We start from the raw sequence: 72,089 nt of genomic DNA, 5'->3' as shown, positions 1-72,089 counted from the left end.
TCAGAATTAGAAGTGAAGAACATCTGTTAACACAACCAGAGATGGAGAACATCTGTTAACAGAACCAGGCTCAGAGGTGGAGAAAATCTGTTAACAGAACCTGAGGTGGAGAAAATCTGTAAACAGAATCAGAAGTGGAGAACATCTGTTAACAGAACCAGAGATGGAGAACATCTGTTAACAGAACCAGGCTCAGAGGTGGAGAAAATCTGTTAACAGAACCAAGCTCAGAGGTGGAGAACATCTGTTAACAGAACCAGGATCAGTGGTGGAGAACATCTGTTAACAGAACCAGAACCAGAGGTGGAGAAATTCTGTTAACAGAACCAGGATCAGAGGTGGAGAAAATCAGTTAACAGAACCAGAACCTGAGGTGGAGAAAATCTGTAAACAGAATCAGAAGTGGAGAACATCTGTTAACAGAACCAGAGATGGAGAATATCTGTTAACAGAACCTGAGGTGGAGAACATCTGTTAACAGAACCAGGCTCAGAGGTGGAGAAAATCTGTTAACAGAACCTGAGGTGGAGAAAATCTGTAAACAGAATCAGAAGTGGAGAATATCTGTTAACAGAACCAGAGATGGAGAATATCTGTTAACAGAACCTGAGGTGGAGAACATCCATTAACAGAACCAGAGGTGGAGAACATCTGTTAACAGAACCAGGCTCAGAGGTGGAGAAAATCTGTTAACAGAACCTGAGGTGGAGAAAATCTGTAAACAGAATCAGAAGTGGAGAATATCTGTTAACAGAACCAGAGATGGAGAATATCTGTTAACATAACCTGAGGTGGAGAACATCCATTAACAGAACCAGAGGTGGAGAACATCTGTTAACAGAACCAGGCTCAGAGGTGGAGAAAATCTGTAAACATAATCAGAAGTGGAGAGCATCTGTTAACAGAACCAGAAATGGAGAATATCTGTTCACAGAATCTGAGGTGGAGAACATCTGTTAACAGAACCAGGCTCAGAGGTGGAGAAAATCTGTTAACAGAACCTGAGGTGGAGAAAATCTGTAAACAGAATCAGAAGTGGAGAGCATCTGTTAACAGAACCAGAGATGGAGAATATCTGTTAACAGAACCTGCGGTGGAGAACATCTGTTAACAGAACCAGAACCAGAGGTGGAGAAAATCTGTTAACAGAACCAGGATCAGAGGTGGAAAAATCTGTAAACAGAATCAGAAGTGGAGAATATCTGTTAACAGAACCTGAGGTGGAGAAAATCTGTAAACAGAATCAGTGTTGGAGAATATCTGTTAACAGAACCAGAGGTGGAGAACATCTGTTAACAGAACAAGAGGTGGAGAATATCTGTTAACAGAACCAGTATCAGAGGTGGAGAACATCTGTTAACAGAACCTGGATCAGAGGTGGAGAACATCTTTTAACAGAACCAGGATCAGAGGTGGAGAACATCTGTTAACAGAACCAGAACCAGTGGTGGAGAAATTCTGTTAACAGAACCAGGATCAGAGGTGGAGAAAATCAGTTAACAGAACCAGAACCTGAGGTGGAGAAAATCTGTAAACAAAATCAGAAGTGGAGAACATCTGTTAACAGAACCAGAGATGGAGAATATCTGTTAACAGAACCTGAGGTGGAGAACATCTGTTAACAGAACCAGGCTCAGAGGTGGAGAAAATCTGTTAACAGAACCTGAGGTGGAGAAAATCTGTAAACAGAATCAGAAGTGGAGAGCATCTGTTAACAGAACCAGAAATGGAGAATATCTGTTAACAGAAACTGATATGAAGAACATCTGTTAACAGAACCAGAGATGGAGAATATCTGTTAACAGAACCTGAGGTGGAGAACATCTGTTAACAGAACCAGGCTCAGAGGTGGAGAAAATCTGTTAACAGAACCTGAGGTGGAGAAAATCTGTAAACAGAATCAGAAGTGGAGAAAATCTGTAAACAGAATCAGAAGTGGAGAATATCTGTTAACAGAACCAGAGATGGAGAATATCTGTTAACATAACCTGAGGTGGAGAACATCCATTAACAGAACCAGAGGTGGAGAACATCTGTTAACAGAACCAGGCTCAGAGGTGGAGAAAATCTGTAAACATAATCAGAAGTGGAGAGCATCTGTTAACAGAACCAGAAATGGAGAATATCTGTTCACAGAATCTGAGGTGGAGAACATCTGTTAACAGAACCAGGCTCAGAGGTGGAGAAAATCTGTTAACAGAACCTGAGGTGGAGAAAATCTGTAAACAGAATCAGAAGTGGAGAGCATCTGTTAACAGAACCAGAGATGGAGAATATCTGTTAACAGAACCTGCGGTGGAGAACATCTGTTAACAGAACCAGAACCAGAGGTGGAGAAAATCTGTTAACAGAACCAGGATCAGAGGTGGAAAAATCTGTAAACAGAATCAGAAGTGGAGAATATCTGTTAACAGAACCTGAGGTGGAGAAAATCTGTAAACAGAATCAGTGTTGGAGAATATCTGTTAACAGAACCAGAGGTGGAGAACATCTGTTAACAGAACAAGAGGTGGAGAATATCTGTTAACAGAACCAGTATCAGAGGTGGAGAACATCTGTTAACAGAACCTGGATCAGAGGTGGAGAACATCTTTTAACAGAACCAGGATCAGAGGTGGAGAACATCTGTTAACAGAACCAGAACCAGTGGTGGAGAAATTCTGTTAACAGAACCAGGATCAGAGGTGGAGAAAATCAGTTAACAGAACCAGAACCTGAGGTGGAGAAAATCTGTAAACAAAATCAGAAGTGGAGAACATCTGTTAACAGAACCAGAGATGGAGAATATCTGTTAACAGAACCTGAGGTGAAGAACATCTGTTAACAGAACCAGAGATGGAGAATATCTGTTATCAGAACCTGAGGTGGAGAACATCTGTTAACAGAACCAGAAGTGGAGAACATCTGTTAACAGAACCAGAGATGGAGAATATCTGTTAACAGAAGCAGAACCAGAGGTGGAGAACATTTGTTAACAGAACCAGGCTCAGAGGTGGAGAACACCTGTTAACAGAACCAGAACCAGAGGTGGGGAACATATGTTAACAGAACCAGGATCAGAGGTGGAGAACATCTGTTAACAGAACCAGAACCAGAGGTGGAGAAAATCTGTTAACAGAACCAGGATCAGAGGTGGAAAAATCTGTAAACAGAATCAGAAGTGGAGAATATCTGTTAACAGAACCTGAGGTGGAGAAAATCTGTAAACAGAATCAGTGGTGGAGAATATCTGTTAACAGAACCAGAGGTGGAGAACATCTGTTAACAGAACAAGAGGTGGAGAATATCTGTTAACAGAACCAGTATCAGAGGTGGAGAACATCTGTTAACAGAACCAGGATCAGAGGTGGAGAACATCTTTTAACAGAACCAGGCTCAGCCGTGGAGAAAATCTGTAATCAGAATTAGAAGTGAAGAACATCTGTTAACACAACCAGAGATGGAGAACATCTGTTAACAGAACCAGGCTCAGAGGTGGAGAAAATCTGTTAACAGAACCTGAGGTGGAGAAAATCTGTAAACAGAATCAGAAGTGGAGAACATCTGTTAACAGAACCAGAGATGGAGAACATCTGTTAACAGAACCAGGCTCAGAGGTGGAGAAAATCTGTTAACAGAACCAAGCTCAGAGGTGGAGAACATCTGTTAACAGAACCAGGATCAGTGGTGGAGAACATCTGTTAACAGAACCAGAACCAGAGGTGGAGAAATTCTGTTAACAGAACCAGGATCAGAGGTGGAGAAAATCAGTTAACAGAACCAGAACCTGAGGTGGAGAAAATCTGTAAACAGAATCAGAAGTGGAGAACATCTGTTAACAGAACCAGAGATGGAGAATATCTGTTAACAGAACCTGAGGTGGAGAACATCTGTTAACAGAACCAGGCTCAGAGGTGGAGAAAATCTGTTAACAGAACCTGAGGTGGAGAAAATCTGTAAACAGAATCAGAAGTGGAGAATATCTGTTAACAGAACCAGAGATGGAGAATATCTGTTAACAGAACCTGAGGTGGAGAACATCCATTAACAGAACCAGAGGTGGAGAACATCTGTTAACAGAACCAGGCTCAGAGGTGGAGAAAATCTGTTAACAGAACCTGAGGTGGAGAAAATCTGTAAACAGAATCAGAAGTGGAGAATATCTGTTAACAGAACCAGAGATGGAGAATATCTGTTAACATAACCTGAGGTGGAGAACATCCATTAACAGAACCAGAGGTGGAGAACATCTGTTAACAGAACCAGGCTCAGAGGTGGAGAAAATCTGTAAACATAATCAGAAGTGGAGAGCATCTGTTAACAGAACCAGAAATGGAGAATATCTGTTCACAGAATCTGAGGTGGAGAACATCTGTTAACAGAACCAGGCTCAGAGGTGGAGAAAATCTGTTAACAGAACCTGAGGTGGAGAAAATCTGTAAACAGAATCAGAAGTGGAGAGCATCTGTTAACAGAACCAGAGATGGAGAATATCTGTTAACAGAACCTGCGGTGGAGAACATCTGTTAACAGAACCAGAACCAGAGGTGGAGAAAATCTGTTAACAGAACCAGGATCAGAGGTGGAAAAATCTGTAAACAGAATCAGAAGTGGAGAATATCTGTTAACAGAACCTGAGGTGGAGAAAATCTGTAAACAGAATCAGTGTTGGAGAATATCTGTTAACAGAACCAGAGGTGGAGAACATCTGTTAACAGAACAAGAGGTGGAGAATATCTGTTAACAGAACCAGTATCAGAGGTGGAGAACATCTGTTAACAGAACCTGGATCAGAGGTGGAGAACATCTTTTAACAGAACCAGGATCAGAGGTGGAGAACATCTGTTAACAGAACCAGAACCAGTGGTGGAGAAATTCTGTTAACAGAACCAGGATCAGAGGTGGAGAAAATCAGTTAACAGAACCAGAACCTGAGGTGGAGAAAATCTGTAAACAAAATCAGAAGTGGAGAACATCTGTTAACAGAACCAGAGATGGAGAATATCTGTTAACAGAACCTGAGGTGGAGAACATCTGTTAACAGAACCAGGCTCAGAGGTGGAGAAAATCTGTTAACAGAACCTGAGGTGGAGAAAATCTGTAAACAGAATCAGAAGTGGAGAGCATCTGTTAACAGAACCAGAAATGGAGAATATCTGTTAACAGAAACTGATATGAAGAACATCTGTTAACAGAACCAGAGATGGAGAATATCTGTTAACAGAACCTGAGGTGGAGAACATCTGTTAACAGAACCAGGCTCAGAGGTGGAGAAAATCTGTTAACAGAACCTGAGGTGGAGAAAATCTGTAAACAGAATCAGAAGTGGAGAAAATCTGTAAACAGAATCAGAAGTGGAGAATATCTGTTAACAGAACCAGAGATGGAGAATATCTGTTAACATAACCTGAGGTGGAGAACATCCATTAACAGAACCAGAGGTGGAGAACATCTGTTAACAGAACCAGGCTCAGAGGTGGAGAAAATCTGTAAACATAATCAGAAGTGGAGAGCATCTGTTAACAGAACCAGAAATGGAGAATATCTGTTCACAGAATCTGAGGTGGAGAACATCTGTTAACAGAACCAGGCTCAGAGGTGGAGAAAATCTGTTAACAGAACCTGAGGTGGAGAAAATCTGTAAACAGAATCAGAAGTGGAGAGCATCTGTTAACAGAACCAGAGATGGAGAATATCTGTTAACAGAACCTGCGGTGGAGAACATCTGTTAACAGAACCAGAACCAGAGGTGGAGAAAATCTGTTAACAGAACCAGGATCAGAGGTGGAAAAATCTGTAAACAGAATCAGAAGTGGAGAATATCTGTTAACAGAACCTGAGGTGGAGAAAATCTGTAAACAGAATCAGTGTTGGAGAATATCTGTTAACAGAACCAGAGGTGGAGAACATCTGTTAACAGAACAAGAGGTGGAGAATATCTGTTAACAGAACCAGTATCAGAGGTGGAGAACATCTGTTAACAGAACCTGGATCAGAGGTGGAGAACATCTTTTAACAGAACCAGGATCAGAGGTGGAGAACATCTGTTAACAGAACCAGAACCAGTGGTGGAGAAATTCTGTTAACAGAACCAGGATCAGAGGTGGAGAAAATCAGTTAACAGAACCAGAACCTGAGGTGGAGAAAATCTGTAAACAAAATCAGAAGTGGAGAACATCTGTTAACAGAACCAGAGATGGAGAATATCTGTTAACAGAACCTGAGGTGGAGAACATCTGTTAACAGAACCAGGCTCAGAGGTGGAGAAAATCTGTTAACAGAACCTGAGGTGGAGAAAATCTGTAAACAGAATCAGAAGTGGAGAGCATCTGTTAACAGAACCAGAAATGGAGAATATCTGTTAACAGAAACTGATATGAAGAACATCTGTTAACAGAACCAGAGATGGACAATATCTGTTAACAGAACCTAATTTGAAGAACATCTGTTAACAGAACCAGAGATGGAGAATATCTGTTAACAGAACCTGAGGTGGAGAACATCTGTTAACAGAACCAGAAGTGGAGAACATCTGTTAACAGAACCAGAGATGGAGAATATCTGTTAACAGAAGCAGAACCAGAGGTGGAGAACATTTGTTAACAGAACCAGGCTCAGAGGTGGAGAACATCTGTTAACAGAACCAGAACCAGAGGTGGGGAACATATGTTAACAGAACCAGGATCAGAGGTGGAGAACATCTGTTAACAGAACCAGAACCAGAGTTGGAGAAAATCTGTTAACAGAACCAGGATCAGAGGTGGAAAAATCTGTAAACAGAATCAGAAGTGGAGAATATCTGTTAACAGAACCTGAGGTGGAGAAAATCTGTAAACAGAATCAGTGGTGGAGAATATCTGTTAACAGAACCAGAGGTGGAGAACATCTGTTAACAGAACAAGAGGTGGAGAATATCTGTTAACAGAACCAGTATCAGAGGTGGAGAACATCTGTTTACAGAACCAGGATCAGAGGTGGAGAACATCTTTTAACAGAACCAGGCACAGCCGTGGAGAAAATCTGTAAACAGAATTAGAAGTGGAGAACATCTGTTAACAGAACCAGGCTCAGAGGTGGAGAAAATCTGTTAACAGAACCTGAGGTGGAGAAAATCTGTAAACAGAATCAGAAGTGGAGAACATCTGTTAACAGAACCAGAGATGGAGAACATCTGTTAACAGAACCAGGCTCAGAGGTGGAGAAAATCTGTTAACAGAACCAAGCTCAGAGGTGGAGAACATCTGTTAACAGAACCAGGATCAGTGGTGGAGAACATCTGTTAACAGAACCAGAACCAGAGGTGGAGAAATTCTGTTCACAGAACCAGGATCAGAGGTGGAGAAAATCAGTTAACAGAACCAGAACCTGAGGTGGAGAAAATCTGTAAACAGAATCAGAAGTGGAGAACATCTGTTAACAGAACCAGAGATGGAGAATATCTGTTAACAGAACCTGAGGTGGAGAACATCCATTAACAGAACCAGAGGTGGAGAACATCTGTTAACAGAATCAGGCTCAGAGGTGGAGAAAATCTGTAAACAGAATCAGAAGTGGAGAATATCTGTTAACAGAACCAGAGATGGAGAATATCTGTTAACATAACCTGAGGTGGAGAACATCCATTAACAGAACCAGAGGTGGAGAACATCTGTTAACAGAACCAGGCTCAGAGGTGGAGAAAATCTGTAAACAGAATCAGAAGTGGAGAGCATCTGTTAACAGAACCAGAAATGGAGAATATCTGTTCACAGAATCTGAGGTGGAGAACATCTGTTCACAGAACCTGGATCAGAGGTGGAGAACATCTTTTAACAGAACCAGGATCAGAGGTGGAGAACATCTGTTAACGGAACCAGAACCAGAGGTGGAGAAATTCTGTTAACAGAACCAGGATCAGAGGTGGAGAAAATCAGTTAACAGAACCAGAACCTGAGGTGGAGAAAATCTGTGAACAGAATCAGAAGTGGAGAACATCTGTTAACAGAACCAGAGATGGAGAATATCTGTTAACAGAACCTGAGGTGGAGAACATCTGTTAACAGAACCAGGCTCAGCGGTGGAGAAAATCTGTGAACAGAACCTGAGGTGGAGAAAATCTGTAAACAGAATCAGAAGTGGAGAATATCTGTTAACAGAACCAGAGATGGAGAATATCTGTTAACAGAACCTGAGGTGGAGAACATCCATTAACAGAACCAGAGGTGGAGAACATCTGTTAACAGAACCAGGCTCAGAGGTGGAGAAAATCTGTTAACAGAACCTGAGGTGGAGAAAATCTGTAAACAGAATCAGAAGTGGAGAGCATCTGTTAACAGAACCAGAAATGGAGAATATCTGTTCACAGAATCTGAGGTGGAGAACATCTGTTAACAGAACCAGGCTCAGAGGTGGAGAAAATCTGTTAACAGAACCTGAGGTGGAGAAAATCTGTAAACAGAATCAGAAGTGGAGAGCATCTGTTAACAGAACCAGAAATGGAGAATATCTGTTAACAGAACCTGAGGTGGAGAAAATCTGTAAACAGAATCAGTGTTGGAGAATATCTGTTAATAGAACCAGAGGTGGAGAACATCTGTTAACAGAACAAGAGGTGGAGAATATCTGTTAACAGAACCAGTATCAGAGGTGGAGAACATCTGTTAACAGAACCTGGATCAGAGGTGGAGAACATCTTTTAACAGAACCAGGATCAGAGGTGGAGAACATCTGTTAACAGAACCAGAACCAGAGGTGGAGAAATTCTGTTAACAGAACCAGGATCAGAGGTGGAGAAAATCAGTTAACAGAACCAGAACCTGAGGTGGAGAAAATCTGTAAACAGAATCAGAAGTGGAGAACATCTGTTAACAGAACCAGAGATGGAGAATATCTGTTCACAGAACCTGAGGTGGAGAACATCTGTTAACAGAACCAGGCTCATAGGTGGAGAAAATCTGTTAACAGAACCTGAGGTGGAGAAAATCTGTAAACAGAATCAGAAGTGGAGAATATCTGTTAACAGAACCAGAGATGGAGAATATCTGTTAACAGAACCTGAGGTGGAGAACATCCATTAACAGAACCAGAGGTGGAGAACATCTGTTAACAGAACCAGAGGTGGAGAACATCTGTTAACAGAACCAGAAATGGAGAATATCTGTTAACAGAAACTGATATGAAGAACATCTGTTAACAGAACCAGAGATGGAGAATATCTGTTAACAGAACCTAATTTGAAGAACATCTGTAAACAGAACCAGAGATGGAGAATATCTGTTAACAGAACCTGAGGTGGAGAACATTTGTTAACAGAACCAGAAGTGGAGAACATCTGTTAACAGAACCAGAGATGGAGAATATCTGTTAACAGAAGCAGAACCAGAGGTGGAGAACATTTGTTAACAGAACCAGGCTCAGAGGTGGAGAACATCTGTTAACAGAACCAGAACCAGAGGTGGGGAACATATGTTAACAGAACCAGGATCAGAGGTGGAGAACATCTGTTAACAGAACCAGAAGTGGAGAATATCTGTTAACAGAACCTGAGGTGGAGAAAATCTGTAAACAGAATCAGTGGAGGAGAATATCTGTTAACAGAACCAGAGGTGGAGAACATCTGTTAACAGAACAAGAGGTGGAGAATATCTGTTAACAGAACCAGTATCAGAGGTGGAGAACATCTGTTTACAGAACCAGGATCAGAGGTGGAGAACATCTTTTAACAAAACCAGGCACAGCTGTGGAGAAAATCTGTAAACAGAATTAGAAGTGGAGAACATCTGTTAACAGAACCAGGCTCAGAGGTGGAGAAAATCTGTTAACAGAACCTGAGGTGGAGAAAATCTGTAAACAGAATCAGAAGTGGAGAACATCTGTTAACAGAACCAGAGATGGAGAACATCTGTTAACAGAACCAGGCTCAGAGGTGGAGAAAATCTGTTAACAGAACCAAGCTCAGAGGTGGAGAACATCTGTTAACAGAACCAGGATCAGTGGTGGAGAACATCTGTTAACAGAACCAGAACCAGAGGTGGAGAAATTCTGTTCACAGAACCAGGATCAGAGGTGGAGAAAATCAGTTAACAGAACCAGAACCTGAGGTGGAGAAAATCTGTAAACAGAATCAGAAGTGGAGAACATCTGTTAACAGAACCAGAGATGGAGAATATCTGTTAACAGAACCTGAGGTGGAGAACATCTGTTAACAGAACCAGGCTCAGAGGTGGAGAAAATCTGTTAACAGAACCTGAGGTGGAGAAAATCTGTAAACAGAATCAGAAGTGGAGAATATCTGTTAACAGAACCAGAGATGGAGAATATCTGTTAACAGAACCTGAGGTGGAGAACATCCATTAACAGAACCAGAGGTGGAGAACATCTGTTAACAGAACCAGGCTCAGAGGTGGAGAAAATCTGTTAACAGAACCTGAGGTGGAGAAAATCTGTAAACAGAATCAGAAGTGGAGAATATCTGTTAACAGAACCAGAGATGGAGAATATCTGTTAACAGAACCTGAGGTGGAGACCATCCATTAACAGAACCAGAGGTGGAGAACATCTGTTAACAGAACCATAGGTGGAGAACATCTGTTAACAGAACCAGGCTCAGAGGTGGAGAAAATCTGTAAACAGAATCAGAAGTGGAGAGCATCTGTTAACAGAACCAGAAATGGAGAATATCTGTTCACAGAATCTGAGGTGGAGAACATCTGTTAACAGAACCAGGCTCAGAGGTGGAGAAAATCTGTTAACAGAACCTGAGGTGGAGAAAATCTGTAAACAGAATCAGAAGTGGAGAGCATCTGTTAACAGAACCAGAAATGGAGAATATCTGTTAACAGAACCTGATGTGAAGAACATCTGTTAACAGAACCAGAGATTGAGAATATCTGTTCACAGAACCTAATGTGAAGAACATCTGTTAACAGAACCAGAGATGGAGAATATCTGTTAACAGAACCTGAGGTGGAGAACATCTGTTAACAGAACCAGAAGTGGAGAACATCTGTTAACAGAACCAGAGATGGAGAATATCTGTTAACAGAACCAGAACCAGAGGTGGAGAACATTTGTTAATAGAACCAGGCTCAGAGGTGGAGAACATCTGTTAACAGAACCAGAACCAGAGGTGGGGAACATATGTTAACAGAACCAGGATCAGAGGTGGAGAACATCTGTTAACAGAGCCAGAACCAGAGGTGGAGAAAATCTGTTAACAGAACCAGGATCAGAGGTGGAAAAATCTGTAAACAGAATCAGAAGTGGAGAATATCTGTTAACAGAACCTGAGGTGGAGAAAATCTGTAAACAGAATCAGTGGTGGAGAATATCTGTTAACAGAACCAGAGGTGGAGAACATCTGTTAACAGAACAAGAGGTGGAGAATATCTGTTAACAGAACCAGGATCAGAGGTGGAGAACATCTGTTAACAGAACCAGGATCAGAGGTGGAGAACATCTTTTAACAGAACCAGGCTCAGCCATGGAGAAAATCTGTAAACAGAATTAGAAGTGGAGAACATCTGTTAACAGAACCAGAGATGGAGAACATCTGTTAACAGAACCATGCTCAGAGGTGGAGAAAATCTGTTAACAGAACCTGAGGTGGAGAAAATCTGTAAACAGAATCAGAAGTGGAGAACATCTGTTAACAGAACCAGAGATGGAGAACATCTGTTAACAGAACCAGGCTCAGAGGTGGAGAAAATCTGTTAACAGAACCAAGCTCAGAGGTGGAGAACATCTGCTAGCAGAACCAGGATCAGAGGTGGAGAACATCTGTTAACAGAACCAGAACCAGAGGTGGAGAAATTCTGTTAACAGAACCAGGATCAGAGGTGGAGAAAATCAGTTAACGGAACCAGAACCTGAGGTGGAGAAAATCTGTAAACAGAATCAGAAGTGGAGAATATCTGCTAACAGAACCAGAGATGGAGAATATCTGTTAACAGAACCTAAGGTGGAGAACATCCATTAACAGAACCAGAGGTGGAGAACATCTGTTGACAGAACCACGCTCAGAGGTGGAGAAAATCTGTTAACAGAACCTGAGGTGGAGAAAATCTGTAAACAGAATCAGAAGTGGAGAATATCTGTTAACAGAACCAGAACCAGAGGTGGAGAACATCTGTTAACAGAACCAGGCTCAGAGGTGGAGAAAATCTGTTAACAGAACCTGAGGTGGAGAAAATCTGTAAACAGAATCAGAAGTGGAGAATATCTGTTAACAGAACCAGAGATGGAGAATATCTGTTAACAGAACCTGAGGTGGAGAACATCCATTAACAGAACCAGAGGTGGAGAACATCTGTTAACAGAACCAGGCTCAGAGGTGGAGAAAATCTGTTAACAGAACCTGAGGTGGAGAAAATCTGTAAACAGAATCAGAAGTGGAGAATATCTGTTAACAGAACCAGAGATGGAGAATATCTGTTAACAGAACCTGAGGTGGAGAACATCCATTCACAGAACCAGAGGTGGAGAACATCTGTTAACAGAACCAGAGGTGGAGAACATCTGTTAACAGAACCAGGCTCAGAGGTGGAGAAAATCTGTAAACAGAATCAGAAGTGGAGAGCATCTGTTAACAGAACCAGAAATGGAGAATATCTGTTCACAGAATCTGAGGTGGAGAACATCTGTTAACAGAACCAGGCTCAGAGGTGGAGAAAATCTGTTAACAGAACCTGAGGTGGAGAAAATCTGTAAACAGAATCAGAAGTGGAGAGCATCTGTTAACAGAACCAGAAATGGAGAATATCTGTTAACAGAACCTGATGTGAAGAACATCTGTTAACAGAACCAGAGATTGAGAATATCTGTTAACAGATCCTAATGTGAAGAACATCTGTTAACAGAACCAGAGATGGAGAACATCTGTTAACAGAACCAGGCTCAGAGGTGGAGAAAATCTGTTAACAGAACCTGAGGTGGAGAAAATCTGTAAACAGAATCAGAAGTGGAGAATATCTGTTAACAGAACCAGAGATGGAGAATATCTGTTAACAGAACCTGAAGTGGAGAACATCCATTAACAGAACCAGAGGTGGAGAACATCTGTTAACAGAACCAGGCTCAGAGGTGGAGAAAATCTGTAAACAGAATCAGAAGTGGAGAGCATCTGTTAACAGAACCAGAAATGGAGAATATCTGTTCACAGAATCTGAGGTGGAGAACATCTGTTAACAGAACCAGGCTCAGAGGTGGAGAAAATCTGTTAACAGAACCTGAGGTGGAGAAAATCTGTAAACAGAATCAGAAGTGGAGAGCATCTGTTAACAGAACCAGAAATGGAGAATATCTGTTAACAGAACCTGATATGAAGAACATCTGTTAACAGAACCAGAGATGGAGAATATCTGTTAACAGAACCTGAGGTGGAGAACATCTGTTTACAGAACCAGAACCAGAGGTGGAGAAAATCTGTTAACAGAACCAGGATCAGAGGTGGAAAAATCTGTAAACAGAATCAGAAGTGGAGAATATCTGTAAACAGAACCTGAGGTGGAGAAAATCTGTAAACAGAATCAGTGTTGGAGAATATCTGTTAATAGAACCAGAGGTGGAGAACATCTGTTAACAGAACAAGAGGTGGAGAATATCTGTTAACAGAACCAAGCTCAGAGGTGGAGAACATCTGCTAGCAGAACCAGGATCAGAGGTGGAGAACATCTGTTAACAGAACCAGAACCAGAGGTGGAGAAATTCTGTTAACAGAACCAGGATCAGAGGTGGAGAAAATCAGTTAACGGAACCAGAACCTGAGGTGGAGAAAATCTGTAAACAGAATCAGAAGTGGAGAATATCTGCTAACAGAACCAGAGATGGAGAATATCTGTTAACAGAACCTAAGGTGGAGAACATCCATTAACAGAACCAGAGGTGGAGAACATCTGTTGACAGAACCACGCTCAGAGGTGGAGAAAATCTGTTAACAGAACCTGAGATGGAGAAAATCTGTAAACAGAATCAGAAGTGGAGAATATCTGTTAACAGAACCAGAACCAGAGGTGGAGAACATCTGTTAACAGAACCAGGCTCAGAGGTGGAGAAAATCTGTTAACAGAACCTGAGGTGGAGAAAATCTGTAAACAGAATCAGAAGTGGAGAATATCTGTTAACAGAACCAGAGATGGAGAATATCTGTTAACAGAACCTGAGGTGGAGAACATCCATTAACAGAACCAGAGGTGGAGAACATCTGTTAACAGAACCAGGCTCAGAGGTGGAGAAAATCTGTTAACAGAACCTGAGGTGGAGAAAATCTGTAAACAGAATCAGAAGTGGAGAATATCTGTTAACAGAACCAGAGATGGAGAATATCTGTTAACAGAACCTGAGGTGGAGAACATCCATTCACAGAACCAGAGGTGGAGAACATCTGTTAACAGAACCAGAGGTGGAGAACATCTGTTAACAGAACCAGGCTCAGAGGTGGAGAAAATCTGTAAACAGAATCAGAAGTGGAGAGCATCTGTTAACAGAACCAGAAATGGAGAATATCTGTTCACAGAATCTGAGGTGGAGAACATCTGTTAACAGAACCAGGCTCAGAGGTGGAGAAAATCTGTTAACAGAACCTGAGGTGGAGAAAATCTGTAAACAGAATCAGAAGTGGAGAGCATCTGTTAACAGAACCAGAAATGGAGAATATCTGTTAACAGAACCTGATGTGAAGAACATCTGTTAACAGAACCAGAGATTGAGAATATCTGTTAACAGATCCTAATGTGAAGAACATCTGTTAACAGAACCAGAGATGGAGAACATCTGTTAACAGAACCAGGCTCAGAGGTGGAGAAAATCTGTTAACAGAACCTGAGGTGGAGAAAATCTGTAAACAGAATCAGAAGTGGAGAATATCTGTTAACAGAACCAGAGATGGAGAATATCTGTTAACAGAACCTGAAGTGGAGAACATCCATTAACAGAACCAGAGGTAGAGAACATCTGTTAACAGAACCAGGCTCAGAGGTGGAGAAAATCTGTAAACAGAATCAGAAGTGGAGAGCATCTGTTAACAGAACCAGAAATGGAGAATATCTGTTCACAGAATCTGAGGTGGAGAACATCTGTTAACAGAACCAGGCTCAGAGGTGGAGAAAATCTGTTAACAGAACCTGAGGTGGAGAAAATCTGTAAACAGAATCAGAAGTGGAGAGCATCTGTTAACAGAACCAGAAATGGAGAATATCTGTTAACAGAACCTGATATGAAGAACATCTGTTAACAGAACCAGAGATGGAGAATATCTGTTAACAGAACCTGAGGTGGAGAACATCTGTTTACAGAACCAGAACCAGAGGTGGAGAAAATCTGTTAACAGAACCAGGATCAGAGGTGGAAAAATCTGTAAACAGAATCAGAAGTGGAGAATATCTGTAAACAGAACCTGAGGTGGAGAAAATCTGTAAACAGAATCAGTGTTGGAGAATATCTGTTAATAGAACCAGAGGTGGAGAACATCTGTTAACAGAACAAGAGGTGGAGAATATCTGTTAACAGAACCAGTATCAGAGGTGGAGAACATCTTTTAACAGAACCAGGATCAGAGGTGGAGAACATCTGTTAACAGAACCAGAACCAGAGGTGGAGAAATTCTGTTAACAGAACCAGGATCAGAGGTGGAGAAAATCAGTTAACAGAACCAGAACCTGAGGTGGAGAAAATCTGTAAACAGAATCAGAAGTGGAGAACATCTGTTAACAGAACCAGAGATGGAGAATATCTGTTAACAGAACCTGAGGTGGAGAACATCTGTTAACAGAACCAGGCTCATAGGTGGAGAAAATCTGTTAACAGAACCTGAGGTGGAGAAAATCTGTAAACAGAATCAGAAGTGGAGAATATCTGTTAACAGAACCAGAGATGGAGAATATCTGTTAACAGAACCTGAGGTGGAGAACATCCATTAACAGAACCAGAGGTGGAGAACATCTGTTAACAGAACCAGGCTCAGAGGTGGAGAAAATCTGTTAACAGAACCTGAGGTGGAGAAAATCTGTAAACAGAATCAGAAGTGGAGAATATCTGTTAACAGAACCAGATATGGAGAATATCTGTTAACAGAACCTGAGGTGGAGAACATCCATTAACAGAACCAGAGGTGGAGAACATCTGTTAACAGAACCAGAGGTGGAGAACATCTGTTAACAGAACCAGAAATGGAGAATATCTGTTAACAGAAACTGATATGAAGAACATCTGTTAACAGAACCAGAGATGGAGAATATCTGTTAACAGAACCTAATTTGAAGAACATCTGTTAACAGAACCAGAGATGGAGAATATCTGTTAACAGAACCTGAGGTGGAGAACATCTGTTAACAGAACCAGAAGTGGAGAACATCTGTTAACAGAACCAGAGATGGAGAATATCTGTTAACAGAAGCAGAACCAGAGGTGGAGAACATTTGTTAACAGAACCAGGCTCAGAGGTGGAGAACATCTGTTAACAGAACCAGAACCAGAGGTGGGGAACATATGTTAACAGAACCAGGATCAGAGGTGGAGAACATCTGTTAACAGAACCAGAACCAGAGTTGGAGAAAATCTGTTAACAGAACCAGGATCAGAGGTGGAAAAATCTGTAAACAGAATCAGAAGTGGAGAATATCTGTTAACAGAACCTGAGGTGGAGAAAATCTGTAAACAGAATCAGTGGTGGAGAATATCTGTTAACAGAACCAGAGGTGGAGAACATCTGTTAACAGAACAAGAGGTGGAGAATATCTGTTAACAGAACCAGTATCAGAGGTGGAGAACATCTGTTTACAGAACCAGGATCAGAGGTGGAGAACATCTTTTAACAGAACCAGGCACAGCCGTGGAGAAAATCTGTAAACAGAATTAGAAGTGGAGAACATCTGTTAACAGAACCAGGCTCAGAGGTGGAGAAAATCTGTTAACAGAACCTGAGGTGGAGAAAATCTGTAAACAGAATCAGAAGTGGAGAACATCTGTTAACAGAACCAGAGATGGAGAACATCTGTTAACAGAACCAGGCTCAGAGGTGGAGAAAATCTGTTAACAGAACCAAGCTCAGAGGTGGAGAACATCTGTTAACAGAACCAGGATCAGTGGTGGAGAACATCTGTTAACAGAACCAGAACCAGAGGTGGAGAAATTCTGTTCACAGAACCAGGATCAGAGGTGGAGAAAATCAGTTAACAGAACCAGAACCTGAGGTGGAGAAAATCTGTAAACAGAATCAGAAGTGGAGAACATCTGTTAACAGAACCAGAGATGGAGAATATCTGTTAACAGAACCTGAGGTGGAGAACATCTGTTAACAGAACCAGGCTCAGAGGTGGAGAAAATCTGTTAACAGAACCTGAGGTGGAGAAAATCTGTAAACAGAATCAGAAGTGGAGAATATCTGTTAACAGAACCAGAGATGGAGAATATCTGTTAACAGAACCTGAAGTGGAGAACATCCATTAACAGAACCAGAGGTGGAGAACATCTGTTAACAGAACCAGGATCAGTGGTGGAGAACATCTGTTAACAGAACCAGAACCAGAGGTGGAGAAATTCTGTTCACAGAACCAGGATCAGAGGTGGAGAAAATCAGTTAACAGAACCAGAACCTGAGGTGGAGAAAATCTGTAAACAGAATCAGAAGTGGAGAACATCTGTTAACAGAACCAGAGATGGAGAATATCTGTTAACAGAACCTGAGGTGGAGAACATCTGTTAACAGAACCAGGCTCAGAGGTGGAGAAAATCTGTTAACAGAACCTGAGGTGGAGAAAATCTGTAAACAGAATCAGAAGTGGAGAATATCTGTTAACAGAACCAGAGATGGAGAATATCTGTTAACAGAACCTGAGGTGGAGAACATCCATTAACAGAACCAGAGGTGGAGAACATCTGTTAACAGAACCAGGCTCAGAGGTGGAGAAAATCTGTTAACAGAACCTGAGGTGGAGAAAATCTGTAAACAGAATCAGAAGTGGAGAATATCTGTTAACAGAACCAGAGATGGAGAATATCTGTTAACAGAACCTGAGGTGGAGACCATCCATTAACAGAACCAGAGGTGGAGAACATCTGTTAACAGAACCATAGGTGGAGAACATCTGTTAACAGAACCAGGCTCAGAGGTGGAGAAAATCTGTAAACAGAATCAGAAGTGGAGAGCATCTGTTAACAGAACCAGAAATGGAGAATATCTGTTCACAGAATCTGAGGTGGAGAACATCTGTTAACAGAACCAGGCTCAGAGGTGGAGAAAATCTGTTAACAGAACCTGAGGTGGAGAAAATCTGTGAACAGAATCAGAAGTGGAGAGCATCTGTTAACAGAACCAGAAATGGAGAATATCTGTTAACAGAACCTGAGGTGGAGAACATCTGTTAACAGAACCAGAGATGGAGAACATCTGTTAACAGAACCAGGCTCAGAGGTGGAGAAAATCTGTTAACAGAACCAAGCTCAGAGGTGGAGAACATCTGTTAACAGAACCTGAGGTGGAGAAAATCTGTAAACAGAATCAGAAGTGGAGAATATCTGTTAACAGAACCAGAGATGGAGAATATCTGTTAACAGAACCTGAGGTGGAGAACATCCATTAACAGAACCAGAGGTGGAGAACATCTGTTAACAGAACCAGAGGTGGAGAACATCTGTTAACAGAACCAGAAATGGAGAATATCTGTTAACAGAAACTGATATGAAGAACATCTGTTAACAGAACCAGAGATGGAGAATATCTGTTAACAGAACCTAATTTGAAGAACATCTGTTAACAGAACCAGAGATGGAGAATATCTGTTAACAGAACCTGAGGTGGAGAACATCTGTTAACAGAACCAGGCTCAGAGGTGGAGAAAATCTGTAAACAGAATCAGAAGTGGAGAGCATCTGTTAACAGAACCAGAAATGGAGAATATCTGTTCACAGAATCTGAGGTGGAGAACATCTGTTAACAGAACCAGGCTCAGAGGTGGAGAAAATCTGTTAACAGAACCTGAGGTGGAGAAAATCTGTGAACAGAATCAGAAGTGGAGAGCATCTGTTAACAGAACCAGAAATGGAGAATATCTGTTAACAGAACCTGAGGTGGAGAACATCTGTTAACAGAACCAGAGATGGAGAACATCTGTTAACAGAACCAGGCTCAGAGGTGGAGAAAATCTGGTAACAGAACCAAGCTCAGAGGTGGAGAACATCTGTTAACAGAACCTGAGGTGGAGAAAATCTGTAAACAGAATCAGAAGTGGAGAATATCTGTTAACAGAACCAGAGATGGAGAATATCTGTTAACAGAACCTGAGGTGGAGAACATCCATTAACAGAACCAGAGGTGGAGAACATCTGTTAACAGAACCAGAGGTGGAGAACATCTGTTAACAGAACCAGAAATGGAGAATATCTGTTAACAGAAACTGATATGAAGAACATCTGTTAACAGAACCAGAGATGGAGAATATCTGTTAACAGAACCTAATTTGAAGAACATCTGTTAACAGAACCAGAGATGGAGAATATCTGTTAACAGAACCTGAGGTGGAGAACATCTGTTAACAGAACCAGAAGTGGAGAACATCTGTTAACAGAACCAGAGATGGAGAATATCTGTTAACAGAAGCAGAACCAGAGGTGGAGAACATTTGTTAACAGAACCAGGCTCAGAGGTGGAGAACATCTGTTAACAGAACCAGAACCAGAGGTGGGGAACATATGTTAACAGAACCAGGATCAGAGGTGGAGAACATCTGTTAACAGAACCAGAACCAGAGTTGGAGAAAATCTGTTAACAGAACCAGGATCAGAGGTGGAAAAATCTGTAAACAGAATCAGAAGTGGAGAATATCTGTTAACAGAACCTGAGGTGGAGAAAATCTGTAAACAGAATCAGTGGTGGAGAATATCTGTTAACAGAACCAGAGGTGGAGAACATCTGTTAACAGAACAAGAGGTGGAGAATATCTGTTAACAGAACCAGTATCAGAGGTGGAGAACATCTGTTTACAGAACCAGGATCAGAGGTGGAGAACATCTTTTAACAGAACCAGGCACAGCCGTGGAGAAAATCTGTAAACAGAATTAGAAGTGGAGAACATCTGTTAACAGAACCAGGCTCAGAGGTGGAGAAAATCTGTTAACAGAACCTGAGGTGGAGAAAATCTGTAAACAGAATCAGAAGTGGAGAACATCTGTTAACAGAACCAGAGATGGAGAACATCTGTTAACAGAACCAGGCTCAGAGGTGGAGAAAATCTGTTAACAGAACCAAGCTCAGAGGTGGAGAACATCTGTTAACAGAACCAGGATCAGTGGTGGAGAACATCTGTTAACAGAACCAGAACCAGAGGTGGAGAAATTCTGTTCACAGAACCAGGATCAGAGGTGGAGAAAATCAGTTAACAGAACCAGAACCTGAGGTGGAGAAAATCTGTAAACAGAATCAGAAGTGGAGAACATCTGTTAACAGAACCAGAGATGGAGAATATCTGTTAACAGAACCTGAGGTGGAGAACATCTGTTAACAGAACCAGGCTCAGAGGTGGAGAAAATCTGTTAACAGAACCTGAGGTGGAGAAAATCTGTAAACAGAATCAGAAGTGGAGAATATCTGTTAACAGAACCAGAGATGGAGAATATCTGTTAACAGAACCTGAGGTGGAGAACATCCATTAACAGAACCAGAGGTGGAGAACATCTGTTAACAGAACCAGGCTCAGAGGTGGAGAAAATCTGTTAACAGAACCTGAGGTGGAGAAAATCTGTAAACAGAATCAGAAGTGGAGAATATCTGTTAACAGAACCAGAGATGGAGAATATCTGTTAACAGAACCTGAGGTGGAGACCATCCATTAACAGAACCAGAGGTGGAGAACATCTGTTAACAGAACCATAGGTGGAGAACATCTGTTAACAGAACCAGGCTCAGAGGTGGAGAAAATCTGTAAACAGAATCAGAAGTGGAGAGCATCTGTTAACAGAACCAGAAATGGAGAATATCTGTTCACAGAATCTGAGGTGGAGAACATCTGTTAACAGAACCAGGCTCAGAGGTGGAGAAAATCTGTTAACAGAACCTGAGGTGGAGAAAATCTGTGAACAGAATCAGAAGTGGAGAGCATCTGTTAACAGAACCAGAAATGGAGAATATCTGTTAACAGAACCTGAGGTGGAGAACATCTGTTAACAGAACCAGAGATGGAGAACATCTGTTAACAGAACCAGGCTCAGAGGTGGAGAAAATCTGTTAACAGAACCAAGCTCAGAGGTGGAGAACATCTGTTAACAGAACCAGGATCAGTGGTGGAGAACATCTGTTAACAGAACCAGAACCAGAGGTGGAGAAATTCTGTTCACAGAACCAGGATCAGAGGTGGAGAAAATCAGTTAACAGAACCAGAACCTGAGGTGGAGAAAATCTGTAAACAGAATCAGAAGTGGAGAACATCTGTTAACAGAACCAGAGATGGAGAATATCTGTTAACAGAACCTGAGGTGGAGAACATCTGTTAACAGAACCAGGCTCAGAGGTGGAGAAAATCTGTTAACAGAACCTGAGGTGGAGAAAATCTGTAAACAGAATCAGAAGTGGAGAATATCTGTTAACAGAACCAGAGATGGAGAATATCTGTTAACAGAACCTGAGGTGGAGAACATCCATTAACAGAACCAGAGGTGGAGAACATCTGTTAACAGAACCAGGCTCAGAGGTGGAGAAAATCTGTTAACAGAACCTGAGGTGGAGAAAATCTGTAAACAGAATCAGAAGTGGAGAATATCTGTTAACAGAACCTGAGGTGGAGACCATCCATTAACAGAACCAGAGGTGGAGAACATCTGTTAACAGAACCATAGGTGGAGAACATCTGTTAACAGAACCAGGCTCAGAGGTGGAGAAAATCTGTAAACAGAATCAGAAGTGGAGAGCATCTGTTAACAGAACCAGAAATGGAGAATATCTGTTCACAGAATCTGAGGTGGAGAACATCTGTTAACAGAACCAGGCTCAGAGGTGGAGAAAATCTGTTAACAGAACCTGAGGTGGAGAAAATCTGTAAACAGAATCAGAAGTGGAGAGCATCTGTTAACAGAACCAGAAATGGAGAATATCTGTTAACAGAACCTGAGGTGGAGAACATCTGTTAACAGAACCAGAAGTGGAGAACATCTGTTAACAGAACCAGAGATGGAGAATATCTGTTAACAGAACCAGAACCAGAGGTGGAGAACATTTGTTAACAGAACCAGGCTCAGAGGTGGAGAACATCTGTTAACAGAACCAGAACCAGAGGTGGGGAACATATGTTAACAGAACCAGGATCAGAGGTGGAGAACATCTGTTAACAGAACCAGAACCAGAGGTGGAGAAAATCTGTTAACAGAACCAGGATCAGAGGTGGAAAAATCTGTAAACAGAATCAGAAGTGGAGAATATCTGTTAACAGAACCTGAGGTGGAGAAAATCTGTAAACAGAATCAGTGGTGGAGAATATCTGTTAACAGAACCAGAGGTGGAGAACATCTGTTAACAGAACAAGAGGTGGAGAATATCTGTTAACAGAACCAGTATCAGAGGTGGAGAACATCTGTTAACAGAACCAGGATCAGAGGTGGAGAACATCTTTTAACAGAACCAGGCTCAGCCATGGAGAAAATCTGTAAACAGAATTAGAAGTGGAGAACATCTGTTAACAGAACCAGAGATGGAGAACATCTGTTAACAGAACCATGCTCAGAGGTGGAGAAAATCTGTTAACAGAACCTGAGGTGGAGAAAATCTGTAAACAGAATCAGAAGTGGAGAACATCTGTTAACAGAACCAGAGATGGAGAACATCTGTTAACAGAACCAGGCTCAGAGGTGGAGAAAATCTGTTAACAGAACCAAGCTCAGAGGTGGAGAACATCTGCTAGCAGAACCAGGATCAGAGGTGGAGAACATCTGTTAACAGAACCAGAACCAGAGGTGGAGAAATTCTGTTAACAGAACCAGGATCAGAGGTGGAGAAAATCAGTTAACGGAACCAGAACCTGAGGTGGAGAAAATCTGTAAACAGAATCAGAAGTGGAGAATATCTGCTAACAGAACCAGAGATGGAGAATATCTGTTAACAGAACCTAAGGTGGAGAACATCCATTAACAGAACCAGAGGTGGAGAACATCTGTTGACAGAACCACGCTCAGAGGTGGAGAAAATCTGTTAACAGAACCTGAGGTGGAGAAAATCTGTAAACAGAATCAGAAGTGGAGAATATCTGTTAACAGAACCAGAACCAGAGGTGGAGAACATCTGTTAACAGAACCAGGCTCAGAGGTGGAGAAAATCTGTTAACAGAACCTGAGGTGGAGAAAATCTGTAAACAGAATCAGAAGTGGAGAATATCTGTTAACAGAACCAGAGATGGAGAATATCTGTTAACAGAACCTGAGGTGGAGAACATCCATTAACAGAACCAGAGGTGGAGAACATCTGTTAACAGAACCAGGCTCAGAGGTGGAGAAAATCTGTTAACAGAACCTGAGGTGGAGAAAATCTGTAAACAGAATCAGAAGTAGAGAATATCTGTTAACAGAACCAGAGATGGAGAATATCTGTTAACAGAACCTGAGGTGGAGAACATCCATTCACAGAACCAGAGGTGGAGAACATCTGTTAACAGAACCTGAGGTGGAGAAAATCTGTAAACAGAATCAGAAGTGGAGAATATCTGTTAACAGAACCAGAGATGGAGAATATCTGTTAACAGAACCTGAGGTGGAGAACATCTGTTTACAGAACCAGAACCAGAGGTGGAGAAAATCTGTTAACAGAACCAGGATCAGAGGTGGAAAAATCTGTAAACAGAATCAGAAGTGGAGAATATCTGTAAACAGAACCTGAGGTGGAGAAAATCTGTAAACAGAATCAGTGTTGGAGAATATCTGTTAATAGAACCAGAGGTGGAGAACAGCTGTTAACAGAACAAGAGGTGGAGAATATCTGTTAACAGAACCAGTATCAGAGGTGGAGAACATCTGTTAACAGAACCTGGATCAGAGGTGGAGAACATCTTTTAACAGAACCAGGATCAGAGGTGGAGAACATCTGTTAACAGAACCAGAACCAGAGGTGGAGAAATTCTGTTAACAGAACCAGGATCAGAGGTGGAGAAAATCAGTTAACAGAACCAGAACCTGAGGTGGAGAAAATCTGTAAAACAGAATCAGAAGTGGAGAACATCTGTTAACAGAACCAGAGATGGAGAATATCTGTTAACAGAACCTGAGGTGGAGAACATCCATTAACAGAACCAGAGGTGGAGAACATCTGTTAACAGAACCAGGCTCAGAGGTGGAGAAAATCTGTTAACAGAACCTGAGGTAGAGAAAATCTGTAAACAGAATCAGAAGTGGAGAATATCTGTTAACAGAACCAGAGATGGAGAATATCTGTTAACAGAACCTGAGGTGGAGAACATCCATTAACAGAACCAGAGGTGGAGAACATCTGTTAACAGAACCATAGGTGGAGAACATCTGTTAACAGAACCAGGCTCAGAGGTGGAGAAAATCTGTAAACAGAATCAGAAGTGGAGAGCATCTGTTAACAGAACCAGAAATGGAGAATATCTGTTCACAGAATCTGAGGTGGAGAACATCTGTTAACAGAACCAGGCTCAGAGGTGGAGAAAATCTGTTAACAGAACCTGAGGTGGAGAAAATCTGTAAACAGAATCAGAAGTAGAGAGCATCTGTTAACAGAACCAGAAATGGAGAATATCTGTTAACAGAACCTGATGTGAAGAACATCTGTTAACAGAACCAGAGATTGAGAATATCTGTTAACAGAACCTAATGTGAAGAACATCTGTTAACAGAACCAGAGATGGAGAATATCTGTTAACAGAACCTGAGGTGGAGAACATCTGTTAACAGAACCAGAAGTGGAGAACATCTGTTAACAGAACCAGAGATGGAGAATATCTGTTAACAGAACCAGAACCAGAGGTGGAGAACATTTGTTAACAGAACCAGGCTCAGAGGTGGAGAACATCTGTTAACAGAACCAGAACCAGAGGTGGGGAACATATGTTAACAGAACCAGGATCAGAGGTGGAGAACATCTGTTAACAGAACCAGAACCAGAGGTGGAGAAAATCTGTTAACAGAACCAGGATCAGAGGTGGAAAAATCTGTAAACAGAATCAGAAGTGGAGAATATCTGTTAACAGAACCTGAGGTGGAGAAAATCTGTAAACAGAATCAGTGGTGGAGAATATTTGTTAACAGAACCAGAGGTGGAGAACATCTGTTAACAGAACAAGAGGTGGAGAATATCTGTTAACATAACCAGTATCAGAGGTGGAGAACATCTGTTAACAGAACCAGGATCAGAGGTGGAGAACATCTTTTAACAGAACCAGGCTCAGCCATGGAGAAAATCTGTAAACAGAATTAGAAGTGGAGAACATCTGTTAACAGAACTATGCTCAGAGGTGGAGAAAATCTGTTAACAGAACCTGAGGTGGAGAAAATCTGTAAACAGAATCAGAAGTGGAGAACATCTGTTAACAGAACCAGAGATGGAGAACATCTGTTAACAGAACCAGGCTCAGAGGTGGAGAAAATCTGTTAACAGAACCAAGCTCAGAGGTGGAGAACATCTGCTAACAGAACCAGGATCAGAGGTGGAGAACATCTGTTAACAGAACCAGAACCAGAGGTGGAGAAATTCTGTTAACAGAACCAGGATCAGAGGTGGAGAAAATCAGTTAACAGAACCAGAACCTGAAGTGTAGAAAATCTGTAAACAGAATCAGAGATGGAGAATATCTGTTAACAGAACCTAAGGTGGAGAACATCCATTAACAGAACCAGAGGTGGAGAACATCTGTTAACAGAACCACGCTCAGAGGTGCAGAAAATCTGTTAACAGAACCTGAGGTGGAGAAAATCTGTAAACAGAATCAGAAGTGGAGAATATCTGTTAACAGAACCAGAGATGGAGAATATCTGTTAACAGAACCTGAGGTGGAGAACATCCATTAACAGAACCAGAGGTGGAGAACATCTGTTAACAGAACCAGAGGTGGAGAACATCTGTTAACAGAACCAGATGTGGAGAACATCTGTTAACAGAACCAGGCTCAGAGGTGGACGGCCGTCCGCTGGTCACTATCAAGTTAAAATATTGCAAATATTATTTACAAATATAAATATCAAAACATTTTGCAAAGTTCGCACAACAAATTACTTTTATGTTTGTACAGTGCAAACCTCATCAGTTACACTTACACTTACATCAGTGCTGAGTTTCAGCTGAGAAGGAGACCAGTTAATACATCAGAGAGACTGCATTCATACCCCGTCTCCTGCAACCAACATGAAACCAGAAAACTTCACAGTGGAGGATTCAACTTTCCTCCAGTCACTGATCAACAATAGCACCTGCAAAACAACATGGATTCAGGCAAAAATACACCCGAGCCATCCGAAAGGACAAAAGAAAGCTGGACACGACGTCGGCAGCCAGCGGTCGAATGACAACCTGCTGCGAAACATCTGATCAGGAAACGGTCCAGAGAAAACTACAGTCACACATTGTTCTTGCAAAGTTACACACTGATTCCACGATTATTTTAGTGAGTATCAATTCAACATAGCCCGCTCCGGGCCCTGGAATATGTTTTAAATGGTCGCTGACTATGTTTCTCAAAATAGAGCTGCCAATGACCACTTGGTTTCTGCAGCTGCGTCACTGAGTGGGGAAAAGTCGACTTGGAACTAGTCGGGCTTCTGCTTCCTCCGTACTGCCACCCAGGCTTCCTGACGACTCGGGACAGGCAAGAGGGCAGCTAACGGGGGCGCTACTACATCCACCCCACCAACTACCGTGTCCTGGTCTTTATGGAGCGGTGATTTCAATTCATTGAGCCTCTTCTAAAGTCTCATTGCTGCTCTTACAGCCAGTCAGCAAGCAGCAACCTTTCAATCTTTGACCATTCAATGTTCACAACTGAGCAACGGAGGAAAGAGTTGCTTCTATCGTCGTCCCAGTTAAGTAGATCCAAGAAAATAAACGTCCAAGAGACGCATCCAGAAAGACGAGCTCTTCGCTCTGATTCTGGTAGTGTTGGTGTTTCTCATGTGGATTTTTGTTCATGAATGGGAAGCTCAAAAATGAGACGACACGTCAACCAGTCACCTCGTTGACAGCAGCCTCAGTGCAGGTGCCAAGTTGTAGCTAAAAATGAAGATTTAGAGAGCAGTGAAAGCATTACTGGTGCAAGAGAGCTGCCTGAAGTGCAGACGAGAGGTGAGTGCTCCGGGAACAACAGCGTGACCGGTCATGTTGCCTCAGAAAGACAGTGCAAACAGATGTGAGTGAGTGGGTTCGTGTTGACACTGACAACAACGCAGAACAAACTGACTCAGCTGCAGTTTGTGTTTGTCAAACAAGTATGAGGAGATAGAGAAGAAATGTTTCTGTCACTGATCTCGCCGCGACGTGTGTGTGTGTGTGTGTGTGTGTGTGTGTGTGTGTGTGTGTGTGTGTGTGTGTGTGTGTGTGTGTGTGTGCAGGTGGTGTTCGAGGCCCATGCTGAAGGTCATCGTCACTACACCCTGGCCCTGCTGCTCAGCCCGTACTCCTACATCACCACAGCCGTGGTCACCGACGTACACCAGTGAGCCTCATCACAACACGTTCAATCTGAACAAGTACATACATGTGTAAAGTGATGAGATATGTCGTGAGAACAAGACAATAAACGGAAAAGGCCTGCCAGGTTTTCCAGAATATGGCAACGTGTTTATTTTGTCTTTTTGTTGGCAAAGAAAAAAAAACACTTTACAAAGAATTAAACTGGTTTATAGTGTCAACTGAAGTCTGACAATGGAGCTGGAAGTGTGTTTGTGTGTGTGTGTGTGTGTGTGTGTGTGTGTGTGTGTGTGTGTGTGTGTGTGTGTGTGTGTGTGTGTGTGTGTGTGTGTGTGTGTGTGTGTGTGTGTGTGTGTGTGTGTGTGTGTCTGGGGGGTTGTTGGGCTCCTGCTTCTGATCAGTGAGTGGGTACTACATTATCGTGTTCACGAGCTTCATTCTCCAACGTGGACCACGGAGAACGGATGCGATGAACAGACGAACAGCAAACACAACAGATCCCCAAAAACAACACAACGATGTGTCATGAAGTCGACCCGGACAGCTGATCCTCTTTCAGTCTTCACTCTCATTTCAGCTTCGAGAAAAATGTCCCCAGCCAACGAAAACCAGCGTGGCCATTAATCATGTCGAGACCAGCCTTTTATACAGCAGCAAGAATAGGAGGGGAAAAAATACAAACACTGAAAAAGGTCAACTTACTTGGAATCTTCTGGGACTTTCAGTCACATTTTAATGGCCTTCATGAGTCAAAGTTGTCTGTTCAGCTAAAACCACCCGATACTCAGATTTAAGGCCGATATCGATATTATTTTTGGAGTAACAAAAAGCTAATTTACGACACAAAGAGCGTACTGAAGATTGATTTTGAATAAATTAATTTCAGACAAAGTCTCGTTACGGTTGTGATACCAAAAGTGTTCAATTCAATTTATACGGCGCAAAATTACAACACAAGTTATTTCAGGGCACTAAACACAGTAAAGTCCTTACGACAGAACTTTACAACGGTGTAGAGAGGACTGCAACGAGTCAACATGAGCAGAACCTCAAAGGAAAAACTCCCCTTTAACAGGAAGAAAACCTCCAACCGAACCGCACTTAGAGGCGGGCCGGGATCTGGTGAGGAGAGCAGAGAGTAAAATCTGATGATTCATTGCATCTACAGTTACCTTCATGTCATATGTTATCTCCATCTGCGGATAAGAGGCCGTAAAATGTAGGTAAAAGATCTTCTCCGCTGTCAACCTCGTGATAACATCTTCTCACTGATCCCTTGAATGGGACTGAACTGTGACCCAGACGTGTTTGAAGCAGGACAAAAGGCGTGAGCACCCTCTGGTGGTTGAACTACGTCACATCGACAAAGTTTTCAAGTCATTTCTAACAAATCTCTGGCATTTGTGGACGCTCATTATTGTCCACCTGCCAGCGTACATGTGGTTGACGACACATCGGTGAGAAGTCAGGTTGTAATTATTTCAAATGAAACTAAGTGATGAGAAACTTTGGGGCCTAGATCGTTCTTCATGGGACTGAATGTGTCATGAACGCATCAGAACATCATCACTGAAAGCTGCTTCCGTGTGCCCTCTGATTTAGATTAGATTTAGACTTTATTAATCTCACAGTGGGGGAATTCAGTCGTCACAGCAGCGTAGACAAAACAAAAGGTGCACACAGTATGAAAAAAATGTACAAATACGTATAAGATATAAGATGGATAAAAAAAAAAACTGTCAGTCCAGAAACATGCAGGACACTACAAGTACCAGGATGAAGCACTTAAACAGTCCAAAGAAGTGTCCCTGCGTTCCAGTATCCAAACTACCAACCTATTAGTACGCCAGAACAAGATTTAGTATGTCTCCATACTTAGTGTGTTAAATGTAGTGTACCAAAAGTACCAGGATGTTCTACTACATCCGGTCGTATCCCAGTCTGCAGGTCAGCCTGCTGCTCTGCTGCTCTGACCCACAATCCTTTGCGCGGCGGAAGTTACATCACATCGACTGAGGCGCCGAGAAAGTTGGTGGCGCTGAAGCTCCGCCCACAAAAAGAAGGAGAAGGCACATTTTGGTGAAGAAGTAGTATGTCCCAGTTGAACACATACTACATGCAACAGTACATACTTGTTAAGGGAAGCTGCAGTGTGTACTGAAAGTAAAAAATAAATAGTATGTGATTCGGGACGCAGGGTTTCCACCCAAACGGTCGCCATCTTGAATACGTAGAGGAAGGGGCGGAGCCACTGATATAAAGATTTTAAAATTAAGGCAGCGGAGGAATCAAAGTGTTTCTTTTCCAATGCTGCTGCTGGACAGAAGAATCAGAGGACACAAAAACACACTGATTTCTGGGTAAAATAATTAAAGCTGCAGATATCTTGGAGGCTGATGTGTTCACATGATGAGGTCATTTCCTGTCGGTGTGTGATTTGGAACAACACTACTCAAGTACTAAATAAGTAAGAGTCCTAACACGGAAGAGTACTATGTGTTGGTGTACGTCTGGGACACGGAAAGAGGTTTTAGGGTGCAGACTCAGCAAAATGTGCTTGAAACAGCTGACGACATGTGGTTGTGTTTATTGCTTAGAAACAAAGTGAAATTTGGTTTGAATGGATTTCTTGGTAATAAAACCTCAACTGCAACGTGCATAAACTGCCCTCACAGCTCAGTGTCACATGTTGGTGAGAGTCTGTCACACCGGATCATACGTACACCATGGCATGTTGCCAAGGCAACCATAAACACCGGAACGGACACGATAACCGCTCCGTCCGTTTGATCCATGAACATCACAACCATGTTGTACACCGACTTGGTGTGATTGACATGAAGGGGAAAAAAACACAGTTGAGTAAAACAAACCATTTTAATAACTTCAATTAGAATGGAAAGTGAAAAAGAAAGAAACAATAACTCAAGGCACAAATACTGCAAAATGGAATATAGTCGTCCAACGGTGAACACAGAGCCGAAGTGTCGTTGATACTTTTAGATTTCTGATATTGGCGTGAAGAGAAGGGCCGAGTCAGCCGGGACCCGAACAGAACATGGAGGAAAAACTGGTTACACACAACTTATTTCCCAGTTTAGCACTTGGTATCTGGATCAGCTTTAGCCATGCAAACTACACACGGAGCAGATTTATGAAGTGTGATGCAGGCGGGTTGGGAGTTCTACATGCCGACCGGCCGGCCGCACCGTCGCTCTCCTCATGCTGGGAAACACTGACCGACTCTGACGCTGCTGAGCGGAGAAAGTTCAGGCACAAAGATCTCTGTTACATCCTGTTAGTTTGAAGTGATGGACCGCTGCATTATGGGAAGGGTAAGATTCGGCGTGAATAGTCTTTAGGGGCTGGACGAAGCTGGAGTAACAGCGAGGACACCGGAGGTGCTTCTCTGTCCGTGTCCGTTTCTTTTGCATGTTTGGCCTGTCCAGATCAGGGCTGCTCTCCTGATGGTACACCTACACTGTGGACAAGTCAGGGGCATTTGTTCTTTTTCTTTATCTGTCCATGGACGCCCGTCTGAGCGTTGAGGGCGTGGAGCATCTCTTTCCACATTTGATATGTGTCTACATACAGGAAGTATCCAGTGACGTCTCCACATTAATCTATGAAGTGCCCTGAGATGACCAATGTTGTGTTTTGGAACTTTATGAACTAAGTGAAGTGAATTAGAAATGAAGGCATCGTTACTGTTAAATACTGTCCCAACACAACACTGTTAAGGGCGTGATGTAAACACTAACGTTATAATACTGTATATGTCCTGACCACATCACATGAAGCTGTGTGAGCCACTTCCTCAGACAAACAGAACCATCTGCAACTTGAACCCGGTTCAGGGAAAGACCCAGCTCAGGGAGGCGGACTTCAGAACCACGATACACCGACTCTGTTCTTCTCTCCAGTCTGATCCACGTATCAAATGTTAAAGCTTCGCGGCTGCACACGAGCCAGATTGTGTTGCAGCATCAGGTTCACCGGGCTCCGAGCGTCAGAGGAGGTTGGTGGTGGAGGGGCGGGGGGAGGGGGTCAGTCTTTCCCTGAAGTCCTGGCAGCATTTGTGTGGAGGTCCCTCGGGTGTACTGACTGATATGTAATACTTCCAAAGTATAGAAAATAAATTCTATATTTCTCTGGCCATTTTATACCTGAACCCTATTTTTGCTCAACAAAGTAAACGAGGTGTTTCCGTTCCCGGCCCCCCCGAGGACGCCGGTGCACGTTAACCCTGCTCATACCAACAGGAGAGTCGTGGACAGCATCGACTGCGGACCCGACAGACCGTGATAACGGCCATCTGATAGGTTTGTTGTGTGACACCAGTTGGTCACCAGTCGTATCGGTGATCGATCACATCATACAGGGCTGCTCATGACATGTCTTTAACTCACTGTTTTTCTATTTGATTTCATGGCATCATGTTTAAACTGACTTCAACAATGAATCATTGATTTTGATAACTGCAGGTGAACTGTCGACCAGACAAATAAGTTTCATCTGCAGGAACAAAAAAATGATCTGTTGTTGTTTTTGAGGTTTTACGTGTTTTTCTGAGCTTTCAATCCTTTTACATGATCTTCCTTATTTGCTCCCATCCACCCATTTACAACAACTCCATCTGCTGATGAAGACCATCCAAAGCTACAGAACGTGTAATCAATGGACCTTGTGCTGAGCATTTTCATGTTTCAACACAGTCCGTGTTTCTGATTGGTTGGTTTGTAATTGTGGATCAAAGCTCTCATTGGGCCGTCGGTGGACGGACCACCGTTGGATTGACAACCGCTCATCAAAGTCACACAGCACATCAGTGTGTCCAGACTCCAAGGAGCTTTTCATGAAACTGTTAAACACGATTCAAAACTCAACAAATAAGGTCCAGGTCAAAAATGGCCATAGCTCTGATTTAACATCTGAGGACAGACAAAGAAAATGTCCAAACATACTGTACAATTCATTGTCAAATTGGAAACCTACAGACAAACAGGAGAATCAGAACAGTTAGCTTTGGGTCAGAACTTACGTCTACACGTTTCTCTCCATCTTTCTGGTGCTCAAAGCTTTAGGAAATTAAAGTTTTCACAGCATGTGCCATTCAAGAACAGCAGCAGCGTCAGCGGACACTCGTGTTCTCTCATTCTGGCTCGTCTCACTGCCCGGTAAGCTTTGGAAAAAACAAAAACCCACCACAGTCCAGACACACAGCATCCAGCCCAGATGGCCATGCTTCAGCGCATGGTACAGTACAATGAAGAGCTTCATCTTATGGTCCTGCACTAAAAATCCTTAGAATAAAAATCCTAAAAAAAATTAAAAATACATCCGAGACAAAATATACACTCACATGAGACCATGAACCTGCACTGAAGCATGTTGTGTGGACAAAGTCCTGAAACGGCCAAGCTGCTCATCGACAGTCAGGAAGGATCCTCGGACTGAGGAGCAGCTCTACTCTTTTCACACAGTGCACCTCAAACAAAAGAAGCACAACAAAAGGCAAAATTAAAAAATATACACATCTCCACCTGATGAAATAATTTATGTAAAAAAACCTAAAAAAAAAAAAAAACCAACTAAAAATGTGGTAAACAAAATAAATTAAGGCATGCAACAGGTCATGTCAAATCTTGAGATTTGGATTCTTCTTTGAGCCAAACATCTCATGTTATTAAAAGATCTTCCTGCTAGGAAGAAACCAGTCACTCGTTTTAAATCCTCAAAACAAAGGTAGCTGCCAAAATAAAAGTCAAACCCACTGGAATATCACTGTAATTTGCCCGAGCGTTTAAAGGCCCATATTTACATACTTGTATGTTCGAGCGTTAAGAGGCTGATATTTACATACATGTTCATGCGGATAAAGCAGCAGTGCAGCAAACAAACACAGCGACGCAGACAGGAGCGTTTTTTTTTTTTCAAACACCCTGAATCAGAGAAAATAAATACCACGTATCAAAATAAAAAAAAATGTACAACGACCTCGTGTCCCTCCTTTTAAAAGGAATACTGTGACCTAAACAAAATGATATGTATAAAACAAATCATAACAGACACTGAGAAGAACTTGTCAGTTGGCTTGTAAGGTGACGGTGATACATGAGAAGTGAAGCAGTGCGGAGCCGAGCGGAGGGAGCTGTGGTTCTGCCACGTTAAGGCTTTGCAGTAAACATCAGAGCTGAGATGCTGCTGCTCCCCCGACGGAAACCAGACTCATGTCAGGGTACGCCGGCACCAACGAAAAGACATGCAGCAACACACACACACACACACACACACACACACACACACACACACACACACACACACACACACACACACAATCAACTGTTCACTTTTGAAGACTTGCCACTGCCTCTTTGTGTTTTCTTATTTTTTTCAATTTGGATTTTCTTTCGTTCTTTTTTTTTTTCCACAATAAGATTTCTTGGCAGCGTTACACGGTGCACCTCGTCATCCCTGCCAGCCTGTCCCTCCTCTTCTCCACAGCTCTGCCTCTGATTGGCTGATGGGGGAGCCGGGAGGCCAGGCTGGAGGGGAGCCGGGTGAGCGGGGGTGGGGGCAGTGGGGTGGGGGGTTGCAGGAACAGCTCAGTAGTCTGTGATGGGGGCGAGCTCGGGGTACAGGTCCACCGAGATGTTCTTGTAGAGGCTGCTGAGGCAGACGTGGGGGGTGTAGTGGAGGTTGTTGAGGCCGTCCAGGTGTTGCCGCTCTTTGGAATACCTCAGCAGTTTATACCTGCAAACACAGGGACACACATCCTGTCTGGGTTTTTGCACTCAACCTGCTAACTAACATCACAGCTACATATATGGAAAATAATACATTCTGATAAATGGAAACTAAAATGTAAACATTATAACTAAATGCCGTGATATTATACGACTTGGCCCAATAAAAGATGGACTTCCCCTGACTGTCCCTGTCTGGAAAAGCTTTTAAAATGCCCTGATGTTCCCTGACCGGTGATAAGAAAAGAAAATCTGCATGCTCATGATAAAAATCACAAATACTTTTCCATGTCTCAGCTGTCACTCTTATTGTTCCCACAGCCCTTTTTCACAGGTGTGTTAATGATGGCTCGGTTCCATTAAGGTTCCCGTTAACCCATGACAGAGACCCAACAAACACAAACAGCTGGAACGCAGCCATCATGAATATACCTGTACTTTCTTTACCGTGACAGGTCAAACTGTCTGCTGACTGACAGGTCTGCGTTTCCCTCTGGACATACAGGAAGCAGAGTCACAGAGTCCTTTCTGGTCAGCAGTGGACAAACGACACAGCAGCGACGAAGGTAATGGAGTTGTATCTTTAGCTCTCCATTACTTTCATTTCTTGTTGCCTACCAGCTGTTATAAACAGTAGCACTGATGCCTCTGAGCCCACAGAGGGAACAGATTGGTGTATTTTGATTGGGCTGGACTAATCTTCTGCTCGGTTACTGTTTAACGTCACCAGCTTGTGTTTTTGTGCTGCTGTTTTATGTGAAATTGACCAAATATAATTGTTTTCGACTTTACTGCAGGAAAAATGACAAAACATATCTGCTTTTTATTTTCCTTCTAAATGTATTTATTCTGCATTTGTACTATTGTTAATTTTGGGTTATTTTGCTGTATTGTGTATGTATGTGCGTCACTGTGTTTTGGTATTGTCATTGTGTCTCTGTTGATGCATTGCAGTTTACGTGGCTACTCATCTCTATACAGACATAGCTGTCGTATTCCTTTTTTGCTCCATGTTGGATGTATGTCCTTATAGTTATCCTAAAAAGTTGAATTACTTTTCTCTACAACACTGGATTTCCAGTTTAAAGTCCAGATGAAAGAAAAGGCATTCTTTGAAATCGTTGTTTTTCTTGAGGCAACAGGAGTCAATTGTACATACGAGACAAAGAGCAGTTTTACCTTCCCAGAAACTGCACCTCTCCTCTGTGGTGGTGAGGAATTGACTTGTACTTGCCGATCTCCCCTTCTGGTCGCGTGACATTCAGATCAGCATAGTGAACCCTGAGGAGAAACCGTTTACAACATGAACCAATATGTGCATAAAGCCAGCCCCAACACATGTATTTCAAATGCTGATAGAAACTTGAAACTTGTTCTGAATAATGAAATCAAATGTAATTTAAATGAAGGTATTTGATGGCCAGTCATCGTCCGGTACGGTAGCACCACTGTAAACTGGTCTGTGACCAATGTCAGATACAACACCAAAATGATCATCTGTCTAACGTGAAGAATTTTCCATCTGAAGCCACAAATTAACAATAGTTGACTTTCTGTGTCCGTTTCAAATTAAAAGCCCTCGTTTTAATTTGAAAGCCCTCCAGGTTTTCTTGCATGGTCTCGCCATATATTGGGATTAACCCTACTCTTGTTTAATGTGTGTCAACAACTTTATTGCTTGTAGGATGTGACATCACAGTGTCATCGTAGTTGCAGCGATGGAAGTCAGGCAATCAGTGAATTCTGGAAGTAGGGAACTTGTTATGCAGTCACATCTGAAACATTGTCCGATTTCCAGTGTACAGTTTAAAAGAACAGTTGAACTCATGCAGGAAGTGAAACACGTTAGTGACATCTGTGCCTTCCTCATCGGAAACCCATCAGACACACAACAAATCTACTGACTCACCTGTTCCACAAGTCGTCGTCCTCTCCTCCCCAGCCCCAGAATGCATTGGGAAATCCATTTATCTTGCGGAACTGCTCCACAGTGAGTCCACTCACACCGCCGAAGAACTCGCTGTATGGAAGACTGGAAACGACAATAAACATGAGCTCAGCAGAAATCTGTATGACCCACTACGTTCACTGTGTGTGCTAATAGAAAGCGGCTCCATATCAACTTTCATGTCCATTTGTCAGAAAAAAAGATCCGTCATCGTGAAGAAAACACTTCACTTTGATCACACACTCACATGTACATGTATTTGTCCAACTTTGCAGCGAAGTGGCGGGGCATCTGACCACAGCCGTAGTAGTTTCTGTCGTTCTCGGGAATATGGTCAACGTCATGAAAAACCAAGCAGTCCCAGTCCAAGTCCTTCATGGCCTCCAGGAATCCCACGTTAAACAGCATGGCTCTGTTGAAGGGCTGGCTCCCACTCTACACACAGACGCACTGTCGCTTAACCCGATGATGCAATTAACATTTTCCTTATACATTTTGGCACTGGGATTACTTTTACCTTCACAGGTCGCACTTTATTCATTTCATTTCAGAACTTTCTGTAGGTTTGTAATTTCTCGACGTATAGTGAGTGTACAGGGTAACACGTATGCGTCACTACACCTGCTCATTCATCAAATTTGGTTTGACTTTTCCAAAATGAATTTCTCCTCAACAACTTCTGTTCTGCTGCTCTTCAGTGATCCAACAGGACTCAAAGGGGTCAATTCCAAAACGGTTTTGTTAACCCTCTTGAAGAATTAGATTTATGTCTAACACATTTTTCCAATTTTATGTGTTCACAAAATTCATCAACATCCATATCAACTTGGCTGTTCACGACTAAAATGTTTCAGGAAGTTGTCCTGGGATCTAGTTTGAAACTATATCAATCTCAGTAGGATGATCCATCTCCCACCAAACAAAGACAATTGGACCCAAATCCTTCTGTTAACTTATTCGGGGTTAAACCATGAAATTAGAACAATTTAGACATTCGTGAGGAACGATAATGTCGAACATCACCGCTCGCCCCCTAGTGGAGATTGAGGTGAAGTTATCAATACCTGGTAAAACTCCTTCATTAGAAACAATATTTTTCATCTCTTTAAAATAATTCAAGTAAAGCCTCTCATTAATAGAGTTGTCTGAATTATTTTTGGGGAGTACATTATCCACTTCTGTTATGCAATAAGCCACCAAAAGATTGCCAATACAGCTATTTAAATCCCCACATAAATAGACATTATGTACATCTGACAAGCCATACGAGGTACAAAATACAAGATCCTGACTTGTCCATTTGCGCGCCAACTAAGGTTCACGGATGTATGACAACATTTTGGAGAGAAGTTATATCCATTCGTCATTATCGTTACAATGTGCGTGCAGCTCCGCATACATCTACATCTACTGGAGGTTGACTTACACATTAACTCCTCGCTGCATAAACATGAGACACAAATAACAAGACAGAGCCGGACCAGAGCTTTGTAATGGTGACTATCATGTACCCACACAATCACACTATGAAGACAGATCAAATGAGTAACATCTTTTACTCATGTTCCTCACTGGTTTCCAAACTCATGTTTGACAGTTAAATGAGTTACGATCACTTCACAACGTACTGCCACGCTTTCTCTGACCGGCACCGACTGACCCAAATCACCCACAACTGGACTGTCACACAACAATCTCAGCATGTAGAGCAGTTCCTACTCTCACCTGTTCGATGACGTAGAAGGCAAACTGCAGCCTCTGTCGCTGCAGCATTGGGATGAGGTGTTGGAAGAGGATGGGGAGATGTTCATGGCGGTTTCTAAATGGAATCAGGATGGCCACCTGCAGACATTAAAGGAAGCATTAACACATACACTGCTCCAAAAAATAAAGGGAACACTTAAACAACTCAATGTACCTCCAATCAATCCCACTTCTGTGAAATCAACGTGTCCAGTTAGGATCAACACTGATTGTGGATCAGTTTCACCTGCTGTTGTACAAATGGAACAAACAGGTGGAAATGAGGCAATTATCAAGACAACCCTATAAAGGAACGGTTCTGCAGGTGGTGACCACAGACCGTTTCTCTGTCCTCGTCCTTTCTGGATGATTGTTGGTCCCTTTTGCATTTTGCCAGTGTCCTCACCACTAGAGGGAGCATGAGGTGTCTCCAACCCACAGAAGTTGTTCAGGTAGTGCAGCTCATCCAGGATGGCACATCAATGCACGCTGTGGCAAGAAGGTTTGCTGTGTCTGTCAGCACAGTGTCAAGAGGACGGAGGACATACCGGGAGACGGGCCGGTCCACCAGGAGACGTGGAGGGGGACGTAGGAGGACAACAACCCGGCAGCGGGACCGCTATCTGCTCCTTTGTGCAAGGAGGAACAGGAGGAGCGCTGCCAGAGCCCTACAAAATGACCTCCAGCAGGCCACTAATGTGCATGTTTCTGCTCAAACTGTCAGAAACAGACTCCATGAGGGCGGTACGAGGACCCGACGTCCACAAGTGGGGTCTGTGCTCACAGCCCAACACCGTGCGGGGCGATCGGACTCTACCGGAGAACACCGAGATCGGCAGCTTCTCCGTCGGCGCTCTGTGCTCTTCACGGATGAGAGCAGGTTCACACTGAGCACATGTGACAGACGTGACGGAGTCTGGAGACGCCGTGGAGAACGTTCTGCTGCCTGCAACATCCTCCAGCGGGACCGGTTCGGCGGCGGGTCAGCGACGGTCTGGGGAGGCGTTTCTTTGGAGGGCCACGCAGCCCTCCGTGTGCTAGCCAGAGGTACCCTGACTGCCATTAGGTCCCGGGATGAGATCCTCAGACCCGTTGAAGACCATCTGCTGGTGCAGCGGGTCCTGGGTTCTTCTGATGCAGGACAATGCTCGGCCTCATGTGGCTGGAGTGTGTCAGCAGTTCCTGCACGATGAAGGCATCGATGCTCCGGACCGGCCCGCCCGTTCCCCAGACCTGAATCCAATCCGGCACATCCGGGACATCGCGTCTCGTTCCGTCCTCCGACGCCACGTCCACCGCAGACTGTCCGGGAGTGGACCGATGCTTTGATCCAGGTCTGGGAGGAGATCCCTCAGGAGAACATCCGTGGTCTCATCAGGAGCATGCCCAGGCGTTGCAGGGAGTGATACAGGCACGTGGAGGACACACACACTACTGGGACTCATTTGGACTTGTCTTCAGGAATCTCCACAGAAGTTGGATCAGCCTGTGATCTGATTTTTCCACTTTTATTTGGAGTATGATTCTGAATCCAGACCTCCATGGATAATGATTTGGATTTCCATTGATCATTCTGATGTTATTTTGTTCTCAACACATTCCACTATGTAATGAATCAAGATTTGAACTGGAAGATTTCATTCATTGAGATCTAGGATGTGTTGTTTAAGTGTTCCCTTTATGTTTTTGAGCAGTGTACTTCCCATTAGTGGTTATTGGTCCCAACAACCTGCCCGTTGTATATTGGTTGTCATCTCTCTATGCTGTTCTTTTCTCTCTCTGCTCTCTCCTCATCCCGACCGGCGGAGGCCGACCTCCGAGCCTGGTTCTTCCTGTTCGGTGTGTTCCCTCCTCATTGTTGTAAATTGCTTGTTCAAAGAGGAATAGTTGTGTTTTCCTCTTTAAGAGCAGCCTGGCTGCGTTGACTTCAGTTTTCTTCTCTGTGAATACAGTCTGGAAACTCAGCTCGTATTCATATTTGCTCAGCCACCCTGAAGGGCGGACCAATCAGCGACCAGTGTCGGTGGTTAACCGCGTTTGTCCCACCCCTCCTTTACTGTGATTGGAGGGCTGGAGACAGTGCTGCAGCATTCAGCGCAGAATAAACGTTTAGCACATCGTCAAGCTGCTGGTGTTCAATAAAACAACTTAAAACACGGTAGATCGTTGCAGCGGTGGCAGACTGTCGGCCAGTTTCGGCGCATACTGATTGGTTGAAGTTAACTGGAGGTCTATGCCCAGTAGGATGGAACGACTGCAAACAGTTCCCAATAGAGACCAGACCCCTATTCACCCAGTGAAAATGGGTCTGGCCAGGCTACTATAATACTGCAAGGTCTTGATCTTAAAAGGTAAAGTTCCCCGGGATGACTCATGATTTGGCACAAAATAAATAATTTCCCAGAAGACTCCATTCTGAATTCATTTATCTGCATCATGACATCATCCTGAATTTGTTTTCCTTTTGGTAGACGGTACGCTCGGTAGACCTATAAATGACACAAACCCACCTTCCAACGAGGTCTGCAGTCCTTTGGTTTCCAATGGCCACCAAACTCAATGTCAAAAAATTTGGAGAACTTCAGTTCTATCTCCTCCATCGGGATCTCTGCCATGTTCACTTCCATAAGGCCCTCTGTGAAGAACATTTGTAAAAGGAAGGTTATTCAATGGAAACAGCAGCACCAACACGACTTCGCTGAAGTTAGGTACCAGTGTACTTACTCATAGAAGGTAATCGCTCTGGGCAGGGGAGGTTCTGGGCGTAGGTGAAGTTCTCAGGGAGGTATGTGGTTGGCTGGGCCAGGTATTCACTGGAGTTACTGCCATCAGGATAGTCTACAACACAACCAAAATCAGGTGGAACAGAAGACTCCACAGAACCACATCACAGAAATCAAATACGGAGACTCTGCAATATGAAGCAAACATTGTGATTAGACTAATGTAATGCTGTCAACCTCGGGGCTTGAATCAGGTTTGTGATTTTGGTTATTTTATTTGGACATATCACAAATGTCTTTGGCCGGTCTTGAATTCTGACCTTGTTTAACAAGCTCAGTATCTTAATGTTGGTGATCATACTCACATTTGAAATGTCAATGTTTCCTTAAACGGTGGAAAATAAAAAATACTAAGAATCTGTACGGATTTAAGATACTTTATTTTTTGCTGTCATGTACGTCCCCCTAACAGTCACGACCCCATTACAGAGTGAACGGGAGGCAAATATTGTAAAGCTCTTCTTGGAGCACTGAGGTAAAAAGGCACTTTATAAGTACAGACCATTTAACATTAACTCACATGCAAACATACAACTTTTATAAATGTGAAAAGAAGAAGTATTAAATAATAACATTCTTGATGAAAAGGATCAAATTAGTTGAAAGCCAGATCATAAAAGTCTTGAGCTGCTCCTTAAAACCACCAACAGAAGTTGCTTGTTTCAGTTGTGGTGTGGGTGTGTTCATAAACATACTAACATACTCTGATAAACAGTCAGTAAGAATCAATTTTAAAATCAATTCAGGAGTTCTTTCAATGTTTTGTTTTTTAGCAAACAAGAACAGAGTGCATTACAGGAATCTGGGCGAGAAATTACAAAAGCACGAGTCATCTTTTTGGGATGTTTCAGTGAGGCAGGATCCAACTCTGGTTAACTCATATACAATATCAGTGTTCTCCGGCCATATATACACTATAGGTACAACCTGTGTGTGTGTGTGTGTGTGTGTGTGTGTGTGTGTGTGTGTGTGTGTGTGTGTGTGTGTGTGTGTGTGTGTAACTTACCTGTCCCGTTGAGTGTACTGTTCTTGTTGGTGTACAATCTGATCATCTGGCCGATGGTCCTCACATTGTCCCTCAACAAGATGCCTTGAGCCTGCACCATGAAGAAGTACGTGTTGGCTGATGGAAAAATGGGAAACAGGTTTTTTAGTCAGCTTGACTGTTTGCATTACTTTTTAATTAGTTTTGTTTTATGTGGCAGTTTATCAACCTCCCTCTCCCTCACATGCTGTTAAACACAACTTGAAAAGTAGACGTCTTCGTAAGAAGCCCACGTGTGCTTCTTCCCTCTCCTCTCCTCTCTCCTCCGTCCTCTCCTCTCCTCTCTCCTCTCCCCTCCGTCCTCTCCTCTCTCCCCTCCGTCCTCTCCTCTCCTCTCTCCCCTCCCCTCTGTCCTCTCCCCCTCAACCCTTCTGTAGCTGCAAGTTTATGATCTGCTATTGATGAGCGAAGATAATATCTGAAGTGTCCTGACTTAAATTGGCATTTGGGACTATATAAATACAAAAATGAATTAAATTTGATTCTAAAGCAGCAGCACTGAATCACAGCTACAGAAGCAACAACACAGAACCGACGCTGGAAACAAAATCACAGTTAGCAACAATAAAAATCAAATAAAAACAAAATAGGATACTAAACCATTAGCAGGTGTGCTGACTTCCAAGTTTAAAGTGTTGACTGGACAGAAAAGCAGCAAGATGACCTGTTTCAGCTTCTTATTTACTGACTTTAATAAAAGCACTAAGATTTATCATTAGCTTCCAAAATTGAATTATTGATTTTTATAATATGTATATTTTGCTTTCATTGGCGAATTAATATTCCATAACAACCAAAATGTCATCTTATAGTCTCCTACATACATGGAGCCCTGATGAGGTCATTAATATGAGATGAGGGATGAACTATGGAAGAAAGAAACAAGGAACGATCCGACATCAACAGCAATCAGTCCATTATATGTATTCAAGAGCTTTTTAAAGTAAAAATGTAAACAAATAAAATTTCCACTGGTGTTTTTGAGCTTGAACAACCATGAAGAGAAAAATATTTGCAGTGTTGTTGAGTACAAACGCAGGGTAGAACGGTTCAAGTGAAACAAGCTGTTAGTTATATGCAAAAAAAAAAATAGCTGGAAGGTAAAAGAAAAAAAAAATTCATTTTGGAAGCATTATGGGTTTAGCATTACCATGACGATGACAGACACAAAGTGATGGGCAAAACTGCACCTGTGTGCAGCACTCTGCACCATGTGTTCATTATGCCAGCTACAGTTTGATGACCATCACCCCATGCAGATGGAGACAGGACAACATCCACAACTACAGCATCACAGGTGTTCACAGCAACACACATCAGTCCCTCTAGTCGTGGAGGATTCAGGGTTTCGTCAGATAATTAAAGTATCTTCAGCCGTGTTACATTATCCTCTCCAACCGGCACCAACACAAACGTCACAGCTGTTCCTGCTGACAGACGGACGGACCGCCGAGTGACAGACAGTCGCCTCACTGTGACGGCACACTGCCCCCCGGAGGACTGGCAGATAAAAAGCCTCCACATGTCTCTGATGCTCTTCATGTTGAAGGCCTTTATGTCCTTCATGTGGCTATTTTTGTTTTGAAAACAAAGCTCTATTTGAATAAAAACTATGATTTTGCTTTATGATCTTGACAATATATTTTAGAAGACCATCATGTCATAAAACTAATAATAATCAAATCATTGATTAAAACCAGGCTTATAGAGACTAGATGTTCTCCTCCCAGTCAGTCTGGATCCAGCAGCCAGCTAGAGACATCTGATCAATACTCTTTTTGGTTCCTTTTCAAGACTAAATAATCATCTACTTAATATAAAGTTTAAAAAACAAACATGACAAAATATTGTTTCTTCAGCAACTTTAAACTCAATTATATCACACCAATATTTCTGACATCAAAATAACATTTTGTAACATTTTAAAAAATGAAGACCACTCTGTCTGTCTGTCCTCCCTGATGTCCTCCATTCTCCCTGATGTCCTCTGTCCTCCCGAATGTCCTCCGTTCTCCCTGATGTCCTCTGTCCCCCCTGATGTCCTCCCCCCAGCACCCTGATGTCCTCTGTCCTCCTCCCTGATGCCCATCCCAAGATAAGTCTTATCACAGAGCACCCAGGCGGTCCTGGTAGGTGAGAAGGGCGGTGCTCATCTGAACCACATTAAAACTGAAACCTAAATAGTAATGAACTGTTTGGGGTCAAACAAAAACAAGATCCAGAAATATTCCAACTGCACACGAACTTCAACAGTTAAATTTGTCCACTGCTAGGCGGACGTAGTAAAGGCTGACAGGACAGTAGCGGTGGGATCATGTCCCAGAGGACACGCCCCCATATCACCGTTTAGGCAACGACACAACACATTTATTTTTTGGTTAGAGGGACAGACTCCAGTTTTGTTTCCCTGTTATTTATTTGGTGGATATAACCAAGTGGAAAAAAAACATAATTGACCTTAAAATTGTATTCAGGGAACTTCAGTGGAATTTTTATATCACGCATGGATTTTTTTCTCTTGTCTTCTTCAGTCTGACCCGGCATCGCCCCATCAAACGGCTGATGTCGGCTCCATAGTGGAGACGGATGGGAATCAAGAACCGTGTCCAGCTGAGAATTGGCTCCAACTTTTCTGATCCTTCACTGTTGCATGCGTCTAAGTTGATCAATTCGCTTTAACAATGCTGGCATGTTTTTCGGACAGTTGCGCTTTGCAAAAACGTATGCTGCCATGATGTCCTCTTCCAAGTGTGAAGGAGTATCTGAGGGGGCTGTGAAAATCATGATGAACATGAAAGGCCCTTTGCAGAAGTAGGGTTTGCTGTGTCCCTTCTGGGCTACTGTAGAAACATGTCAGTGCAACTTGGCAGCTCTGTGGAGGAGGACCATCCTAAGATAACAACACACCGCTCAAAACAGAATTATAGATATATTCCAGTTTTGCTGTATATCCTCCGAAATCCAACACACTGAAGCTTTAGGTAAATACAAGCCCTGAGGGGTTTCAATGTTATTAATTCTTGCACTACAATGCCTTATTTCTCTCGCTATCTGTTTACAGATAGTTTGCATGAGGCATTTAGGGAGCATCAGTAAATTGCAGCTACAGAAAATAGCCTGGGTTAAACACTTCCCACCTAAATTGCAAAATCATTGCATGAAAAAGAGTCCCAAGCTGCACCATCCACCACCACAATTACTCTCTCAGCCTCCAGGAAACACTGCAGGAACATGGGTTCAACTTCCAGGAATGCTTCGGCTTCTCATCAACATTAAAAGGACATTGGAACACACACATTTAGTTCAGACTCATCAGATATCAATACGTTTATAATATTATTGGTATCAATAAACTCTTTTCAATTCCTGTCCCTAACAGTTTAGCAATTTATGTTAATGAGGGGAAATTCTGCCTTCCATGCTCCACCCACCTCTCCACCCACCAAGGGTTAGGAGCCTCATTTCATTGTTTCTGGGTTTCGTTTCTTTGCTTTATTCAATCTGATCCACTCTTGTGACATCAAGTCTTTGTAATAACAAATGGAAAAAAAAATTCAGGAGGAAACGAGAGGACAGGAGGAAGGAGAAGGGAGAGGAGGAAGAAGAGGGGAGAGGAGGGAGGAGAGAGGAGAGGAGGGAGGAGAGAGGACAGGGGAGAGGAGGAAGAAGAGGGGAGAGGAGGGAGGAGAGAGGAGAGGAGGGAGGAGAGAGGAGAGGAGGGAGGAGAGGGGAGAGGAGAGAGGAGAGGAGGGAGGAGAGAGGAGAGGAGGGAGGAGAGGGGAGAGGAGGAAGAAGAGGGGAGAGGAGGAAAGAGAGAGGAGAGGAGGGAGGAGAGAGGAGGAAGGAGAGAGGAGAAAAGGAAGGAGAGAGGAGAGGAGTAAGGAGAGAGGAGAGGAGGAAGGAGAGAGGAGAGAAGGAAGGAGAGAGGACAGGAGGAAGGAGAGAGGACAGGAGGAAGGAGAGAGGAGGAAGGCAAGAGGAGAGGAGGAAGGAGAGAGGAGAGGAGGAAGGAGATAGGAAAGGAGGAAAGTGAGAGGAGAGGAGAGGAGAGGAGAGGAGGAAGGCGAGAGGAGAGGAGGAAGGAGATAGGACAGGAGGAAGGAGAGAGGAGGAAGGCAAGAGGAGAGGAGGAAGGAGAGAGGACAGGAGGAAGGAGAGGGGAGAGGAGGAAGGAGAGGGGATAGGAGGAAGGAGAGAAGACAGGAGGAAGGATAGGAGGAAGGAGAGGAGAGAGGAGAGGAGGAAGGAGAGGGGAGAGGAGGAAGAAGAGGGGAGAGGAGGAAGAAGAGAGGAGAGGAGAGAGGAGAGGAGGGAGGAGAGGGGGAAAGAGAGAGAAGGAAGGAGAGAGGAGAAAAGGAAGGAGAGAGGAGAGAAGGAAGGAGAGAGGAGAGGAGGAAGGAGAGAGGAGAGAAGGAAGGAGAGAGGACAGGAGGAAGGAGAGAGGAGGAAGGCAAGAGGAGAGGAGGAAGGAGAGAGGACAGGAGGAAGGAGAGAGGAGGAAGGCAAGAGGAGAGGAGGAAGGAGAGAGGAGAGGAGGAAGGAGATAGGAAAGGAGGAAAGTGAGAGGAGAGGAGAGGAGGAAGGCGAGAGGAGAGGAGGAAGGAGAGGGGACAGGAGGAAGGAGATAGGACAGGAGGAAGGAGAGAGGAGGAAGGAGAGAGGACAGGAGGAAGGAGAGAGGACAGGAGGAAGGAGAGGGGAGAGGAGGAAGGAGAGGGGATAGGAGGAAGGAGAGAAGACAGGAGGAAGGAGAGGAGGAAGGAGGAAGGAGAGGAGAGAGGAGAGGAGGAAGGCGAGAGGAAAGGAGGAAAGTGAGAGGAGAGGAGGAAGGCGAGAGGACAGGAGGAAGGAGAGGGGACAGGAGGAAGGAGAGGGACAGGAGGAAGGAGATAGGACAGGAGGAAGGAGAGAAGACAGGAGGAAGGAGATAGGACAGGAGGAAGGAGAGAGGAGGAAGGCAAGAGGAGAGGAGGAAGGAGAGAGGACAGGAGGAAGGAGAGGAGGAAGGAGAGAGAGGAGAGAGGAGAGGAGGAAGGCGAGAGGAGAAGAGGAATGAGAGGGGAGAGGAGGAATGAGAGAGGAGGACTGAGAGGGGAGAAGAGGAAGGAGAGGAGAGAGGAGGAAGGAGAGAGGACAGGAGGAAGGCGAGGGGAGAGGAGGAAGGAGAGGACAGGAGGAAGGAGAGGAGAGGAGAGGAGAGGAGAGGAGAGGAGAGGAGAGGAGAGGAGGAAGGCGAGAGGAGAGGAGGAATGAGAGGAGGAATGAGAGAGGAGAGGAGGAAGGAGAGGAGAGGAGGAGGGAAGGCGAGGTGAGAGGAGAAAGGAGAGGGGAGAGGAGGAAGGAGGGGGAGAGGAAGGAGAGAGGAGAGGAGGAAGGAAAATGATCATTTTCAATTCAAATTCTCAAATAATGAAAAAGAATGAATAACAGTATTGATGAAATGAAAATAAGAGTTTAAACTGCTGGATACAGAGTGACTGTGGGAGGAGCCTTGTTTTATCAATGATCTGTGATTGTTGTTACTTTTCTGGCATCATGTTCATTTAAAAGAAATACAGTAAAGATCATAATCCATAATTGTGTTCAGATTCACCATTTGTAAACCCCACTGCCACCACTGAGCACCGACGCCAGCAGAAACCAGGGGAAACCCTGTCGTGTACACGTGGTCGCAAATCTACAAACACTCCTTGATCTAACTTTGTAAACCTCCTCACCAACGTAATCCACGGATCACCTGCTTTTCCACAAACAGCTTTGGGAACAGATGGTATAACTTTATAACGGTATAATTATCTACATCACCGCCTGCATTTCACAGATGGGTGAAAACTAAGGCTGCTCCTGTCACCAACCACAGGATGGACTTGAAACTATTAATGGCGTAACATCATCTATTTATTCTTTACAACATTTTACATTATGTATTGATATTATAAGATAATAAAGTATCATTGTTTAAAGGTGTGTACTTATTGGCAGTCACGGTGCGCAGTACAGAAACATAAAACTTAAACCACAGCAGCGTCTGCTTGATTATTGTGAACAGGTTATTCAGAGCGAGAGGTGGATAGAGATCATTCATATTCTTTATACCTTTTAAAACTTGCTTTGTAAGCATCAATTCATTTTTCTGTATGTTTGGCAGCCTGTTTGTTCCTCTCGTCATGGATAATACTCCCTGCTGTGCTGAAAAGATGTCGCTACCAAAACGCACGCTCGTGTTGCGCATGACGACGAAAGCGACTTTTATTTTCCTGCCCAAAAAACACACGTCTGTCTGCTTTGTGTGACAACCTGCTCCGATAGGAAGAGGTGGATGTCGCTGCCACTACGTTCCCCGTCAGCATCCAACAACTCAGCGTACATAGCAGTGAAGGAGCAGCTCGTGGTTCCTTCTCTGGAGGATGTCAGAAAACAGTTCATTGGGGAAATATCTCACTTTATCTGGTTTTTTTTTTTTTTATGTATAAGAAGGAAACAAAAAAATCTTTATTAAACACAGCGAGAACGGTGAAGCCATTCAGCTGAGAGCTGAGAGTTTACATCATGTGATCGGCTCCCTTTGTAAAAACTCAACACAAAGAGTCGTATTAAAGATCGACGACCAGCACAAGTGTCCGGAGCAGCTTCAGTCCTCAACATGTGACACTCTGCTGGAGGAAAACCAGCATTCCTCTGAAACACCTTCCCCCATTTGGTCATTTAAGAAGAGCTACAAAACCTGCTCAGCGAGTCCTCGTGATCTGCGCATAAAATCTTCATTTGATATGCTCCTCCACTCCTTTCTTTTTGCTTATTGTCATTAATCTGTATCTCCACATTTCACTGGGTGTCAGTAACAGTACGTGTGCTTTCATCTATTTCTGGAAAGTCATGCCTGAGTAATCATGCCACATCAACTTCAGCAAACTATTCCATTGAAAAGTCATAGATACAGATATTAATCTACAGTCTACGAGGCTAATGACAGAGAAACAGGGTCTACTCAGCTTCCTGAAAACAGGCTAAAAGCACACTTTATATCTGATTGGTAGATTTATGTCCTGAATAACTGCAATCAACCTCACTATGAGTTTACATGCACTTAAAAAATAAGAGATGATTGCGTCTTTGTGAGACACTTACTGGTATCTTGATGAATATGTCCAGCTCTCACCTTGTGCCGTGAGTTTGAAGCATGTTGTGATCATGTACCAGCAGCTTCATCAACTCATCCTCCAACACACATGTTGGAATAATAAACACCAGGAAACGACCTTCGGGGTAAAACTCCCTTATTAATGGAGGATCAATACATTTATAAACCTTTTTGATTACTTCACCTACTTGAATAAAATATAGAGTGTGTGTGGGGGGGGGGACGACGACGACGACGACACCACCTCATTTCACCTGCCAATCAAACCGTGCTGTGGTGAACACATGGAGGTGTCGCAGTGAGGACTCTGGTCACCTGCTTCACGTTCACTCACTCATTCATTCAGCGGCTGGACGGCGCCAGAGAGAAGACATAGCACCCATTCACCCATTGTCCCATTGTCCCGGGCCAAGGGGACCGTGTTTACATTCAAACAGGCTCTCTGATATCTCAAAGGAGCCGCAGCCGGCCGGCCACCGAGGCCCGGGTGGACCGATCCGCTGCGGGCTGGGTCGCCTGTTAGCTCGCCGGTGATAAGCAGCTGGTCCGGAGGATAATCCGCACATAATCACATTAACTGGCACCGTGTAACGCGTTTAGCGCACGGGGACGTTCACCCACCTATTCCCGGAGCCACGTAGATGAAGTAGAGACATGTGGTGGACATGGAGAAGAAGAAGATGAAGGCCAGGAACGACCGGTTGGACACTCGCAGCAGCCGCCTCCAGTTCACCATTTTGGCTCAGGCCCGCTTCTCTCTCGCCGAAATGAGTCCCATACAACACGTGTTTGGAGTTAAAGGGTCCTCGGACTGAGAGACATCAACGTGAGCGACGTGTCCGTGAAGAGAGTCTGCACCATGAAAGCCCGGAGAAGGCTAACGCTAGCGCTGCTAGCTGGCCTGCTTCCCTGCCGAGAAATGTCCAGATGAAACCAGGCCGAGGCTCCGAGGAGGCGGCGGAGGGCTTCACCGGCGGCCGGGCATAGCGGGACCGTCACACCGCGGGCTGACACCACCTAACGACACTCATGGGGCTCTTCCATGGCGACGGGGTCGGTCACGAGAGGGGGCAGGACCGCGCTGCCTTCCCCGCCGCAGCCTGCTGTGGGCCGGGGCGACGCTTCCTACAGTCGGCGCTCTACTTCATCGAACCGCGCGCACGGGGGTTGGTCATGCCACCGGGGATCCCCGCACCGATGCCGCACGATTATAAAACTCGACACATCGGAGAGCAGCAAGACGTGTGAAAAATAAGCTCATTAAAAGAGATCAAACATCTGCTTCCCTTTCATTTTCTGCTGGCACTGCAGAGACCGTTTCCGGTGGGTGGAACCCCCTCCCTCCGTCTCCATGGAAACCTGTCTGCGCGGTGCGGCGCATCTTCATGGACCGCATTTCTGGCTTGTTTGTTTGTTTGTTTGTTTGTTTGTTTGTTTGTGTGTTTGTTTTCATTTAGCGCACTTAGTCAACCCCAGACACATTTCAAAATACAGTACAAACACAGAATATCAAAATGTACATTTAAAAATGTGCAAATTCACACTCGAGTCCGAAATGGATTAAACAATGTATAACACGTAGACTACATATGAAAAAGAAAATAACATTATTCATCTTATTATTATTACTATCTATAAAGTCACCCAAATCAACAGAATGAACGGTAGACATGGACTGTCTGACTCCATATACAAAATATTTGAGTCTTTCATAATTCCTTGAAAAGCCTCAGCTGTCAATTCTCACAGAAAAGAAACAGAGAAAAATCTCTATGTCTCTGTTGGTGTTGTATGAAGCATCAAACACTCACCAGGCCAAAATTATGTTTCTGAATATACAACTATTGGCCAAAGCATTATGACCATCGAGACATAAAATGAATAATGAATCATTTTTTGTAACAATGGCGTGTGCCAAAGGGCCTGGGGTCATTAGACGGTAAGTGAACAGTTTTATAATCAACATGCTGGTTTTGGGAGAATTGATATAAAAACCCGATGAAGATTTTAAAAGTTGTCTATGTTGGATGGAATTGCAAACATTATTATAAAAATTATCAATATAAATAGGTATTGGAAAACCAGCAATAACAGTGGAGGGGAAAGACACTTTTTTGGCACTCATGGTGTAATTTTTTTATCTGGCCTTACCAAGATTGGAGATATTTGAAAATAAGAACTAGTTTGAGCAGTGAAGTACAGCGCAATTTTAAATTATATTTGAAAATAATCTTTCAGCTTCCACCTTTTATAAGAAAACTTGTAATGCCATTTATGGCACCAGTGATGACCTTAAGCTTATTTGGCAGAGCACTTTGGAATTAAAAATTGAAAAGGGCTTTTGGGCAAAGGTAATTTCCAGTACTGACTGATTTACAAGAGAGGTTTTGTGAAAATGTACACGCTATAATCAATATTGTTTCACACCTGTCCTACATAAAATGGGTTTACTTGAAACCAATCTGTGCTGGAAATGCAAAATGCATGAAAGCACTTTTATCAATGCAATGTGGTCCTTACCTCTATATACCCGGAAGTATATATGTGGCAGCCATATTAAAAGCTGTTCAAATTTTTAAACACCTTAGGAAAGATGCTTTAATGCCTCCTTATCATTTCCTTTCATAAAGGAAAGGAGATAACTTCATCACGAGACCATTCAGGAATGATGATACATTTGCAGATAAACATAACTTGTAATTTAAAAAATTTCCCCTCGGGGATTAATAAAGTAACTACCTAACCTAACCTAACCTAATGCCCATCTTGCATGAATTTAAAAATAGTTTTCATTCAGTCATATAATTAGAAGTCATGTCGATATCTGTGTGGACAGGACCACCTCATGAAATTAGAATTACCGCCTAACATCTGCATGCCTCTACTAACCTGTCCAAACTCACGGTTGAGATGTTGGTGCAAAGAAGCGAAGAATTTTAAAACATTAAGGTTTCACACACAACTTCAATCATGACAGCGAAATAACTCTTTACAATCACTATCATTTTTCTACTTTATTGAGTTATGGCCACAAACGTGTTTTGTGAGTTAACAGTTACCTTTGACCTCCAAATTCCAACCAGTTCATCATTAAAGCCGAGAGAACACTTGTGCCAAATTTGAAGACGTTCCCTTCAGGCCATCCCCAGTATATCATGCTCAAAAGCATGGGTCAATGTAAGGCAACAGCAACTGACCTTTGACCCCCCCAAAAAATCAAATCAGTTTATACTTAAGTCCGAGTGAAAGTTTGTGCCACATTTAAAGAGATTCCCCGAAGGTGTTTCTGAGATAAGGGGCCCTAATGTTTTTGTTATTTGGGTGAACACAGTCTAAGGGCGTAACTTCTGTGGAGCGTAGCGCAAGCGTCGAGTAGCTGGAATAGACACTTGGAATATGTTATGTTCTTCAGTCATGACCAATTAAACCAGCTCCTCCCATCCTCTTAAAGACTGCTGTGGTGCAGGTCCTTGCCACCAGCGGCAGTGATCAGGGTCCAAGCAAGTTGCAAGCAGTAGAAGAGAAGAAGCACATGAAAGTAAACCACATGTAACCATCATTGTTGACCATTTGTTCCGAAGCGCATTCGATCTGTGAACCTTCACATTGACTTACATACTGCACCACAGAGGAGACATGCAACCGTCTAGTGACTTTAACAGGTGACATTACATTTGTGAAAAACGGGTTGTTTGGTGATAAAATTATGAAGACAATCCCCTATTATGCCAATGATGTCGGGTTAATTGTCAAATACTTTGGTGAAATTTAATCAAATGTTGAAGGAAATAGAAACTGTTGTAGTAGACAAAAAGCACATGAACGTAAACCACATGTATCCATTGCAAACATTGTTGACCAGTTGTACTTGTCCAATAGTGGATTTGAACCATTGATCATCGGGTCTCCAGAGAAGGTAACTTAAAGACGACACCACTGGGGAGATATACTACATTTGCACAACCGTCTGGTAACTTGAGAGAGAGAGAGAGATATCACATGAGCAAAAAACATCACATCGTTCTCATGATGTCAGGTGGATTGTAATAAAGATGGTGCAGTGGTTAGCACTGTCACCTCACAAAAAGAAGGTTAAGGGATGAGGCTTGTTTTGGTGAAGTCTGATCAAATGTTTGGGGGAATAGGAAATGTTGTGCATAGAGTACAAATTACAGGAAGATTTTGAATGTCACCTAAGACTCACCGCTTGACCAAACTAAACCTGCTTTGAAAACTTGATCTAGTCTTCAAAGAACGTCTGTGTCAATTGTGGTAGCATAAAATAAAGACTAATAATAAATAAAGACTTGTGGAGTTATACATGTTAATTGATTCAGCATATTTTAACAAATTGAGTGATGGACTTTTGAATTGACCATAGGTTGGCAGTGAGCCAAAGTTTTGTCACAATGCAGAAGATGTCCTGAAAAACATTGAGCTCTGTTGGCTATAGGGGTGATTTATGTGAAATAGTCAGAGATTAAGAATTGTAAACATAGCCTCAAGTGGCATTGATATGAGTCCAAGAAAAATCAAAAATGTTGAATTCTGCACAAGAAAGTAAACCACATGCACACATTGCAACATGGCTGAGGAAATGTACTCGTCCCTGGGCGGCTTCAATCCATGAATGGATTCCCAGAGCAGGTGACTCACAGAATGCGCCACTGGGGAGACACACATTTGCACAACCATCTAGAAAGTTGAGGGAATGACACTACATGTACAAAACTAGAGTAGTTTTTGTTAAAGTTAAACAGTAGTTACTTAAAACTTCTAAACTTCTAAAATTCAAAATGTGGGTAATACAATTCTGAAACAATTCACATGTCATTGGGATGATGTCAGGTGCAGAGTCTGGCTCTTGGTGTTTGCTCCAGCATGTTCCTCATGTCCAACAGTGCATCCTCCACAACCTTTATCAAATGCGCTGTCCCTGCAGCAGGTGGTGGAGAGGGTGGTCAGGATTATCCAATATCCAAAAGCAACATTTAAACTGAAATAACAATCAGAAAACAGATCCTCTGTGGAGTGAGACGGTCCTCTGTGGAGTGAGATGTTCCTCTGTGGAGTGAGAGGTTCCTCTGTGGAGTGAGACGGTCATCTGTGGAGTGAGATGTTCCTCTGTGGAGTGAGACGGTCATCTGTGGAGTGAGACGGTCCTCTGTGGAGTGAGACGGTCCTCTGTGGAGTGAGATGTTCCTCTGTGGAGTGAGACGGTCATCTGTGGAGTGAGACGGTCCCCTGTGGAGTGAGACGGTCCTCTGTGGAGTGAGATGTTCCTCTGTGGAGTGAGATGTTCCTCTGTGGAGTGAGACGGTCATCTGTGGAGTGAGACGGTCCCCTGTGGAGTGAGACGGTCCTCTGTGGAGGGCAGAGTGTCCAATGTCTCTCTGGTTTTCAGTGACAATTTTCAGACCCAGATTCCATTTCAATGTATTTCTCACTGATCTCCTACATCAGAGAGTGACTGAAATAAAGGTTTAATAAGTGAATTGAAAGAGAGAAAAAGGGGTCCAGATATAAATCATATGAAGTTATTGAATTTGATACATCTGTAATTACATTATCTTTTCCTTAACTGTTAGTTCATGATGTCAGCCTGGCTGCAGAGCTGAAAACAAACCTTGTTCTTGTTTCCTCTATTATTGATTAATAATATGCAGTTCTGGCATTACAGATGGTTTTATTACATGTTATTATTCTTCTAAATGAGTGGGACGCCACCTCTGAAGACATAAGATATTATATTCATGAGATTCTTTAGTCCTCTCTTTACCGCTCCACTGACTGAGGAAGGAATCTGTGTTGACTGACATCAGTGCTTCACCGCCTCCGTGTGGCTGCTGACGGGACAAAGGATTGAAGGAGCGTGGAGGACGAAGAGGGACTGTTGATGTCCCGTCAGCAGCCACACGGAGGCAGTGAAGCACTGTCAGTCAACAGTCCTACTACATCCTCCATGCTCCTTCAATCAGTTTAACGTTGTGTGTCTTTGAGGCCTCAACTTGTTCCTGATATGTCTAAAATTAGCTATATTGTATTTTAATACATTGCACATCTTTTTTAATATGTTTTTTAAATGTGAGAGTTGAGTCTAAAGAGAAGGTTTGCAGCAGATGTACACTAAACCAGCACGCATTTCTGAGTGGAGCGGGATGGGAGATAAAGTTTGCAGTTGTCATAGTCAAAGTCTATATTTTGTATCGAGTCGAACAAAACATTCCTGACGTCTGCATCACAGTCTCGTCAAATCGTCACTCACAACTGAACGGCAACGCCCAGAAACGCTGAGAACTTTCTCACGAGTGACGTAAAGCTGACTCCACTTTCTGCCTGTGGCACAGGAAGACGGTAGGAACTGTCCTGACAGGTTGGTGACTGTGATCACAAGACTGTGACATGTAGAATGTCATGTTCAACACTTCCTGAGAACTTTGTGTTCCCATGAAATAACACCAGTGTGACAAGAATGAGGACAAGCAAAATGTATCAGCATCCAACTGGTGTAAATCAAAGAAACTAGCAGTCCTGTTTTCATCCAGATGCACACCGAAGGATTTGTAAGTGTGCAGCACCTCAGTGTCCTCTCAGATGGTGATTGGCTGAAGGGAGGGCTTATACTTTCTAGAATCCACAACCATCTCCTTCGTCTTTAAGATGTTCAAAAGGTTTTTGTCGCTCCAGTCGGTGAAGGCCCTCGTCAGATCCCTGCAGCCGACTGATGTCCCAGAGACACAGTTCACCAGCCTGGCAAACTGTGGTCGTCCTGTCAGGTAGTCCGTGATCCAGGAAGTGAAGGAGGGATCCGCACCCAAGCCTGTCTTTAAGTACAGGGGGTTGAATGTTGTTAAATGCATTTTTTTTTTTTTAAACAAAGAACATGATCCTCACATGTCCCCCTGGGTCATCCAGGTGAGAATATGCCTGGTGGAGCAAGTAAAGTACAGAAACATCCACTTCTAGATGTTTCCGTTATGCAAACGGTAGGAGGTCAGGTGCATGTTCTAGAAGTAGCCACTCCAGGGCGTTCATGATGCGTGATGTGAGAGCCACCAGTCTGTAGTCATTTAATGTAGCCGGACGTCCTACTTTGGGTAGCGGTACCAGACAAGATGTTTTCCACAGAACTGGGACTCTCCCCGTTTGTAGACTCTGCTTGATGATAATCAATAATTCCATACCGCAGCCTCTTAAGCTCCACCCTCCCCTCATCTGCCTTAAAAAAAAACAGGGTGGGGGTCCCTGGTGTGTGGGGGGTTACAGCAGCAGTGTCAGTGAAGTACCAGTTTAAAAAAAGGGATGATGAGAGAGGGAAGCTGGTCCTCATTCCCCTGTACACCTCTCTGGTGATGTTGTGCTGCAGCTTTTTCTCTACCTTCATCATAAAGTCCACCTTTGCCTGCTTCACTCTCCTCTTCAGCTCGTGTTGCATGATGTTACTGGTGACCCAGGGTTCTCCTTCACGTTTACACCCAGCAGATCAAATGTGTCGTATTCCCTCGTAGGACAGTCCACATACTGAACAAAGCCAGTCAGGTGAGAGGTGAGGCAGACACGGCTGAAATCTTCCTGATGCTGGATCTGTACTCTGGCGGCGGCCTCATGGATGCCGTCACATGCTGCTGTAGCCACAGCTCTCTCTCTGTTGAATATAAACAATAATAGCAATGATGTGAGTGAACTTTCTCGCTACATAATAAGATCGAAGGGCGACAGCCAGAAGTTCAATTTGGAAATGGAAATGCTAATACAAGCGGAGTTCCCAGACTGTATTCACAGGGTGGAAACCTGAAGCCAACTCGGTTACAGGCTCGAGTTACACCATCAACTGTTCTCAAACACAACCAGTCCCCCTCCTTTTTTACTTTGTTTTTGGTCAAAACTGTAGCTTTTAAATCGTAACTAGGTGTTTGTTCCCTCTGCTGTTTTTCATCCTTGAACGTGCTCAAGATGATCCCCAGTATTCTGTGTACTGAGTACCCGACCGAGTTCACCTGTTTATGTGCTACGGGTTTCTGGTTACTACAGCGTCGTGTTTCAGTCAGGTGAAAGCCCGATAGAGGCCGAGCAGAGACGCCAGACGGGAGGAAACTGCCTGGTAACAAAGGCCACAATGTGCTGAAAACCCAGATGGAAAACACACCGTGGAGCACTGCCATGTTTTCTCCTTCACACACACACACACACACACACACACACACACACACACACACACACACACACACACACACACACACACACACACACACACACACACACACACACACACACACAGACACCCCTTCTGTGGTATAATCACTGCAAATAAGGATCTGCGTAATAAGGGTCGTCTGAGTTAAAGACTTTTGGATTTTGCAACACGACACTTTTTTGAAACACTTTCAGAGAGAAGCTGAATTATTCCCCAAACAAGTTCTGATTTATGGCCTTCAATCTCTGTCCTTGGACGCCCTTCATCCAGCCTCCAGCATCGCAGGAGATTACAAAGAAATGTGAGTCATATAGCTGCTTGTATCTCCAAATCAAAGCGGAGCAGGAAGAGACATGTCTTCAGACCCAATGCCCCACCCTGTTTCCAAGAAGTGAGACTTCGTTTTCTCATTTTTGCCAAACGAAAACAACTTTTCAGCCTGGATTCTGCTCAGTGTCACAATGTGTGAAACATCTTTGTAGCACCCGGGGACTCAAAGTTTGAGGGTTCATATCTTGAGTTCAAAAGCCTTTATATTTTACCCTCAGCATCTTGCCTGTGGACAATTTGTTCATGTCCTTTAACCACCAGGAGATGCCTTTTTAAACAATGTGCTGTATAATCAAATAATTACATGTGAATGCTCTCACGCTATCTGAAGAGGGGAAGAAAGCCAACAGTGTGATATGCAGGGTGTGTCTCTCTGTGAGGGAGAGGGAATTACCCAGTAAACATTGCAGGACATGTTTAGGCTGCTTGCCCTCTGTGTGTGTGTGGGTGTGTGTTGTAGAACCGGTTTTCACCCTGAGAACACTGAATGCAGTCACTCCACCCAAGTAATCGCCTGGGCAGGGACAGTGTTGCTATTCCTCACATTTACAATACTGCTTCTTCTTTTCCCCGATACACCTATTCATCTCCTATTTATCTTGAATGTCACAAGAGATATACAGTATGTGACAGAGGCACAATTATCCACCGTCTTCAGTCCTTTCAGCTGTATCGCAGCTCAGGACCCAATTTGTATTGTGTCACCTAACATCTGCGAGGCTGTGGTTTGTGGAAAGTCAGTGAAGGGAGGAGGCGAGGAGCGAGTTAGCATTCTCTGCTGCTTCCTGTTTGTTGTTTATGTCATGATCATTTCTGCTTTTTAGATCATGCAGCTCATGATCAGTCCATCAGTCTATCAAGTCAGCAGGTATGAAAGTTAAACTGTTTGTAATGAATCAAAGGAATAAAGAAAAACAGCACGCTGAGAAACACTCAGCCCTTTTCACAAGCTAGCAACCCAAATGTTGTTCTTTATTTAATGGTTTGGAAAAGTTTCCTGATTAGAAAATGGTTCCTTCTAAGCTTTCCTTCATTTCAGCTGCTGACATACAGTCGGGCTGCAGCACACAGCACACGTCCAAAACTATCTCAGGCATGCGATTCAACAGGCATTGTCCTGGAACCGGCTCCCATAGGTTCAGGAGGCAGACCCCCTATTTACTGTTTTAAAATAGTCTTTTTTATGAAGCTTGTACAACCACGTTTCCCAAAAAGTTAGGACGCAGTGTCAAATGTTAATAAAAAGAGAATGCGATGATTTGCAAATCATGTAAACCCATATTAAATTAGAATAGACCAAAAACAACATATCAAATGTTGAAACGGAATATTTTTTATTGTTTTATGAAAAATATGTTCTTTTGAATTTCATGCCAGCAACACGATTCAAAAACATTGGGACAGGGTCAACAAAAGACTGGAAAAGTTGTGTAATTTTAAAAATAAAAAAAACTAATTAGGATACCTGGCAACAGATCAGTAACATGATCGGGTACAAAAAGATGATTTCAGAGAGGCAGAGTCTCTCAGCAGTGAAGATGGGGAGAGGTTCACCACTCTGAAAGACTGTGTTGGAAAATAGTTCAACAATCTAAGAATAATGTTCCTCAACGTAAAACTACAAAGAATTGGTGGATTTCATCGTCTACGGTTCATAATATCATTAAAAGATTCAGAGAATCTGGAGAAATCTCTGAACACAAGGGACAAGGCTGGAAACCAATATTGGATGGTGGTGATCTTCGGGCCCTCAGGCAGCACTGCATTAAAAACACACTATTCTGGAGTGGAAATCACTGCATGGGCTCAGGAACACTTGTGGAAACCATCGTCTGTGAACACAGTTCATCGCTGCGTCCACAAATGCAGGTTAAAACTCTCCAAAGAAGAAACCAGATAGAAACATGATCCAGAAACACCGCCGCCTTCTCTGGACCGAGATCATTGAAGATGGACTGAGGTGAAGTGGAAAACTGTCCTGAGGTCTGATGGATCACAATCTGAGATTCTGTTTGGAAATCATGGACGCTGCATCCTCCAGGTTAAAGAGGAGAGGGACCATCCAGCTTGTTATCAGCTCAGTTCTAAAGCCAGCATCTGTGATGGTACAGGATGCATTAGTGCACATGGCATGGGTAGCTTGAACATCTGGAAGGAAGCATTAATGCTGAATGATATATTCAGGTTTTGGAGCAACATATGCTGCCATCCAGACAACGTCTCTTTCAGGGGAGGTCTCGCTTATCTAAGCAAGGCTTAGAACATGGCTTCTAAGGCTTAGAACTAAGAGCATGGCTCCATAGTAGAACAGTCTGGGTACTAAACTGTCCTTCCTGCAGACCAGTCCAACGTAGTTTAGCGAAACTTGATAACTAACCAGACAGGACATTTTTCCTTTTGTAGTTGATTTATTTTGTTTAGTTGTAGATTTCTTCAGAAATGATAGAAAACTAAACATTCTTCCTCTGTATGGACAACAACAGAAATCTGCATATCTTCAGTTGTTTTTATCTGGAGAGTTGTTGTTTCTCTTTCCGCAGTAATATTTGATCTTTTTACAACTACCTCTTTTACACGTACTGGCTTGCTCACGCAATCGACTATCCTGAGACAGACGTTGTCTCTGTTTTCATTTTCTTGTGCCATGACTCACAGACACACCTGTTCTCAAACGGAAAAACACCACACCTTGCCTGTCTGTTTGCGTCAGCTAAAACACACACACATGCACACAAACACGCACGCACGCACGCACACACACACACACACACACGCACGCACACACACACACACACACACACACACACACACACACACACACACACACACACACACACCAACTCAAACTGGCACGTAACAGCTTCAATATAATCCAAACCAAAACATCACAAATGAGGACAGAACACACGTGATCCTCGCAAATTTCATGTTAAAAAAATTATAAATCTCTTTGTGAAAGTCGTCAGATCAGAAGTTCTTTATCACAAACTACCGAAACAGATTTGGTCGTGCACGACCCAGCAAAAGACACTTTGAAAGTTGTCACGGCAACGGATAAACAACAGGCTGCTGATAATATCACAGAGAGTATCAGCTGACTAAAGAGGGGTGTCAGCTGTGGTGCATGAACCTCTGCACTGCCTCAAGTTAAACTCCACCTGCTGATATACTGTTCGACTTTTGTGTTGTTTGTATGCAAAATGTGTCTGGCAATAGTCTTGCCAGTAAGTTCCTGCAAAAATACGATATTTCTCTTTTAAAAATGGGCAAGGAAAATGTCTGCTTAAATTACATAAATTAATAGTTACGCAAACTACTCTTAAAGTCCCAGACAAGCAGCCTTAGTTAAATGCAAATATATGATGGGTAAGATTATGTAAATTATTCATTACACAATTGTTAAATTTTTAATTAATTTTTTTTTTCCAAGGTTCATGTTTCTCTCTACAATTTTAAATCAAATATCTCCTCTGCTGAAAACCACGTTACATGCCAACACACATTCAAAAGGATTGCTGTGTGCGCTGATTTTCAAATTGTAGCTACACAACTCTTACTTCACTGCTGGAGGGTTCTAGAGGTTTTCAGCTACAGTAGCACTCCTGTGGTTGTGTACAGTAGAGTACTGCAAAAATCACAATATACAGTAACTCACTGTAAATTACATGAAACATCATAAGCTATACCCATAATGCAATGCATATTACTGTAATACTAATAATAACAATAAACTTTATTTGTATAGCACCTTTCATACAAGAAATGAGCTCAAAGTGCTTCACAGCAAGAACAACATGTGGTTTTATACTGTGTGTTTTGTGGTGAGCTACTGTAGAAATGACAGCAAAGTTTAACAGTGTACAATGAGATACAGATACAGAAGAGGGATGTTGAGTTACGTTATTTTGTCCAACATGAAAACTGTCTGCATTCCATTTAGGAGGACCAGTTTTAAGACAATTTACACATTCATTCTGTTAAGAGTGGTCCTGTTGTATTAAAGTGTCCCAGTAAAGACTTGTGGACGGAGGGATTTTAGGCTGATGAATATGATTTCAGAGTGACAAATAATGGGACCAAGTTGTACTGGCTCTGTTCTAGTTTGACTGTATGCAGATTAAATCATATAGTCTGTCACATCTCAAGAACAAAACCCATATTTTTCGAAACACGTTTGATATCCATTGATGTTTTGATATCAACAGCTGGTGATGTCACTTGTCCGTCACCAAGGGAGATGGATCACCTGAAGCTTGGTTCCATTTTACGAAGCGGCCGTGTTTCCGTTTTACGTTTTCTCAGCTGTCGTCGTTGCTGCTTGGACACAGAAAAGGTTCATGTTTGTGAGAGTTGGTGTTCACGGTGGATTTGTGTGCCTGAGGAGCTCAAGTGGTTATTGAACAGTGGTTCAGAGTGTTTCTGTATTTGTGTTCCTGCCTGACTTTGAAAGACTAAATCAGCTGTGCAAGTTTGTGGAAACCGTCTGTTTGTGTGACTTGTTCAGTCTTTGCAGGTTTCAAACCCATTCAACTACTCCCATACAATTCTAAGGGCCTGATTTACTAAGATCTCCAAAAAAAGGTACTAAACCGTGTTTTTTTTTTTCAAAAGTTTGCACATTTATTTTGCACCTGTTTTGTGGTTGATTTACTAAGAGTAAGTACGTCACTGATTTCAGGTGCAAATCGCTCTATTTAAGTCAAGTCAAAGTCAACTTTATTGTCAATTCACCATATGTACAAGACATCGAGAGAGATCGAAATATTGTTTCTCACAGTCCCATGGTGTGCAAAATAAAAAGATAAAACAAGTAAATGAGGTGTTTGCGTGTGTCAAAGTGATTCCAACCATGAAAAAACAGAACGACTGCAGAAGGAAAAGGAAATTTTGGCCCATTGAAATTAAGAAATATGGATATAACAAGAACAAACCAATAGTTGGGAGATTATTAGCAAGAAAGTCAATACTGTGGGAAAAACAAAGAGGTCGATAGATGAAATCAAGAGATGATGGTAAAACGTGGTCATAAAAAGCAGGGCCGGGGGATGAGAACCTCTAACAAACTCTGAGCAGCAGGTCCAGATCTTTCTGTGATGAGCAGCTGACTTGGTTCCATTCAGTGAACCTGATGAAGCTACCTGTGAACTCTGAGGGACACATTCAGGACCTTGGACAGCTCCCTGAAGAACATCAGAGATACCTACATCACGCTGTTGGCTGTCAATCATCATTCAGTTCGTTCAATAACTTCATATAATAATAATTTCATCGCTGACAGACGACATGTCTGAATAATTTCTACCTCTGACATCAGAAAAGTTTAACGGGTATAAAACCTCGCTCTCTACGTATTCTGGTTTCCTGCGTCTCCTTCACAATAAGAGCAGCCGTCTCTCCTGATGTTCATCTGATTAAAACCTTCAGTCGTACTAAAATACACAACAATCACTTCTCTTGTTTCTACTTCCAGGTTTAGTAAATATCGGTTTTTTTTTATTATTATTATTTATATATATATACATATATATATATATGCATATATATATTTATATTACATTTCCCCTCCCAGTGTTTTACACGTTCAAGTAGAAATGCTCAATATTACAGATGTATTCAGGCAAACAGGCAAAATGAACAACGAGTGTTTAATTGCACATTAAAAGACGAAATCCTCGCTGCACGTCGTTGGTAGATCAGCTTGGACATTTTATTCGGGGGCGGTGTGAAGTTTGCACATGAAATGCAAACATTTAGTAAATCAGTCAATAGATTTTTTTCTGCAAGGTATCTCGGCGTTGTTAGCTAAAGTCACTCCTTCTTATTAGTTTTCTGGAGGTCCATCTGAAAATAATCCCTCATTCATTAGAAAAGAAGATTCAAGAATCGTCAGGTTTCCAATCAGATCAGTCAGATCCACCGCTGGCTCCTCCCCCAGCTCGTCCAAATATGGTCACTTCCTGCTCCGAACCACTCTGAACTAACAAAATGGTGACGGACAGAATCTGAACTGGAGGATTCATAACGTTCACAAACCAACGATGACATCACTGATGGTTGATGACATCACTGATGGTTGATGGTTGGACAGAACACATGTTGTTCATTTTACCCAAACCAGTGAGCACAATTCACTCTGTTGCTGGGTTAAATATGACCCATCCTCCAGGTTATTTCATTTGACCCAACTTTGTGAGCGATAATAACTCTTTCCCGTCGCATTGCCTTGTTAATTATTTTAATGAATAACAATATTAATAATAATGCTATATCAGAAATATCATTGTTGTGTATAATTTCCCATAATCATATACACATACTATATTCATAATAACTTGCAGTAAAATCTGGCCGATGGAGGAGAGGCAAAATGAATGAACTGGCTTCTGGGTCAGAATAAGCCAACCAGTTGTTCAGCTGCAGTGGGAGCACTGACAACCGCTGTGACCCAACACTGATCACAGTATCCCAAACAACCCAGAGTTATGACCCAGCATAACCAACCCAGGAATGTGTTGACAGAAATAACCCACCCTTTTTCTGTATGTAGGTCAACAGATGAAAGTGCAGTAATTACTATAGTGTGTTAGGATGTTTTGGAGAACCACAAAACCACAAACCTGGCTGAGAAGCTTCAGGGAACAGCGACAGGATACTCAGTGAGAGCTAAAACAATTATTTATTTATGTTTATGTTTTGTATGAGAGAAATTGCCTGAGCTTGCTGTTGTTTTGGTCTGAAAGCTGAGTTATAACTTGGAACAGGACTTTCGTCACAGTTGTTCTTTTGGTTGTGAAACACTGGTTCGACTCCATTTCCGACAATGCAGGCAAATAAAAGGTCTTAAAATACAGCGAGTGACCAGGTGATGCGTGAGTGTCTGAGTGAGTGTGACTTGCACTGCAGACTTCAATGTTCAAAACCTTTTGTTTCCCATGAGTAATGATCGAAATGAGTGAAGTCCTGTAAAATGAGTGAAGTCCTGTGACTTCCTGACCAGATGGGCCAGGTAAGGGGCGGGGCCAGTTTATGGTGTGTGTGTGTGTGTGTGTGTGTGTGTGTGTGTGTGTGTGTGCGCGCGCGCGCGCGTGCGTGCGTACATGTGCGTGTGTCATCCCTGTTAAGTCTCCTCCTCAGCTCCACCAGCTCAGTCTGTCAGTCAGACACGGTCTTCATCGGATCTCTGCCGGTTCGCTCGATTCGGATTCGGGACTTTTCTTCGGTCATGATTCGGGTTTCTTCGCCCGTGTTTGTGTTGCTTCTGTTTGCGGTGAGTCCGGAAGGAGTTTGTGTGTTTTTTTTTCCTCTCGCGTAGACCGAACTGCGGTCTAAACTCTCTTCTGTGGAGGTCTGAGGTGGAAACCCGGATGTGCTGTGAATGGGACACCTTCCGTCTCTTAGTGTGAATATGGAGACAGACAGGAACACGAACTAACGCGGCTGAAGTTGTTTCTGTTTTCTGACAGACACATTCTTCAGCTGCATGAAGTCCAGGTGTGAGTTTGACTAAAATTTCATAAGAAGCTGTTTGGTGGTGACACTGCTGCTGTCGGACAGACACATGACGTCACGTGCCTCTGCAGGCCTGAGTTTTCTGAAGTGCCTGACAGGTGTTTCACAGTCTGCTTTAATAAAATGAGCTTTCAGTGGTTTTATAGTCACATCCAGTAACCATAGTAACCAAATGGTCAGTGTATTGACATTGGATCTTTGACATGCATTACAAAGCATTATTCATGATCTCTCGCAGTGTCCAGACTGGTACATTCATGTTAAAAGACAGAACTGTGACTGATGCACTGATACCTGTTGTGGCAGCAGAAACGATAACTGATTGTTTGATAGTAAATGTATAAAAGCTTATAAAACGATGCATTTGTCTTATAATCGGCATAAGAGCCCGATAGATTTATCGGTTGGTCGATTTCATTGCCGTATCACAGATTTATGTCCGATATAAAAGCTGGTCTTGACAGAACAAAGATGTTCGGGCTCATTTAGAAACTGTTCTTTTATCTTTTGTTCAATTTATAATTCTTCCTAAGTTTTACATTCCCAGTGAAGCACTGATGTCATTTTTGACCACAGTTTATTGTTTACCTGTAAATGTTTGTCACAAGTGTTTAATGTTCATATTTTGGTCGATATCTGTTTTGTTTTTTTACTTCCTAATATCGATATTGACATCAGTCAGTCAGGCGGGCTCTCATCGGCAGAATGTCCTCTGGAAGTCAGTGTTCTCCACTCAGTCCTTCATTTGGATTCAGCACCGAGTTTTACAGACTGCATTTCCCCGTGAAGTATTTCTCCGGGACGAGTAAACATTGAATCTTTACCTGTGTTACGATCCCTGAACTAACCCAACGTCTTGTTAGTTTTGACCTTTTGGCTCGTTATGTGCTGCCTTTGATCGAGACCAGATTCTAATGGATCGGGTAACCGTTGAGCTGTTCAGTCGACGCTGTGGGTGAACGGCAGATGGGACAACGTGAGCTCATTCACCAGAGAATCATTTTCCAAACCAGACAAAGAAAAGCAGTGAGCGTATTCTCTGTCATGTACCTGGTTGGACTTGCTCCTCATTACTCAGCTCTCCCAGAGATGCGAGGCCACTCCTTCCCCGGGAGGTCTGAGGAGAACCACACCTGGCCTGAATAGCTGAACGTCCTAGGAGTGGTCGGGTGTGTCGGTCTCTCCTCCAAACAGACAGCTGCACAATAACCGGCAGGTGGCTGCTTTTACACACTGATTGTGCTTTGAATATCAGGGTGGTGCTGCTCTTTACTAACACAGCTCAGCTGGACTGAACTGAAAACACAACTGACCGCATTAACCAGAATGTACATGCCGTTCACTTTCGGACGTCGGCTCGGAGGCTTTTTCTTCCTGCGGTCAGTGAATCCCTCTGCGTTCTCTGTGAAGACGGTCGTCTCTGACTGGTTTGGCAGCATGTGTCCTCCTGGCACCGAGCCTGACTGACGTGTCGACAAACACCATCTCGGGCCACTGAATGTAAATGAAATCCAGGAGAACGACCGACAGCAACACCGCTCGATATAAAGGATGAAGCGAGCACCCTCAGTTTGCTCATATTTGTAAAATAACAGCCACAAATATCTGACCGCACTTAACAAAGCTGAAGGTGAATCACGTCAGCCCCTTCAACATGTCTGTGCACCCGATATTTCAGGGAGCCCGGTCTGAGTCGGCCATCACAAACAGGAAGGTTCCGCCGGTCAGCCTGCTGGTGACCCTCCATGTTGGCTTTTCTTTCCATTTGAATGCGTTACCCTAAGTACACCGTGGAAATGTGTGCCAGCTCTTCAGAATAATTCCAAACTTCATGTCTGTTTGGACACGCGGATACAACATGTAACCTTTTCATACTTCACGGTGAGATGAAACCATGCTGCCTCTCTCTGTGTTTCCTTATGAGCGGTTTCTGACAGAGACAACTGAAATGGGTCCACTGCCTGCTGCTTGCACTGTGAAACGAGAACCAACAGACTCTATGAGTGTTTGAAGCAGAAGGATGGATGGTGTTTTGAAGTCCCTGCCATGATGTTCCCACATCGGGATCACTGATATGGCAACTGACTTCGTGTCAGCTGAGGCTTCTTTGTGGAGTAATTACATGTGTTGTGTTACAACTCCAGGCTGTTGCTGTGTTGGAGGCCAATCTGGTAAGACGAAGAAGAGAATGGATTCTCCCTCCAACGGCTCTGATGGAAAATGTTGACTACACGCACAAGCCTTTTATTGCCAGGGTAAGTCACTGATCCCTCATTCACTGTAGTTCTACCCACTACTTCTGAAGCACAAACAGCTGGTGGAAGCTGACTGACAGAATCACTGAGGTGCAGAAAAAGCACAGTGGACTGGAGCTTCAGGCAAAGCATCATTTAGAGCCATTGTTTATTTTGAAATGTATTTTTTCAACTGTTTTTTTGGCACTGAAGATACTGAAAGCAGACATCATCACACAGCAGGTTCCAAAAGTTCAAAGAAGCAAACACATAAAAACAACAGTAAGAGTGAGTGAAAAAAAAAAACCCTAACCCTGACCCATGCTTTGTGTTTTAGATTCGATCAGATATTGAAACGGAGAAAAATCTTTCCTACTCCCTGGAAGGAATCGGTGCAAACAAATATCCCTTCCACGTGTTTGTGGTCGACCGTTTTTCTGGAAAAGTCCGGTTAACCCAAAAGCTTGACAGGGAGTTCATTGGTTACTACAATGTGAGATATTCTGTTTTATTCTCCTTTTTCATTTTTGTACGATTATATTTCATTCGTAAGATTCTCGTTTGAATGTTAACATTGAGATATTTGGTATTCATTGGCGACACCGTTTATTCATGTCAAAACAAATTACAAAGACAAGATTTGACTTTTTAAGTGTTGCCGTTTCAGCTGTCGGGTGTTGCTACATTCGAAAATGGCACCGAAGCTGAGAAAAAAATTGACCTACGAATCAAAGTTGGAGATGAGAACGACAACCCTCCAGTGTTCAATGTAATAAAGCCAGGGAATGTGGATGAGCTCAGTCCTGCAGGTTGGTGTTACAAACCCCCATCCTTTGTAATGAAAAAATAATACTACATCATTTCATAAGAAATAAAACAAAGCATCATGCTTTTGTAACTTCAGGATGATCAATTGTAAGCTATTTTCTAATGAGCTTATTAAGGTCGAAAAACACATGCTGCAAAACAATAAGTGACCAAGAAGGGATGTTTGGGCTGCGGGGTGCTAATGTGCTCAAACAAAATCAGAGAGTGCATCTTTTTCGAGTAAAATATAAAGCTTTTTAATTCTTTACAGAGGAAATTGTTGTTGAATACCCTAAACAAGTTCGAAATATTCATAAAACTGTAAATACTAACTTCTTGTAAAAGTTTATAATGTTTGTAAATAAATTTACACACTGCTTGAGCTGAAGGTGTACCATTTTAAACCACAGGGCACCACATCATACAGTAGCAACATCAATGTCAAAGAGCATCTTTCTGTTATATGACTGTCATTTAATACTGGTTTTACAGGGACTTCAGTCATGACTATTGTGGCGACTGATGCTGATGAACCAGGGAACATCAATTCTAAGATCGCCTATACCCTCATAGACCAGAAACCACCTGATGACATGTTCGGCATACACAAGAATGGGACCGTCTACGTCAAAAGGTCCATCCTGGACAGAGAGGTATGAACCACACTAGCAGCTCCTTGGTTTTTAACACAGCCTGAAATGTATGTGACTCTACAGACACCTTGTTCTAATTGAACCACACCGTGGTGAATGTGTGTGTAGGAAAGTGAGGACATTTAATGCAGCTCATGTCGACACCATGAAGTGAAACTCTTCACTCCTTCGGATGATCAATGATGAGTAATGATAGCTAATTCAATCACGAATCACATTCTGTCACGCAAATGTTTACAGCATCCTCCATTCGGTTAAATCACAACGTTAGTCGTCTCAGGGCATGTAATGGTAAGATGGAGACATAATATTTAAGAGAGGAACCAGACAATTCAACAATTCTCAAGTGAGTGACAGCTGGATAGAGAGTAGATGGCGAAAAGTTTGAATTTTATCAATTGAATTAAATCTGCAACATGATACAATGTGCAGAAAGTAAATGTGCAGATGCCTTCCCTTCTATAATGTTGTACTGGCAGGGACTCTAAATGTAAATGCTTCATGTGCCAAATACCACAGTACATTCTGTGGCTGACAGTACACCATTTATTAGATCCTCTTAGGAATTGAACTGAAACATGCAACACATGCTCACTTTGGACAGCGCAGACAGATGCTCATTGGCTGTGAATTATTTTATTTTCTGATTTCAGAAAGAGGATCAGTACATTTTGACAGTGAAAGGCCAAGACCTGGATGGACTACCAGGGGGAAACTCTGCAACCGGCACGGTTATCATCAATGTCCGTGATGTGAATGACAATGTTCCCACTCTGGAGAAGGACGAGGTAGTTTTCTTCCTCACACTCTTCTTTCTGTGTTATGTTATACTATATGACAAGTTTCATTTCCGAATGTTTTATTTGCAGTATGAAGGAAGCATTGACGAGAACACATATGGGGTGGAGGTGATGAGAATCAAATCAGAGGACCTGGACATGCATGGCACGGACAACTGGGAAGCTGTGTATGATATTGTCAAAGGCAATGAGGCCGGATATTTCAGCATTAAAACAGACCCCCTCACCAACGAGGGCATCCTAATGCTCGACAAGGTACTGCAGTTTTAATTATTTCAGAGAAATGTGCTGTTTCACCATCTTTTGGGTTTAAATTTGCATGTCTTTGTTGCACTACAGTGTTTTCCAGGTTAAGAATTTTGTAATATTTTGACCATTCCTTTTGTTTTTAATTGGCTCTCTTGGAAGACATGCGCTTTGGCTCTTCAAACACGTAAAATATGTAAATGAATTTCAACCGATCAAAAAAACAGATTCTTTACTTCTTCACTTGTGTGAAAAACCGTGGCAGAGCATTGTTCAGGCAGCACTTCACCTATGGTGCTACATCATTGCTGACCTCCTATCTGCTGTGCTAATGCATACTGCAAAAGGGCTGAGAACCTATTTAGTTCTTTATTTCTCTGGAGGGTAGTTCCCTTTAACAAAGTGATTGGAACGGTTTGGTTCGAAAACACCTAATATGACTGAACCTGCCTTCGTCACAGAGATCAACTAACAACAATATTTTTGACTCGTCCCTGCTCGGATGAATGTCGTTTAAAACTTTTGCAGGCTCAGTGCTATGGTGTGATTGAAACCCAGACTGAAAAACATTAAAGACATTGTTTTCTACCAAGTTACTGAAAAACAACCTTTTCTATATGATCTGTCTTTGAAAAAAAAAGAAAGGTTGAGCTGAGGCTTTCAGGTCAAGCTTTGTCAAAAGAAGTTTAATAAATGCGGTTGTCAGGGCTCTTGGAAAAATGCCTGACCCAAGAGAATGTTGAGTCTCTATGGTAATGCTATCTGGTACTATTAAGTTAAAAATATCTTTAAAGAAGCTTGTAGGCAGCAGGTAGTAGGCCCGAGGTTTTGAAGTATTTCTGTCAAGGCTACATAATGTTGGGGGAAATTATGTGAAAATTGAATAGAATAGTCTTTCATGAAGGGCCATTTTGCCTGAGAGGGAGTTACAGACTGAACATCAGATGTTTCTCCGTGAAAACGTAATTGCATGAATTGGTGGATAAAAGTTCAGGAGGGACTGAGGAGTTTGACAGTTGATCAATGGCCGTCTTGTCCTTTTTAATGCCAAGTTACAGCTGCAAAGACTTTCTTTATCGATGCTATAATGAACCATCCATCCAGCCATTATCTATACCCACTTTATCCTGAACAGGGTCACGGGGGGGGGCTGGAGCCTATCCCAGCTCACATTGGGTGAAGGCAGGGTTCACCTGGACAGGTTGCCAGTCCATCACAGGGCCAACACATAGAGACAGACAGAAACAAAGACCATTCACACCTGAGGGTAATTTCTAGAATCACCAATTAACCTGAGATGCATGTTTTTGGATGTTGGGAGGAAGTCAGAGAACCGAGAGAACCCACGCAGGCACAGGGAGAACATGCAAACTCCGCACAGAAAGGCCCAGGCCCGGATTTGAACCCAGAACCTTTTTACTGTGAGGTGACAATGCTAACCATTGCACCGCCGTGCCGCCCGCTGTAATGAACCTGGAATTTAATGTTTCACCAGCTGTGTTCTACATGTCTACGCTCTTTTTTTTGAGCTTTTACCAATGTGACGTTCCTCCATGGTGCTGTTTCCATACCAGGGACAACATTTACCCTTAAGGCTTCACTCACAGGAACCGGAGGCAGAGCTGGTGGGGGTGTGAAGGTTCAGGTGAATGATGAAGAGGTGTTTTCACTGATGAAGCACTTTGACCTCCTCTGCTGTAGAGATCTCAGCAGAGATGAACATTTGAATGAAAACCCAGCAATGAACACAAAGGGAAACATCAGTCACCCCCACCTCAGAAATATGTAGAACTTTGGAAGTAATTAGGATGAATAGATGTCCCTCATTATGTGTTGAATCTTTTATGCTGGAAAAGTCTAAAGTTATCCAGGACGTAAACGTTTTTTTAACATTGCCAACCTTTTGGATTATCGTTATTAATATTAAAATTACCCTCTTTAACAACACCCTTAAAATCAATACGCACTGTAGACAGCAGTAAGCAAAGTCATTGAAAAGGTTTATACTGTATTTTGGGGGTCTGTCGATGGTTACTAACGTAACTTGACATTGGGATCTCAAGTGCAACAGGGAAACCATCTGTGTTCGAGCCCTCATTACATTGAATTTTGCAAGAACTAAAACTTGTGCTTCTTTGCCATTTAACAGGCTGTGGATTATGAGGATGTGAAGGACCTTGAACTTGGACTAGCTGTGAGGAACAAGGCTCAGATATTTGGTGGATCTGGTGGAGGAGCAGGTGGAGGAGCAGGTGGAGGAGCAGGTGGTGGATCTGGTGGAGGAGCAGGTGGAGGAGCAGGTGGAGGAGCAGGTGGAGGAGCAGGTGGAGGAGCAGGTGGAACAG

General features: G+C 42.9%; 2 protein-coding genes across 2 annotated transcripts in view; one reads left to right on the top strand and one right to left on the bottom strand.

The window, feature by feature from the left end:
- Positions 1-30,423: 30,423 nt before the first annotated feature.
- b4galt6 (UDP-Gal:betaGlcNAc beta 1,4- galactosyltransferase, polypeptide 6) lies at positions 30,424-50,306 on the bottom strand. Its single transcript, XM_069151057.1, has 9 exons — positions 49,593-50,306; positions 41,792-41,908; positions 40,727-40,840; positions 40,513-40,637; positions 37,985-38,101; positions 36,507-36,694; positions 36,221-36,343; positions 35,491-35,592; positions 30,424-34,318 (listed from the first exon to the last, which is right to left on the bottom strand). The coding sequence occupies exons 1-9, from the start codon at positions 49,705-49,707 to the stop codon at positions 34,171-34,173; spliced, it is 1,149 nt and encodes a 382-aa protein (XP_069007158.1). The 5' UTR covers positions 49,708-50,306; the 3' UTR covers positions 30,424-34,170.
- Positions 50,307-64,656: 14,350 nt separating this feature from the next.
- Positions 64,657-72,089, top strand: part of dsg2.1 (desmoglein 2, tandem duplicate 1) — a 13,313-nt gene continuing 5,880 nt past the window's right edge. Inside the window, exons 1-8 of the mRNA XM_069151056.1 lie at positions 64,657-64,762; positions 67,149-67,259; positions 67,576-67,731; positions 67,906-68,047; positions 68,538-68,698; positions 69,352-69,486; positions 69,568-69,753; positions 71,894-72,089. The exon at positions 71,894-72,089 is cut by the window's right edge and continues 250 nt beyond it. Coding sequence (XP_069007157.1) covers positions 64,718-64,762; positions 67,149-67,259; positions 67,576-67,731; positions 67,906-68,047; positions 68,538-68,698; positions 69,352-69,486; positions 69,568-69,753; positions 71,894-72,089 — 1,132 coding nt within the window. The 5' untranslated portion in view covers positions 64,657-64,717. The remainder of the gene's footprint in view (positions 64,763-67,148; positions 67,260-67,575; positions 67,732-67,905; positions 68,048-68,537; positions 68,699-69,351; positions 69,487-69,567; positions 69,754-71,893) is intronic.

This window comes from Embiotoca jacksoni, unplaced genomic scaffold, assembly GCF_022577435.1.
Source record: "Embiotoca jacksoni isolate LCO1_2020_lvr unplaced genomic scaffold, fEmbJac1.0.p SCAF_16, whole genome shotgun sequence".
In the NCBI taxonomy this organism is placed as follows: Eukaryota; Metazoa; Chordata; class Actinopteri; family Embiotocidae; genus Embiotoca; species Embiotoca jacksoni.
The sequence above is the reverse complement of the archived record's forward strand: the minus strand, read 5'-3'. Positions and strand labels throughout refer to the sequence as shown.

Bases quoted from the DNA above. Each gene is read 5' to 3' on its own strand.
- b4galt6 (XM_069151057.1), bottom strand. From the start codon at position 49,707: ATGGTGAACTGGAGGCGGCTGCTGCGAGTGTCCAACCGGTCGTTCCTG. The intron at 38,102-40,512 runs GTGGGTTTGTGT...TAATGTCTGCAG, and splicing joins ACTGCAGACCTCGTTGGAAG to GTGGCCATCCTGATTCCATT. The intron at 34,319-35,490 runs GTAAAACTGCTC...CTGTGTTTGCAG, and splicing joins GAGGTGCAGTTTCTGGGAAG to GTATAAACTGCTGAGGTATT.